Genomic DNA, 71566 nt, shown 5'->3' with positions numbered 1-71566 from the left:
AGCAAATTGCAATCAAGCTTGTTAAAGTAAATTGAAACCAGTGATTGTCGCATAAAGGGTGGCTTGATACTATTTAGATTAGGATTCTCATAATTTTCTCAAGATAACTCCAAGTATAGTTTTTTTTTTTTTGTTAAATTTAAATCATTTAAGCTAATAATAATTGTTGTGATTTTCAAAAAATGCAATACGGAGTTATTGTAAGAAATCTAGAGGATTTTGATCCGTTATAATAAATGCTCCGTATGTTTTTATCAAAACTTTTTTCAAAATTCATTGAAAATTTTTCAAAAACCTGTCTGAACTTTCACGTATTTTTTTAAATTAGTTTATTGAAGTTAAAAAAACTCGTAATTAAGGATATCGAACTTTTAATTTCTTTGAATTACTCATTTTTGTTAAGATTTTTCGTTAAATTTTGTTAAAATTTATATTAAAAAAATATATATTGCAAAAATGTTTTAAAAATATTAACCCACTGGCATGCAGTTGGAATCGAACGGATTGCTTTTTGAAAATTTGATGTAAATTGAAGTTATGCCGCAAAGCTTCACTTTTGAACACTTTGAGAGACCCTAAAGTTGAAACAAAAGAAGAGATGCTTTGAAAATTGAGATCGAGGACCACTGTGAGCTTTTGTTCTAGAAAGACATGTTTTTAACATGCATGTTGTCTTTTTCTACTTTTTCTCTTAGCCTCAACCCAAAGAGAAAAAATAAAAAATAAATTAAAAAAAGGGTTCTTAGCCCTTTCATTTTCTCTACCATTCCATCATGTTCTATAAAAAATAAAAATAAATAAATAAAAAATTGAGTAAAGTCAAAGAAAGGGGACCAGTTTAGCATTCAAGTGACTCTTTTCTCTTTCAGCTTTTGTGTGTTAATGGTCAGGGCATTAAAGTCATTTACCTGTTGATAAGAAGGCATTTGTGAGTCTAATCAAGCCCATTAAATTGTATTTATTTAAAATTCATCTGCCCTCACTACTTCCCACCATGATGCAGTCATCCCCACTGTTGATGGAAACTTTTACTGGCGGGATTCTCAGAATCAGAGCTCAGAGTCTGAGTCTGAGAGATGGTAATGTTAGTCTTTATGACGACAGTTACCATCTTCCCACCATTTCAGGAATGATTATACCACCGATTCATGTAATCCCATTGAATTTTTATCACTTTTGTATTTACTCTTCAAAGTTAAAAAATTTTTCAATTTAACGAATTAATATTGATTCTCTCCATTTTATTTAGACCGAATAATATTCAGTTAGTTATATTAGATAGGTATTTTTGTCTCATCAAAAAGTAAAAAAATAAAAATACACTTTTAATATAACTAATCGAATATGAACTGGACAAGATCCTATTCCCAATTTAACATATTAAACTTTCAATTTTTTGCAATATTATCTATTTGTTAAGTTTTTTTTTCCTTAAATCCTTAAGGAAGGGTGTCAAAATAAAAATAAAAATAAAAATTGCAAAGATTTAAGCATGAGTGAGGATTTAACGGAATTTGCAAAAATACCTACGCCTAAACCTTTGCATTATATATATAAATGAGTATTTTGAGAATTTTAATAGAATTTAACAGAAAATTTTAAAGGAATATGACATTATAAAAAATTAAAAGTTTGATACACTAAATTGAAGATATTTTGAACATTAATAAATAATTGTAAAAGTTATAAAAATTTAAAGTAGTTAAATAAAATTTTTCCTATTATAAATATGCACTTTTAATCTCTATGAAATTATTAAGGGAGTTTACACCATCAAATTATCTTTGTTTAGTCTTGAATTTAGAGCCTCAACTTTAAGGATTCACACACCATTAATGTTTTTGACTTTTTGTTGATTTTTGTGCCACCTGGGGTTATTATCTTACAAATTGTTCATGATAACTTTCAATTTTCAAAGGCATATCATGACATGTGCATCAGTTTCTACTTTCTATAAACAAGGTTTACAGGCAGGTAAAGAGTTGATATTCACAACTCAGTAATAAGTAAACACAAAGCATAAGGCAAAATCACATAATAAATATTAGATTGAAGGAAAATTTGTGTCACAAGTAATACTATAATTATTTCGTAATACCTCTTGGAAAGTAATCATGATTCGTGAACAATTTGTAAGATGATAAATAACATGGATAGAAATCAATTTTTAAAGGAAGAACACTGAGAATAATCAAGGCCTTTTGCTGTAAATCATTTCAAAACTTCATTTCCTTTTTCAAAATACTATCTATTGAATTATGCTTATCCTTTAAGTCATTTTCACATTTATTGAACGCTGAGTTGTGTAGGCTGGCGTGTCTTGAAGGACCATTAATTGTAAGTTCGATATTGTGGAAATGGATTTTTTTCATTTCACTTGAAATGGAAGAGGGTCCATTTAGTGTATTTAAGGGGGCATGGTTATTCATTTAGTTTTTGAACAAATTATTTTAGACAATTATAACCCCCCCTAAATACACTATAAGGGCTCGTTTGGTTCACAGATTGAGTATTCCGTTAGGTAACAACATATATATTTTAATGGAAATTGAACCAAAATTACCAAAAACAGCACCCTTCTTTTATAAAAAAAAAAAAAAAAAAATCTAGAATTACAGGGGTGGCCGGCCATCCCCTGCATGACCTGGGGGTGGTCGCACCACCTTGGGGTGGACCCCCGAGGTGCCCTGGGGGTGGTGTGACCACCCCTAGTGGGGCCACCCCTGTGAGATTCCGGGGTGGCTAGATCACATCGGGGGCAGCCGCGCCACCCCCAGAATCTGATTGGGGTTGGCCAAGGCCACCCCCGATGGCCTTGGGGTAGTGTGGGTGGCCGCGCCACCCCTAGAGGGCCTCTCCGGTCCACCGCGAGGCACTCCGGGGGTGGCGCTGCCAACCCCAAGGTCCAGCCATCCATATAAAATGATAGTTATTCCTCTCATTTTTTAGAGGAATAACTATTCATGTGTGAATGGAATTAGTCATTCTTATATGAATAACTAATCCTAAAAATAAAATGGTCAAATCTGTAAACTAAATTGACCCTAAATAGATGTCTCCATTTCACTTGAAATGGGGCCATCATTCTCCCGATATTTTGGCCTTAAAAGATCAGCTTGCCGTGAGATCTTTCAAGGAGAAGGCCGCTATCCGTTGGATTATACGTGTCATGTGATCTAATACCAGTCATAGTCATGTAATAATGGTGTCGAGGGAATAAACATATTAAACATGATGCACATGCAAAGAGTTCATAATCATGGCATGTGCAACTTCATGAATAATGAAAATTATGTTCATGGCATTTCTTTAAAAATCATAGCATGTCTATTTACCATGGCTTAAAAAAAGAACATGACATTGAATATGGAAGGAAAGAATAGGCATAATTTTAAACATGTAAATATAAACAAGTTAAAAGATTTCTCGACCTTACCTCAATGCATGTAATTTAGTAGAAAATGTATTTTCCATTTGTATCGAGAATGTGTTTACTTACCTAAGTGGCAACAAGTTGCGATCCTCCCCATCTCACCTAAATCCTACATTTAATCATATAAAATGTGTTTAGAAAAGTCCCTCAAAATTAGAATTTTCAGAATTCAAGAAGGGACATTTTGTTCATAATTTTATTTTCTACATAGCTCTCCTCAATTCTCTCCCATTTTAAAACCTTTTATATATATATTATGACAAATTTCATTTAATCCCCATGAACTTTTATCACTTTTATAATCACCTGCTCAAAGTTTAAAGCTCTCAATTTAATGTATCAAACTTTAAAAAAATTTGAAACCTCACCCCTCCGCTAGGATTTTTTTACCGATGAGTGAGAAATTTCCCAAATACCCTAATTTTAAATAAAAAATATAAAATAAAATAAAACAAAAAGAGGGAATGTCCCACCAGACCCACCCGGTGACCCGAGGGTCAATAGACTTAAGTTTTTGTTTTTATTTTTTAAAATAAGGTAATTTTGTAATTTTATAAAATTTACAGGAGTATAAAGATCATTTCAACCTTTTACCGTCTGATATAACTCTAAACCCTAACGGTAGATGAGAGATTGCACAATTTTTAAAATTTAATACACTAAATTAAGAGTTATTGAACTTTAAAAAAGTGATTACAAAAATAATAATTAAAGGGTTAAAAGAGTTAATGAAGTTTTTCATACGATCAACCAAACTAACACATGCACAAGTTTTACCTAACTAGAATATTAGCTATGAAATCACTATCGTTTCCACAAGACCTCATGGTCACATAAAATCTCACGCTTAAACTTGTGATTTTCTATAATCACCATCATTTCAACAGAAAATCTAACTCTACGCTTAATCCAACTATAAGAGATTACGCAATTCCTTATTTCACTAAAATTAATTCAGCAACATCATATCTTATAAATTTCCCTAGTAGGTACCGGAGCAACTAAATACTAATCATGATTAACTACGTAAATTACAGTGTAAAACATGCATAATAACAAGGATTAGGACTAGGTTAAGTCTCCATACCTCAAGATGGGAGGAAGCCTCTCCGAGCCCTTAGCAGCAAGGCCTCCAAGGCTTTTTTTTCTTAAAAAAAAAAAAAAAATTGAATAAGGAAAAAGTTACTGGGGAAGATCCTTCCCATTTCCTAATCTGAACAGAAGAAGAAGTAGGTGATCCTAAAAACAAAACTGGGGTGGACTCTCTAACAACATACCAAAAACAAACAAAAACAGTGCAAAAATAATTACAGAGCGTAGGAAATGAGTCAAACAAGTGACTCGGTCCTTTTAAGGGGCCGCACAAGGCGGTTACAGAAGTAAAATGGAAACAAATTGAGGCAAACCTATTTAAATCCCCACTTGGAACCAGCAACAACCATTGGAAGAAGGTTGAAGCTGACAATGCACTGTCGTAGTCTGATGTAGGGATTGTAGGAAGGAGAGAAACTAACACAATTTCGGTTACAAAAGTCTCCACAATAAGATCTAAACGCCAAAGATCGAGTTGGGAGGTCCTAAGGTGGTCCTCTCTCTATCTCTCTATATATAGGGTTGAGTCTTTGAGAAAATTGGTGAAATGGGGTTTGTAAACCCTAATTAGTATTTATCCTATGCCCTTAAATAGGACCTTCAACCCACATGTATGTGTGTTGAAAGATCTTATCCAAAATCATGCAAGCTGACACCGATCGATCGTAATGTGCCACATTGCACTGATAGATCGTTTTGAAACCAATCAATCTTTCATCGAAGAAACCCTAAGAATAATAATTTTGAAACGTGTTTTGAACACATTTCAAACACTTTCTCTCACTCTAGCTCGTTGGGCTTCCGTTTATGTGATTGGTTGGTGAGAAAATATTAATGAATGACTTTGTATTGTTTATGTAAAACACCCCATACACATAAGGTGGATGTGTATATGAGAATAGACCCAAAAATTTGTTCGCCCGTGGGTGATGAGTAGCGGTATTCACTCTCCGTGGACGGTAGGGCTGTACAATTGGACAGTTATTAACTGTAACTAACCGCTATCTATTTATGCGGATGCCAATAACAATTAGTAAAAATTATTAACCCCATATGCAAATATGAATTACGGATAACAATTTTAGGATAAACAATGCGGTTAATATATATATATATATACTTTTGTGACGTGAATGGTTGAAGCCGGCAGATATATATGGGAGTTTCTAGGATGTTTGATATGAAAAATATCTCAAACCTAGAAACTCCCTTATATATCTGCTGGCTTGAACCGTTCACGCCACAAAAGTAAGCATCACAATCCTCTACGCCTCACTTAGTATCACATTGTTACGAAACACACACCGACAGCCCCCTCCACACATTTCCATCAAGGTTCTAGCCCAAAAATGGTGAACTTAGAAGGGTTAAAATTTTAAAGTTGTTTAAAATAAGTCCTAATAGAGGTTCAAAAGACTAAAATATGTCTAAAATATTCATTACCTCATATGCACGAATGCATTTATTGTCAATAATCACATTCGCATCCACATTTACAACTTTATTGGACGGGCCAAGGGTGAATATTTTCTCACTATTTGGCAAATCTTATCTTACAAATTAACCATTAAATTTGTGATCTTATGTGGACCGTCAATAGTAGACTCAACAAATTTAATAATTAATCTATTAAATTTGTAGGAGAATATAGATCAAATATAAGAAATTTATTAACTCATAACATTTCTCGATCATTTATTTCTCTTATTCAGTTTTTAGAAAATAATTTATATCTAACTAAGATCAAAAGAACACCAAAAAAATTCCTAGCATTCTCCAAATCACCATCTGCTAAAGGCGGTTATGGAGGCGGATTTTGTACACACCGCCCTAGTGTAAACAGTAGTAAATAAGCACCTGGGATCCCTCAACCGCCCAAATCTCGTGGTGGACAGCAGCACACTCCCGTTCGCGTCGTCTTGTCACCGATTGCCGAGTCAGGACCACACCAACAGTAACAAAATTAACAAACACAAACCACCCTTTTTAGCTTCAAATCTCAACCGTCCATCACTGCCCCTTAAATATCCTCTCGGATCCCTCACTCCAGTCTCTCCAGAGTCTCCACCCAAAAATAGCAAAACCAGAAGGAATAGGAAAAAGAATAGTGCTGGTAAAAGTGAGAGAGAGAGAGAGAGAGAGAGAGGAGAGAGACAATTAATGGAGGATAGTGTGAGAAACTGTAAGCGGAATGCCGTGGTGGAGGGCTCAAGCGCAGGCGCGGGGGTGTCCAAGAGGAGGAGAGTTGTTGGTTTGGCTTCGTCGAATGTCGACCTAGAGAACCAGAGTTTGTGCATGGATTCCGGCGGAATGAACGCCGGTGACTTGTGCTCGAGCTTTTGTACGGACCAGTTCCCGGCGTCTTGTTGCTCCAGCAATGAGTCGAGCGAGGTCGTGAGGGACAACTTGAGGCTCTTAGATCTGGAGGTGAATTTCGAATTCGAATTTCTCAATTTAGAGTAGTTCAATTCGGTTTGAATTTGTTTCTGTTACTCCGTGTGTGTTTGCTGAGAAAACGGGGGAAAATGAAAGAAAACTAAGCTTTGAGCTCTCTTTTTCTTTTTCTTTTTTTGCTTTTTCTACCAAGAAAAATGACGAGCTTCACACAAGCAATTGAAATTGGTCAATTTAGGCTTAGTTGAGTAGAATTTCTTGTTTACATTCCTTTTCCTTTATTTTCTCAGCAACCAAACGGGGTTTCACTGGTTTCCTTCGCAATTTTCGGTTCCACCGACTTTAATTGCTCGTAATAAATAGTAACACTTTAAATTTCAAATTTATTCACGCTTCTTGAACGTACCATTGCAGGCCAAGAGTTTCGAAACCGTAGACTCAACGTATATCAACAGAAAATTCAGGTTTATTTCAATTCCTCTCTCTCTCTCTCTCTCAAATTGTTCGAATTCAAAACGAAACATTTCGTGACGGAATTCGTTTCTTTCATGTTCTTCTTCTACTCAGCACAGTGACGACGACGTCGAGCGAGCTCTGCGAAGACTCAGACGAAATGGACTCGCTGGCGACGAAGCCTCCGGCGGCGCAGACTCCACCTAAGGCGGAGATCGAGGAGTTCTTCGCGAAGGCTGAGAAGTACGAGCAAAAGCGGTTCGCCGAGAAGTGAGTACTGTTTCTGTGCGCGCGTGTATGTAAGAGTGCGCAGGATAAGCGGTTACGCTCTACTTGCGCATTTTAGCGGATGGGGAATCGAACCCTAACTGACTAACAAACTTTACCCTTTTCCTTCAGGTACAACTATGACATTGTGAAGGATGTGCCCTTGGAGGGTCGGTACCAGTGGTTTCGTTTGAAGCCATGAATGAATTAGGGGGCGAGAGAGAGACGCTAAAATGACGGTGGGTAGCATAGAAAGTTGCATGCGACTTTTGACTGTTTTTGGTTTTAGGAAATTGGGAGGTAGAACCGTAGAACGAAGGTGGTTTTCTTTGTTTATTGTACAGCTTTTTCTTCATCTACTACTATGTAAGAACGAAGCTTTGTAGATTGTACTCTTAAAAGAAGCTTCTGTCTCTGCAAACTAACAGCCCTTTTGGAATGAAACAAATTTCAAGTACTTCAAAAAAAAAAAAAAAAAAAAAAAACATTTCCAGCCCTGTTCCCCCATCTCTCTGTACAGACAGTGATTTGAATTTGTATTTTTATTATTTTTCTTGTGTTTTTTCAATGGGGGTGCATTGCATTGATGAAATGACGTACTTTTGGTTTGGAAAAGTGCTTTTTGTTTGGGCTTGTTTTGGCTGTGTTAAGGTTCCTTTCATCAGCTTGCTCTTTTTGCAGCTACTTTCTTATCCTTCTTTTTTCTCCCCACTATGATCCGAGCCTTTTTTTGTTTGGAGTTTCAATAATAGAATATGATTCTTATAATTATTGGGACCATGCTGATGAAGTTCCAATATTCCTATCTAAATAAAACAACCACACAGCCCTCACAGCTAGCGTTCCTTCAGTTTGCAGATAATGCCGACTGATTGTTCTCTCTATTATTGGAGTTTTTAGCATACAACAACAAAAAGAGGGGCTTTGGCAAACTTTTGAAAAACATATATTTTTAAAATTATTATAACAACATGATTTCATAAATGATCCAACATCATCTGATCAATCTTAGTGCATTAGTTCAATCGATCGTGATAAGATCAACCAACGATTCAAGTGCATTAATCCAATCGATTGACGTGATACGTTTGAATGATCGACCCAACTTGACATATATAATTGTAGGTTTGATTGAACATCCAATCAATCTTTATGCATTAGTTTGATAGATTTGTGACTTTATGGTACTTGTGAATTAGTTCTTTCCATCGTAAAAAGGATCAATCGAACTTAGCACGTTTGGATATTCGATGGAATTTCCTAACCAAGCTAGTTCTTATGAAAAATTCTAATACTTCCCACACAAAGTAACATGATGTTTGTATTAGATTTTTGGCCCACTTGTGGATTAATTTAGTTGGTCAGAGAAACAGAAAAAGTTAATTTAGTGAAATTTGTCTACTTTTTGACAAATAATAGTTGATTAAAATCATATTGTGAATCTGATCCATTCTAATTATTTGCGTTGTGATGTTGACATGGTGGGCCGCCATTGTTCTCTTAGGGCACGCAGCTGCAGAGTGCAGATTCCCATTTTCATAGCTCAAACCTCACTTTACAGAAATGATCGATATGTACATGAGTGGTAGCCGTTTGTGCAAGTGGACAAAGTAGCTTTCTTTCATTTCTTTTAAGAACGGGAAAAAGGATTGCTAAGAAAAAAATAGGAAAAAGGGTTGATGTAACACCTTGGGAAGGAAGTGGGACACCAAAAAAAATATGTTTGTCCTGACACTAAAAGTAGGAATTATTTGTTTGAATTGTAACAAAGAACTTATTTATCTAGGATAATTTAAAATTTACTGATTAATTTGCTAACAAGTTCAGATAGATAATTAGTGTGAATCTTTATTGAAGTACAACAATTACGTGTTTAAATTGTTTAGATTGATAAAAAAAAATCTATTTATCTATGATAATTTAAAATTTATTGATGTTTAATTTACTAGCAATTCAGACATATAATTACGGTAAATCTTAACCGAAGCTAGAAATGAATGAGGAAGCATGGGATAGCAAAGGGGTGACAGAGGGTATTGTCAGAAGCGAAAGCAACAGATACATTGCACATTTACATTGGCATCATGATTGTATACATGGGTGTCTAAAATGCAAAGCAAAGCAATCCTGTAGGGCATAGCATGTGGGCTTTGAGCCTTGTAGTTGCTACCTTTTTAAAGTAGGAAAAGGGGAATAAAAAAAAAAAAAGAAAAAAAAAAAGGGAGGCTGCCGGCTGCACTGCACGTGCAGTGGTGGTGCGGTGGTCTGCTGGTCTCCTGTGGTTGGCTAGCTAGCTTTGGATCTGACGCCGGCTATTATTTATTTCAGAGGGAGGTGAAAGAGAGGTGGGGGATAGAATGTTTGGTTATTTAATGAAGGAGATAGCTTTCGATTTTGGTGTCTGTCTCTCTTTGCCAAACTTAGCATACATATTATATATATATATATATATATATATATATATGGGACAAATATAAAAACGTCTTCCAAACTATCAGTCGTTTTTTATTTAGCCTTCTAATATTTCAAAAGTGATAAAGTAGCCCCTAAAACTATTAAACTATTGCATTTTGGCCACTTCGCTAGTCAAAACTGTCAGTTTAGACAGAAACTGCACAACGATGTCATTTTGTTGGGGGCTACTTTATCACTTTCTGAACATTAGGAGGCTAAAATAAAAACGGCTGGTAGTTTGGGGGGCTTTTTTATATTTTTTTCCAAATTTTTTTTTTTCATAAAAGGGCATTGTAGTAACTTACCCATAACAAAACGACGTTGTTTTGCAGTTTCCGTCCAAACTGACGGTTTTGACTAACGGAGTGGCCAAAATGCAATAGTTTGGTAGTTTGGGGGCTACTTTATCACTTTTAGAACATTAAGGGGCTAAATCGAAAACTGCTGATAATTTGGGGAGCTTTTTATATTTTTCCATATATATATATATATATACAGTGTACATATATTTATTTGTTTGTTCAAGAGATTGGATGTAAATATTTGTTGGTAAAATTTAAGCATATGATATGATATATAGAACTAGATCTCTCTCTTCCCTTCGTTTCTTGTCGTTTTATTATGGATTTGAGACAAATTCGAATGATTGACACGCATGTTGCCATGTTATTCACCAGTTAACATTTATGGCACCCTGTTACAAAAAAAAAAAAAAAAACATTTATGGCACCCAAACCGGCCACTCAACCGCGCCCCACACCATTGGATCTCTGATTCTCAATGTTTCCGAGTAGAAAGAGCATCCGATCAAGCTATTCATATTTAATATTTCTCTTCTCTAAAATTTTAATAAAATTTACAGAAAATATCATTTATCAAACTTTTTATTTAACATTTACTTTAATTCCTCTCCAAACATAAAGACATCAAAAGCAAAAGTTATTTATTTTTTAATATTCTTTTGGTTGTTAGGATGGCATTTTGGTAAATCTCTCACATAGAATCGAAGCGAGTGAGTTTCATGCCAATTACATTTATTAATAAAAACTAATATTTAGTTAAAGTAGAAAAATATTTAGAGAGTTTGATATTTGGTAGTTTTAAAAAGTGGATAGTTAAGTAAAAAAAAAAAACATTTTCAAAGTTAAATTTAGAGAAATTGTAAAGAGCTTGATGGGAATCCTCTAAGGGGAGAAAGCTTCATTTTGGGTATTAATGGTAGATTTTTCCAAGATATTGGTGTTGTACTTTTACAGGTACTCTTTAGGAACAAGATCATTTTCAGTTTAAATGAACTGGATAATATTCAGTTTGTTATATTTGAAGGGTTTTTTTGTCTTTTAACTTTTTTCAGATAACAAAAATACCCCTCCAATATAACTAACTGGAAATGAACCGAAGAGAATCTTAATTCTACTATTCTAATTAACCATTTTTTGTTTTTGTTTTTGTAAGGAAACATGAGACCAAGATGTCAACCTATAAAGAAATCCTACTTACATAACATGCGCACCACTATCCCACAATACTAATTTTGTATTGCCAATTATAATTTGATTTTTTTTTCATTGTTAAGGGTAAATTAACAAAGTCATATCAACACATAGTGAGATAATGTTATGGTATTATATAACATTACTCCATATATATATATATAATTCTTGAAATGATAGTTCTATTGATATAGATGGAAAGTATATTATAGTAGATCCACAAAATTTTATATAAACATGTAATTCCAAATTTAAACTCTAACATACAAATGATTTCACAAACATCAACGGGTAAGAACAATGAGTAATTTTATTAGTCCGAAGAACAATTATCGCTCATTCAAATCTAATATATTTTAGATAGAGTAATGCTATATACTATACCACTATAATACTTTTACATCATTGTTTTACTATGTTAATATGACAATATCAATCCAACCTTAGATCAACTATTGTTAAAATAATAATAATAATAATAATAAATAAATAAATAGTAGATTGACGGTATCATCTCAAGACAGTGAAAATAGTGGCATTCCATGTAGAAATATTCTTTTAGATATGATGGGGTGCATCTCACTATAATCCATACATATTCTATCAAGTAGGGGGGTGAAAATGAACCGCTTATGGTTAGCGGTTTTTGGTTTTAAAAAAATCATTAATCGCTGACCGTTAACCACTAACCGCATATATATATATATATATATATATATATATATATATATATATAGTGGCATTCCTATACATACACACATACATGAAACTACATCATTTTTTAGTTTAAATATATATAAAACTCTAGAAATGATGTTGTATGTAGTATGGTATTATATTACCATAAAAACGACATCGTTTTGGTTTTCTTTTTTTAATTTTTTGACTTTTTAAATAAATTTTTAAATTTTTTCTTTAAAATGCGATTAGTGGTTATTAGGATTATTAATCGCTATCCACCGGTCTAGAAATGATGTTGTATGTAGTATGGTATTATATTACCATAAAAACGACATCGTTTTGGTTTTCTTTTTTTAATTTTTTGACTTTTTTAAATAAATTTTCAAATTTTTTCTTTAAAATGCGATTAGTGGTTATTAGGATTATTAATCGCTATCCACCGGTCAACCACATAGGCGGTTAGTGGATTTTATTAACCGCCTAAGTGGTTACGGTTAATGATTTTAGGCAATAACCACTAACTATAACCACATTTTCACCCTCACTATCAAGGGTGTTAATAAGAAAAAAAGAATGAGGGTTTTTTTTTTTTTTGAAAATCACCCAACTTAATTCCTTTCATTTTTCTTTTTCTAAGAATATAAAACATGTACAAACAAAATGGAACAAGATACTCTCTATTTTACTTAGATTTCAAAACATCTAACCGTATAACCGTATATATTTGCCTATATTGTTACATCGTTTAAAATTTTAAATGATGTGACACCATTTACACTGTTCTAATTTAGACCATAAAATTAATTTTCTTCATTTCACATTAAATGGATTTGAAGATCATCTAATCAGTTAACGATTGATCCAAGAGGTTTAAACTTCAAAATCATTCAAATCACAATATCCTTCCAATAGAAGGAAGAAAAAAGAAAAACAAAGAGAAATATTAGAAGCCATTTAACTATAACTTGCGTTAGAGGAAGGGCATCCTTCCGAACAGGGCCGAAGACAGAGCACCTAAAACTCTCAGCTTGCTAAATAAGTAAATATTTGTCCGCTTGGATCAGAGCCCTGCTATGGGCCTGAAGACTTATTTCGTTCGTGAGCCCAAACAAGGAATGGTTGGGAGTGGGCCAGAACGACAAAAAAAAAAAAATGGAAAATGAATTAAGATGCGTTTGGTTTTGTGATTTCGTATTTAAAAAGTGTGATTTTAAACCAACTCGTAAAAAATAGATCATTTGGGATTGTGTTTTTAAAATATAGCAATTAGAAAACGTAGAAAATTTGTGCTTTTTGAAAATGCACAATATTAAAGTCTAAACTGCGATTTTACCAAATATTTAATTGCGTTTTTAAAAATAGCGTTTTTAAATAACACATTTTAAAATTGCTATTTTTAAATCGCAAGCCCAAATAAACCCTTTGTCAATTTCAAAAAAAAAAAAAAAAAAAAAGTTCCCTTGGTAAATTATTACTCCAAAAAATATTATATATTATATTTTTATTTCATAATATTATGATAGCATATATTAGGGTAGCAATCTCATCAATTTCAAGTAAATGGTTGGTTGGAGTTATCATGTCAAGATTAGAGGATAATTGTGGGGATACAAATGTAATTTCCAACCGTAATGTTATTCTTCGCACTAGATTTTATACCAACTAATATGTCGAGTTTTAAATGGTTAATATATATATATTAAGTGAATGACAAAAAAAAAAAATGAGATATGCTAAAATCTAATAAAACTTCAACATTTTGTCAATCAAAATCCTAGGTGGTAAAGTGCCACTTGCCATCAACTTGAACCATGTGCACTTTATCACCTAAGATTTTGATGGGCAAAATGTGGAAGTTTTATTAGATTCTAGCATTTATCTTTAAAAAAAAATTGCTTAAAACCTGCCACATTAATGGATAAAAGCCGATATAAACTTCAAGCGAAAAATAGCATTAGTCATTTAGTCTTACACCATAAGTAAACATTGCTTCAATAATTACCAACGTAACAACAAATCTAACGTTAGATTTGCTTAAACTTGGTCCGTGAGTATCCTACTCAGCTAACCTTGGCTTGTGAGTAATAGGAACTCACACCAACCATTCCATTATGGCTTCAAGTATAGCTTGCATAGCTATTATCTAGATTCAACATTTATATATATATTTTTTTGGGGCCATGTTGTACATCCAATTTTCCATTATTTAAGGTTTAATTTGTCTAGTTAATCTAATCAACTATCTTTTTTCTTTTTCTTTTTTTTTTTTTTTTTTTCAAATCATCAATGCAATTAATTACATGAGATATACGTGATCCCATTCATTCACTCATTCACATTTTTCTTCGAAAAGTGTTGCTTTTAGTAAAAATCCTTTATAAACTGATGTGAAAATTTATAATTAGTGAAATAATTAAGAAATTTTTTTTGAGAATGGCTAACTTATCATTCATTCGGCCTTAATCATTTTATCAATTATGCATTATCATGCCAATTTGTAAGAGAACCATAAACATTTCCTTTTTTTTTTTTTTTTTTTTTTTTTTTTTTCAAATTACACATGTTCATAGTTTCAAATTATGGAATAAGTTTCAAATTCATGACTCCAGCCGGAAGCCACGCGCCGGCGCTCCACTGCCTTCTCCGTTGTTGATGTTGTTGTTTTTTGGGTTTGGTGTTGTTATTTTGTTATTTTCTTTGTTTTTTTATTTGGTTGTTGTGGGTTTGGCTTACCTTGTGTGGTTCCTCACTTCGTCTTACTTGGATCAGGTTTTTTAAGTGCACATCATTCACCGGCATCCGTCTTAGTGTCGTTTCAGTGGCTTGCTAATGGGTTCGCCTGTTGGTTTTGCTTTGTATACCGCTTTATGCGGCCCTTCAGAGATGACTGGGTCATTTTTTGACCCATTTCCTACGCATTGGTTGTTTCTCTTGCACTGTAATTCTCAATTTGGGTTTGTTGTTGGGGAACCCACCCTTTCTTTATTCGAACTCATGTAACATTTTCCTCTCCCCAGTTTCCCTTATTTGAATAGAAAAAAAAATTTATAGAATAAGATTCTCTCCATTTTATTTGAAATGAAGAGTATCCATTTAGTATAAAATGAAGTGCAATATTGTAATTATCATATTTCAATTTTAAAGTTAAGACAATATTGCCCTTCATTTTACACTAAATGGATGAGAGGATCCTATTCCTCAAATTATTCTTATAAAAAATGCTTTTGATACTACAGTCATTTACTAGCTAGCGTGACAATTTATATAACATTGTGACATTAAGTACAATCAAATTTAATTATTTAGTGACTAACATAATAAGTGATAAGTAAACTTACAAATTGACATGACAAATTGTCAAGTGAATCACAATCAAATCTAATTATTTAGTGGGTGACATGTCAAGTGTCACGTCAATTTGTATAGTACTTATAATCAAAATTGTAATAATCTTGGAAACACTCTATTCTTATATGATTAATTTTATTGTAATTGTTGGCAATAAATCTCATCACGGGTCTCACTCAATCACATTTACATGAAAGATAATATAGCTGTTTGAGGAAAATAAATCAAAATCATCTTCTCAATTCCATTCAAATACAAATATTATATTGATGATAACTACATAATCTCCTAAAATAGGGGATACAAATCTCAAAAGATTAGGGACTCTAAACCCTATAAAAGGGAGACAACGCCAAGGTAAAGGGGACTAGATTCCTCTAAAAAATAATCCTAGCTTATTGTTTTATTTTCACTCTAGCCTAACTTAAGCATTTGAGTTTTTCCCATCTCCGAATCGACACATCCTTTGCTGCTTGCATCCTTTACTACTTGCAGGTAGCCTATTACTAGTCAAGTGGTATCAAAAACTGTATCAACAATTAAATATTTAAAAATATATATACTTATAGAATTAAAAGAATTAAGTCTTTTTTTTTTTTTTTTTTGCATTCTACGTCAAATCCTGGACCTATTAGATATGTGTGTATTTTTATCCTTTTTCGTATTATCCTTTTTGTCCGTTCTAAAGCTGAACAAAGGGGTCGATATCCTGGCAGAGAGAGTGTTGTAATACGACAAGCTGAAAGTGGGCCCCACTTGGTGAAGAATTAAGGGCTTATCCTAAGCTGCTTGAGATCCGTATGATCTGACGTGGAGCCCTCACCCCTTTTGATCCTCCTACCACCACGACCATCCGAGCAGGCCATTAGCATCCCGGATTTCCCAGTGCCCATACGACACGAGTGGCTCAAACTAACCCACCACAAATCCAAAACCCTAATTCCCAAATTTGTTTTTTGAATTTCCAGATAAAAAAAACCCTACTTGATTTCTGTGCTCGTTGCTGAAGAAAGAGCTATGTGGGGTGGTGGTGGTGGAGGTGGGGGAGATATCTATTGGGGAAGAAAGGAGGAAGCTGAGTCCAAAGGAATCGCGGTGATCTTCGCTTGGTCTTCGATTCAGGAGCGGATCTTGAAGAGCTACGTCGACTTGTACGCGTCACTCGGATGGAATTGCCTCGTGTCTCATGCCGATTTTCTCAGCGCGTAAGTTCTTCATTTCGTTCGCTCCGTTTGGTTGCTGGGAAAATGAGGGAAACATTATGATTGAGGCTCAGGAAGCTAGGGCCACTTCCATACCTGCGACTAGTAGCACTAATTAACTCACTGCAGTTCTTATCAGGTCCAATTTGGACATACTTTTGGGTGTGGGAAGTGTGTTTTGTGATATTACAGTAGTCTCGAGTTCTAGTGGATTGGTATTCTTTCTTGATTTTTGCTTTGGGTGCGTGATTGCTGCATTTTGAACGAGAATGTCTTTTCTTTTCCTAATGATAATGTTTGTGCAGATTTTATCCTCAGAGGGCCTTCTCATTGGCATTTGTTGTTCTCAACGAGCTTGTTGAGGTCAGTTTAATTTGTAGTTTGCAGATTTCAGATGTATTTTGAAAAGATTTCGGTTGAATTTTTGTAAATACTGTAGAGCTTTAATCTGATACAGAATTCATGATTGGGGTTGATTGCCATATTGGTAAAAAGCAAATTGAGTTGAATCAAAACCCATATCAACTTCAAATATGATGTGGATCCAAGACCATACAACTTCTGTAATTTATTGAGATAACTAGGAAACTTCATAGCTTTAAATCTGGTATACATTTGACGCATGCATAATCCTTGTTGCTTTTGGGTGTGCAGGAGCTAAGGATTAGGCCATGTCCTGTGGTCTTTGTAGCTTTTTCTGGTGGTCCAAAGGCTTGCATGTACAAGCTTTTTCAGGTAAATTTTGTGAAATCATAGACATCCAATTTTATATTTGGTGTAGAGAAGTGTAAGTCAATATAAGCCCCACTGGTTTTTAAATTGTTGATTACTTTTGTTCAATATGGCCATGGAAATAAATTTACCATTCATTGTGCAGATTATCGACGGAACATGTGGTGGTGACCTGTATGCGGTATGTTTGTTTCTTTGGTTGTGGTTAAAACTTTCAGAGTTGGATAACTCTCAAATGACCCAATGGAAAACATTTAGGCATTTCGTTTATTGAGCAGTCTCTAGCCATGCTAGCTATAAGTTGTGTTTTTCATTGACAATGTCTACTTAATTAAATAACTGCACTCCTTAATATCTCTCTCTCTCTCTCTCTCTCTCACTTGTTTTCTACTTTTGTGTTGTTGAAGGGCGAATATCAGTTGGTCAGAAATTGTGTTTCTGGGCACATCTATGATTCTAGTCCAGTAGATTTTACCAGTGATTTGGGTACTCGATTCACACTACACCCCTCCATTCTCAAAATGCCTGGATCATCGAAACTTGTTTCTTGGGTGGCGAAAGGTGTTGCTTCTGGTCTGGATGCATTATATCTCACTAGGTTCGAATCCCAACGTGTTGAGTATTGGCAGGCTTTGTACTCCTCTGTTGTAAGTTATTATCTCGCATTTAGCCATTGAAGTTGTCCTTAATTCATTTTCATCTGTTAATCAAACATTTCTTCCTCTTTTCTGTAGAACTTGGGTGCTCCTTTTCTCATTATATGCTCAGAAAAGGATGACCTTGCACCGTACGATATTATCTGCAATTTCGCTCAACGTTTACAAGATCTTGGGGGGGATGTTAAGCTTGTGAAATTGAATGGCACCCCTCACATAGGTTTGTCTCTAACCCATTTTTTGCTTGTTATTACCTCCAAATACTTGGTTTTTTTTTTTTTTTTTCTTCTAATTAAATCAAATACTTAGTTTTGAATATTGTCATCATTAAGCTAACTACTACTCATACAAATATTTTGGCTCTCAGGAAGTAGCTTCTGAAAAGAAAAAAAAAAACCCAGTTTTTTAGTATCTCCTTTTTTTAGACCTGCTTGGGTTGGTTTCCGGCTATTTCTACAGCCAAACTGAGAAATGTTGGCAGTTGCAATTCGCCCCCCAAATTGATTGGTCGGTGCACAACTGTCAATCCACACCAACACTGAGATGTTGCATTCCTAGGTAGTGCCCCTAAAATTAAGAATGTGTGTGTGTGTGTATATATATATGGGGCACTGTCGGTTGGGTCCGGTTTCCAACATCCACCATCAACGCCTGAACTGATGGTGTATTTTTTTTTCCCTTTTTCATAACCCCCGCCAACCTGCTGATTGCCGGAAACTGACAGTTTTTCGGTCAGTTTTTGCCATTCCTTATAGTGCTTTGGGTGCATTTTGTTGCTAAGTAGTACAAATGTCCTCGATCTATGTTGTGTTATACATTGTTTTTATGTTATGTCAGCACACACGGCCTCCTTCTCATCAAATGGGATTAGGTACCACTTGGTCTTAAGGCTTGTGAATCTTTGTCTTAATAGATCTTATCAAAATATCTTGAATACAAGTACCATGACTTTACAAGCACACTTCTTTCCCCCCTTTAACCACGTGGCTGACATAATAATGATTGAATCTTTGAGGGAAAAAAAAAAAAAATGTTGGGTGCAACTTAAGCAATCTACATGGCAAAAGTTAGGATGAATTTGATCTAGACCTTTTGGACATACCCTCTTACTTTGGACAACAGAGTATTTTTAGTGGTCCAAAGCTTCAAAAGCTCATCTAATCAACTACTACTCCCTCTGTCCAATAATAAAGGGTGTGTTTTCCCCAAGATGAAAAGTTTCGAAAGTGAAGTATTGAATCATTTAACTTTCCATATGATTTGAACCGACCTCTTTCACATTTCCTGGTGAACTTAAGGACATTTTAGGAATCATATTTGTTTCATTAAAATGTATGCCATCTGTAAAATTGCATCCATTGTGGGATTGAGGGAATAGCATTTACAATCTTTTATGCGGATTCCTTGGTGCTTGAGAAACTGCCCCTTAGCATGTAATACAGGATGGCCTAGAGACCAGTTATTTCCTTAAAGTTGCTTACAAATCCCCACTCTCCCGTTCTCTCCCTTTTTGTTCTTCCAAGCTGAAAAAAAGAAAACTTAATACCAATACCATTAAGCCTGCTGGTTATTTCTGTGTTTGTCTTTATGATCGAAAATTGGGACTTGCTGTTGTGGATTTGTGAACAAAGACTAGCATTTTCAGCATTTCAATTTTTCTGTTATTTCCATATTTGTGGCTCATCATAACTGAAACTCGCATGATTTTTCATATTGTTTCAGGTCATTACAAGCATTATCCAATCCAATATAGGGCTGCTGTGACCAATTTGCTTGACAAGACAGCTTCAGTTTTTTACCAAAAAATTCGACTACTTGGAGAAAGAACTAGCATGGAGGGCATGCATGATGAGATATCTGAGCTAATCTGTGACCTCCAGAATGCAGCAGTTAACTCGAACCAGAGCCTAAGAAGAGTCGCACAGGGGCCAAGCGACCACTTCTTCTTGCCAAGTTCAGCAGAGTATCAGAGTGGTAGAGATTCTACGACTCTACAAGATGAACAGAAAGAAAGATCAATTTATTTGCCTAACTCCTCAAGCATCAATGCAAATAGCGTACTCGGCCAAATCCTCTTCGATGTTTGTGTTCCCAAGAACGTTGAAGGTTGGGATATTAAATTTGGTGGCTCTCTCAATGGGCAGCCATTTGCTTCTGCTCGTAGGAATTCACCTTTTCATGGTATTAAATGTATTCGTCGGTCAAAACTATAACATCTCCAAGTGGCTTAGACTTTTAGAAAACTCTGCTATACGTTTGCATGAATTATTCAGCAGCTTCTAAGAGGTTACAAGTGAATCAAACTCCTGCAAGTTGCTTAAATTAGTAAGTGGACTTGAGTTCTCTTCGACATCCTGTGGAACAGCTGAAATAGTTTCCATGACTTAAAGCTAACGTTAATCCTCTGGCATGAAGATCATACATCTACGGAGAAGTTTATGTTCTTTACGATCTCCTATCCACCCGTTCAACGTTCAATACGCCATGTATGTGTGCAGATAAAGATCATATATGTATACAATGAGGTGTATGTTGTTATCTATCTGGCAGTGCAATAAGCTATGTAAATGTACGAGCGTTCAGCTGATACTGGGAGATGGCTACTATCAACCAGAAGTGGGGGCTTATGAGAACTAAATCGTTGCGGATGGGGTAAGGAGTTGGTTGAATAAGTTGGTGTATAGTTTTCTTTCTTCTTTTGTGATAAGATAGTGTATAGTAATCTCTATAAAGGTCGGTTTTGACCGTGGCTGTAGTTCGAGTATCAACAACAGATGAGCGAGCTGCTAATGATCATGCATGAGGCTGGAGAATTGTACCTTGTAAATAAGAGGAAGAGTTGATAGTGATATGGTTTCATCTTTTGTTTGCTCCTTTTTTTAATTATGTAAGGAGAAGGACAATCTTGTAAATTTGATATCTAATATCATATGTATTTTTGATGAGTATGGATGGACTGAGATGCCCACAAATTTTTTTGGGTAAAGTTTAAATTACTACTAAATTGACAATGTCACTCCCAAACTTTCAATTGTGACAATGTCCCCTCCAAATTATCAAAATATTGTCAATGTTCTCTTCCCCAGACTAGCAATAAGACAAAAATATCCTTATAGATTTTTTAATAAGACAAAAATACCCCTATAATTTTAAAAAAAAATTGATTTTTTTAAAAACGAAAAATTTTAATTTAAAAATAATATTTACAAAAAAAAAAAAATTGAAACAAAAATTTTTATTTTTATTTTTTTAAAACGGAAATTTTTATTCAAAAAAAAAAAAAATTTAGTTTTAAAGAACAAAAAATTTCATTTTATTATTAAACGAAAATTTTATTTTTTTTAAACGTAAATTTTTATTTAAATAAAATTATAAAACAAAAATAAAAATAAAAAAAAACGAAAATTTTCAATTTTTATAAAATAAAAAAGGAATCGAAATTTTTTTAATGTTTTTCTTATAAAATTGATTAAAAAAAAAAAAAAAATTGGCCAACGTTTGGATTTTTTTTTTTTTGGTTAGTTTTAGGTTTTTTCTAGATTTTTTTTTTTTAAAAAAAATTTTTACTAAGGGTAATTTCGCCATTGGGGGGAACATTGACAATTTTTGGTAGTTTGGGGGAGGGCATTGTCACAATTGAAAGTTTGGGAGGGACATTGTCAATTGAGTAGTAGGTTGAGAGGGTTATGTGAACTTTTCCCAATTTTTTTTCTTCTTCATTTTTGGTAAACTAAAGCTAGAGACTTGCGCATATCAGGAAGGTAAGCTATAAGTTGGCAACGGATCTTAATGACAGTTAGGGTAACGCTTTTCTTTATATCCATTTTACACTAGTTGATTTGCTATGTTTTAAATGACTTTTTATGTCATTCACTTTTTTTTTTTCTTTTTTTTTTTTTTTGTGAAAAAGAGTTCATTTAAAACACATTATGTCACCCGGTGTGACAAATATTTGTAAAGAGTAACAATATTCGGTTCTTGAAGCTTCAGGACAGGCAAAAGACATTGACAACTTTACAGATAGAATCAACTAGTAAGTAGTCGAGTACCTTCCCTAAACCAGATTTTCTTCTATCATGTTTCATGGGCAACTAGGCTCTTACCGGACACAAATTTCCTACAATCTGGTTTGTTGGAGTTTCTTACAAATCAGCTTCTAAAAGCAACATGTGTACTTTAAGTCCACAAAAACATGTGAAAAGCGCGTATTATTAAAAAAATGTGTTTTTCATGTATAAGGGCACATGTTACTTTTAAAAATAGATTTGTAAAAAATTTACTATGTTAAAATAAACTATAGAATACTAGAGAATATAGGGATAAACTGAATATTGTATTTCTGTGTGATTTGAACTGTATACAATGGGGCCTATTTATAGTTGAATAAGGCCAGACAGAATAGGAATTACAATCAAGGAATTAATGTACAATATTACAAAATAATATCAAAGTATATACAGGGAAAATATATCAAATCAGCAATTATGGTGATTATCAACAATTATGGTGATTATCAGAATATAATCAGAATATATTTTGATTATATTCTAACATCCCCCCTCAAACTCAAGGTGGTAATGTAGATGCCAACTTGAGTTTGGAAACAAGATCACGGAACCGTCCAGGTGGATGTGCTTTGGTGAACACATCGGCCAACTGATCAGCGGAAGCAATGGGACAGAGACGGAGGGTCCCCTGCAAAAGATGATGGCGCACAAAATGACAGTCGATCTCAATGTGTTTAGTACGTTCATGAAATACATCATTATGCGCAATTTGAATCGCACTTCGATTGTCACAAAAGATAGGAGAACTAGAGGTCTGAGAAGCACCCATGTCATGTAAAAGCCAACGAAGCCAGAGAAGCTCGGAAGTGGTGTCGGCAAGAGCACGATACTCAACTTCGGTGCTAGAGCGTGCAACAACTGATTGTTTCTTACTACGCCAAGAGATGAGAGAATCACCAAGTAAGAAACAATAACCCGTGGTGGAACGACGATCAGTGGGATCACCTGCCCAATCAGCATCTGAATATACATGTAAGTCTAATGATGAGTGAGAAGGGAAATACAAACCATGAAACAAGGTGCCCTTCACGTAGCGAAGGATGCGAAGAACAGCCGCATAATGAACTAAGCGTGGCGCTGTCATAAACTGACTAACAAGGTGGACTGCATAGGCAAGATCCGGTCGTGTCACAGTAAGATAGATGAGACTGCCAACTATCTGTCGATAGAGAGTGGCATCAGAAAGTAGCTCACCATCAGTGGCACGAAGTTTGACATTTGTCTCTAAAGGACTATCAACAATTTTGCAGTCAGTAAGGCCAGCTCGTGAGAGGAGATCTGAAGCATACTTGGCTTGAGAGAGATAGTAACCATTTGGATCAGAAGACACTTCCAATCCAAGAAAGTAGCTGAGAAAACCCAAATCCTTCATCTCAAATTGTTGGCTCAAAAACTGTTGAAGGTTATGAATACCAACAGTATCATCTCCAGTAATAATCATATCATCAACATATAGTAAGAGGAGAATGAGACCAGCATCAGATCGCCGGATAAAAAGAGCATAGTCATAAGGGCTAGAAACGAACCCAATCTGCGCAATAATGGAACTAAATTTGGCAAACCAAGCCCGTGGAGCCTGTTTCAGACCGTACAATGCCCGGCAAAGTCGGCAAACCTTGTGTGGCGGATGATCGTACCCAGGAGGAGGCTGCCTCAAACTCATCTCGAATTGCCGCAAGGAACTCGGCTAGGCGCAAGCTATCGCGAAAAGCGATGTACTCAGAGGCATCAATCTTATCCCTCCACTTTGGCTCACATAGTGCTAATTGATTCCAAAGACAAGTCATTTGTTAATAAAAATCAGTAATACTCTGACCTGGTTCTTGGCGCATGTGATGGAGCTTGGTCACAATCTGAAACCGCTGAGCAAGATCAGTAGTGCTGTAGCGCTGAGCTAACATATCCCAGACATCTTTGGCATTGTCAAGATTGCCAAATGTCATGCTGATGGAGACCACACAAGTGTTGGAGAACCAAGAAATAATCCTGTAATAGACACTTTTCCATGTGCGGAGGCGGGTTGAGAAAGCCGCAGCAGGTTCCTCTTTTCCAGCAAGAGGCTTAGGTTCTTCACCAGAAACATACTCCCAAAGACAATGTCCTTTGAGCCACCTACTCATATTTTGAGACCAAGCCGGGTAATTGGAGCCATCGAGAATAGTAGGGATAGGTTGGCTAATATCTTTGGTGTTTGGGAGAGTGGTAGGAGGTATGGTCATTTTTTTTTTTTTTTTTTGGGATATAATCCGGTGTGGTTGGGTGTAGGGTAGGTTCTGTGAGCCTGGTGCGAGAATTAATCTGGTGTGGTCGAGTGTATGATAGGGGATATAAGCTTGTTTTTAAGGGTTAGGATCTAGTGGGGCTGAGTGTATAGTAAGGAGTATAGGCTTGGTTCAAGAGGGCTGAGATCTAGTGTGGCTAGGTGTACTGTAGGTGTGTGAGCTCAAAAAGTAGGAATAATCTAGTGTGGCAGATTGTATTAAAAAAAAAAAAAGAGCTCAACAGGACAACTTACAAGGTGGTGGCGCGTGGCGGAGCGTGATGCAGCTGATTCGATAGATCGGCAGCCTCCGATCACGAATCTGTGATTTGTTTCGGAAAACGGCTGACAAGGGCGGCGCGTGGTGGCCGGAGGTGGCGCGTGAATAGTGACACAGAGACTTCAGGTGGCACGTGAGAGCGCGTTGAAATTCAGAATGTTGATCTGATAACTCCACAGGACAGATCGGACCTTTTTTGAGCCTGTTGGTATAATAATTATACCAAAACAAGATCGAAAAAGCCTTTGAACGGACTGACTTCCTACTTCTCTAGACAAGGCTAAAACTTGGCTCTGATACCATGTTAAAATAAACTATAGAATACTAGAGAATATAGGGATAAACTGAATATTGTATTTCTGTGTGATTTGAACTGTATACAATGGGGCCTATTTATAGTTGAATAAGGCCAGACAGAATAGGAATTACAATCAAGGAATTAATGTACAATATTACAAAATAATATCAAAGTATATACAGGGAAAATATATCAAATCAGCAATTATGGTGATTATCAACAATTATGGTGATTATCAGAATATAATCAGAATATATTCTGATTATATTCTAACATACTACAAACTAATTTGTAAAGAAATTTATATCCGTTATAAGAGTATTTTAAGTCGGTGGTTGCTCAATAGTAGGGCTAGTTTTTTTTTTAAATGACCCAAAAACTTGCCCTAGAATGGCTTGAGCTCCATGTTTTTCGTTCTTCAGGTACCCTTCCAAATCACCAACCTATCCTACATTGGAGAAGATTTATTTTCTTTTTTGGGTGCCGCTAAAAGAGAACAATCCATGTTCGTCAATTTTTATAAAATATATAACTAATTCTTAGTTTCTTGAATTTGCGTTTGAATTCGTGCATGTTTTTATAAATGATTAAAAAAAAAAAGGGAAAGAAAAAAAGAATATAGTCTTTAGATTTTAAATAGGAAAGAATACATTAAAAGTCCCGAGGGTTAAGTGGTTAACAACTTATCAAAGGTAAAACCTCCTATTCGGTCGGGCTGCAAAAGTGGTCTTTTGCAGCAACCAATAGAAGAAAGACACATCACCTAAAGCACAAAAAATGCACAAAACTAACCTACAACCTAAAACACTAGATTTTAAAGGTTTTCTTATTCTTCCTTATCCTTACCTATCTACCGACAACTCCTCTCCCTTAATAGAGAAAGAGAGATGTTGTGAGAAAGTGAGAGTGAGAGAGACAAAGAGAGAGAAGAAGCATGGGAGAGAGAAAGAGAGACATAGAGATTGTGAGAGAGAACCCAAACCACGGTTGGGTCACGGCATGCGGCATTAGAAACAGGTTAACCTTCCCCCTAAAGGGTTAACCTTCACCTTTATGATTTAGTTTTGAATCCAAAAATGAGTTTTGAGGCATTAGAAACGAGTTTTGAGGCATTAAAAATAAGTTTGGAGGCATTAGAATCGAATTTTGAGGCTGGGTTTTGACAGAAAAGTGGCCGGAGAGGGTGACCCACGGCTGGGTCACAGCCTGACCCAGCCGTGGGTCACGCCGGGGATGCTGGCCAGTGGGATGTTGGCTTGCGCCGGTGGTTTGGTTGTGGGTTTGCTAGCACCGGGGCCAGTGGTTTGGTTGTGTGTTTGTTGTTATCTAGTGTTTTGATCTTATTTTGTTAAAATAAAATAGGTGATGTGTTAACAAATGAATGGATGCTGTAAAACACTACTTTTAAGGACTGACCGAATAGTAGGGGCTCTCTTTATCAAATCATTTTTTAGAGTTTAAAATTTATCAAATTAGTTAGATAAACTTGTTGGTTAGGGTTTTTAATGGAAAGTGTGTAACATAGGCGCAAGACCATGTTAGACTCAATAAAATAGCTCCACATCTACGCAAAAATACCACCTCAACTTGACACATGTCGAAAACATATACGTTTTAGAGCAATAAAAAGACTATTTTTATCTCATAAAAGTCCTAGGTGACAAGAGGTCACAGACCCCATCCGTAGTTGTTGTGACTCCACCCACTGATGGGGCCTATAGCCTCTTGCCACCTATGACTTTTATGGGCAAAAAATGATCTTTTCATTGCATTATAGCATATCTCTACGAAAAAAAGTGGTCTTATTTTTATTTTATTTTCTTGCTATCAAGTTGTGTCACTTTTGTACACTTGGAGCTCTTTGATTAGGTCTAAAGTGGTCTTATGCCTATATCTCACAATATTTGTTAAAGAGAAATGCTTTAATCTAATAAAAAAAATCCACATTTTGCCTACACATTTTGCCCATAAAAGTTCACATGTCAATATGCCACATCATTTTTTTGTGGAGGAAAAAATACAAAAAAAAAAAAGAAAAGAAAAAAAAGATGATGTGGTATCTTGTCACATGGATTTTTATGGGCAAAATATAGAGTTTTTATTAGATTCTAGCGTATTTCTTTGTTAAAAACCCTAATGGTAATGAGATATGTTAGAATTTAATAAAAACAAACTTCATATTTTGCCATAAAAGTCCATGTGGCAAGATGTCACACCATCTTCTTTTTGTTTTATATTTTTCTCTCCACAAAAAAATGATGTGACAAATTGACATGTGGACTTTTATGGACAAAATGTGGAGTTTTTATTAGATTCTAGCATTTCTCAATGGTAATACAGAGGAGGAAACAATTTGATAACAAAGCATACCTTAAAGAAAGATTTGATAAATTTTAAATCCTAAAAAATGATTTAATAAAATGTTAAACCCTAAGAACCCTTCAGTGTCTTTCATTTTCGTGAAAAAAATTTTGGGTTAAATACCTCAAACCCCCCTAGGGTTTACCAACTTTATTTTTTTCCCCTTAGGGTTTCATTTTTATCACAGGACCCCCCTGGGGTTTTGATAAATGACAAATTTAGTCCATCCGTTAGTTGATCGTTAAGACTGACACGTGGACCAATCAGATGTTGACACGTGGTGCCTATTTAATTTTTTTTTTTAAATTAAAAAAAAAATTGTATTTTTTTTAACCAAAAAAAAAGAAAAAAAAGAAAAGGAAAAGACTGGGGGTGGCTCTTGGCCATTTGGGGGTGGCTCAACTTTTTTTTTTTTTTTTTAATTTTTTAAAAAATAAATAGATACCACGTGTCAATATCTGATTGGTCCACGTGTCAGTCTTAACGGTCAACTAACGGTCAACTAACGGATGTACTAAATTGGTCCTTTATCAAAACCCCAAGGGAGTCCTTTGATAAAAATGAAACCCCAAGGGGAAAAAAATAAAGTTGGCAAACCCTAAGGAGGTATGAGGTATTTAACCCAAAATTTTAATTAGTCCTTGTAATTCGGAGTTTATAAAGAGTGACCAAACACGCTATGAGGTAAGAAAAAACAAATTGGTCCATTAAAAAAAAATTGACAAAATTCATTAATGTGACACATCATCAACACCACAAAGATCGAGCATATGGAGGTTTGTCTTAAGTTTCTTGAGGCTTCGAATAATTGAAGTTGATGCAATTTGTTAAAAAAAATAATCCGAAATGTTTTTTTTTTTTTTGCTTTTTGACATGTCCACACAAGAGGGGAGTAGGAATTTGAACTAGTGACCTTCGTTTCATGAAGAATGGTCTCCAATCGATTGAGATACCCTGGGGACCCAAAATATATTCTTCAAGGGTGAGGGTGTAGCACCAAATATCTCCACATGCTCTTAATGACTCGAGTCCTTTGATGGGATTAATGTTCTCCTGTGAGCAGAAGTGGACTAAGCTTGTCCATTTTAGATAAGGTTGAGGGCAGCGTTTTTATTTTTTATTTTTATTATAAATAACACATGTCATAATATTATTGGTGCTAATGCGATACATTGACGGATTTTGTCAACTTTTTTAAAGGAATATTTAGTCACTTTTTAAACCTCAAAAAAAAAAAAAAAAAAAAAAACTCAAATTACGAGATCCAATTTAGCATTTTTCCCTAATTATTTTAGAATATATTCTCTATATTAGGTATTTAGGTTGATTGATATTTTCCTTAATTGAGTCATTTACCATTCATGTATTATTATCATCTAATCTCTTGATTTGATTACAATATTTACATTCATTTCACCTATAACATTTTTCTTATAAATACTTATGTAGCATATACTTCAATACAAGATTTTGCCCTAATGCTTTATCGGTTATCTTTTTCTTTTTCTTCTGCACTCTTTCTCTTTCATATTATTTTCTCATAATATATTTCTACACATGTTTCTAAAAAAGAAACTGTTAAGAGTATTGATGGCTTGAAATCTACTATGAAAGAAGGATCTCCCAGAGTTAATATTATTTCACAATTATACTTTCACAGTTTCACTCAAGCAAGATTTATGAAAATGCTGCATCTGTTTTGAAAACATGCTAAAAGAGGGAGAAGTTTTAAATAAGGGCTTATGTCACAAACATGATTAGTTATAATTGTGTTTACTTACTGAGCCGTGGGCTCTTAATTTTTAGTTATAAAATTGTTAGATTTTACAAATATAGTCGAAGAGGCCGATGATGAAATCTACCCACATCTAGATTATTAGTTCTAAAGTTGGCCTGAAGTGGCTGAGTTTTTTAGAAGTCAACCCTAGCTATGATTGCTTCGGATGGCACTTTTGAAAGAAAAATGATAAAATTCATTCTCTCAAGCATCTCCATATAGTAAATGAATAAATCTACAATTGAATTTTTGTGGGACTCACATAAGTCTACAAATTCAATAGTGGATTTATTAGATTTACAAAAAGAGATGGTTGAAATTAAATATGGTTAAGACAGTTAGGAGAATAATGTATAATATGCCCCCGATCAAAAACCTAATAAATAGTGTTTATTTGGGAATATGTAATGGCTCTGATAATTATACGTTATGTTTATTTCATAGTAGTGCTGTGGTGTTGAGTTTAATTTACACTTCTAAAGATGAGTTCGTGATTGAAAAAAAAAAAAAAAAACCAAAGAAGAAAAGATAAGCTAGTTCCCGCTGTACTATTAAGTAAAAATAGTTGAAAATAACTTCTATTAGTTCTTGGCACAAATTAAGACCTTTGTACCCTCTAAGAAGAGCATGACAAATCAGCGTAGAACAAAAGAGAATAACTTTTATAGGGTCTTGGCACAAACCAAGGCCTTTGTGCCCACCAATAAGAAGGCGACACATCAACGTGGAACACTATAACAAAAATATGGTGTTCTACCTAATTTTTATTTTTTTTTCTAGAATATCTAAAACAAAATACTTTATAGAATAAACTTTTCATATTTTTCTCCAAAACCACCCCAGCCACCAATCTGCCGCCAGAGACGACGCCGGCCCGTACAGAGAAAGCAGGAGACGACGCCAACTGGTACCCCTCTCTCTCACTGGCGGTAACAGAAACTATCAAAAAAGCAACCTAAAATTAAGATTCATTCATCCCTGCTTCAACAGTATCCAAACAGAAAAATCATTCACAATGGGCATTAAAAATACAAGAAGAAAATCATTGAGAATTGTTCCAAGACATTTTTTTTCATCTAGAAGATTAGAAGATTAGAAAACATCACTGGTGTGTGAGAGAGAGGGAGCACAAGAGAAAAAATCTCTGTTGCCGCCGATGAGAGAGAGAGGGGCACTGGCCGGCATCGTCTCTGGCTTTCTCTGTACGGGCTGGCGTCGTCTCTAGCGGCGTCTCTGGTGGCAGGTTGGTGGCTGGGGTGATTTTGAAGAAAAATATGAAAAGTTTATTCTATAAGGTGTTTTGTTTTAGGTATTCTAGAAAAAAAAATTAGGTGGAATACCATATTTTTGTTATAGTGTTCCACGCTGATGTGTCGCCTTCTTATTGGAGGGCACAAAAGCCTTGGTTTGTGCCAAGACCCTATAGAAGTTATTCTCAAACAAGAATAAGCAAAAATACTTTTTTTTTTTTTTTTTTTTTTTAACAAGACCTCATATGCGTTAAAATAAAATATTTTCTAGAATAAACTTTTTATATTCATCCTACTCAGACAAACCAAACCCTAAACCCTATATTCTCTAACCAAAAAAATCCAAAGGAAGGGGCCAAAATACTCTTTCTCTCTAACCAAAAAAATCCAAAGGCAGCCGGTTACAAAGAGATTTTGTGCTCTGCTGCCGGTGACAGATAAACTTTGTTCTTTGCTGTTGGTGTGTGTGTAAGAGAGAGAGGGAGACAAAGAGTTGCTGGTGTCGGTGAGAAAGAGAGAGAGAGGGAAGGAGAACTTACCCAGTGACAGAGAGCTGCCGACGTGATCTTGGCTAGCCAGCCGCGGGTCTGGTGGCTAATGGTGGATCTACGTAGGATGAATAGGAAAATTTTATTCTAGAAGTTTATTTTAACGCGTATAAGGTATTGGTGAAAAAAAAAAATTAGGTGTTTTAGCTTATTTTTGGTGTTCATGCAAACTTGTCATGCTCTTATTGGAGGTTACAAAAGTCTTGGTTTGTACCAAAACCTTATGGAAGTTATTCTTAAAATAGTAATTTCACCCGAAATATGCAAGTATTCTGTCAATCAAAAGTTGAGTAATGCTACAAGTCACTTTTGTGTCACTCTAAGAATAGGGTGGCTTCTAAAATTACCATTGGCTTTGTAATTGATCATTATTTAATTTTGATCAAATGATGATTTTAAAAGCCTCCTTATTCTTAGAGTGACACAAGAGGGATACAAGAGTGATTTCTAGAATTACTCCCCAAAGTTAGTATTGCGTTACAATTTGAATCTAATACTTTTTATAAAATTTTAAAAATATTCAACCTAAAAGATTACTAAACAAACCATGATTGTATTAATTAATTATATTAGCAAGGTGCTTGGTTCTAAAAAATAGATGATTTTTTTTTAAAAAAACTTTTTGATTATGATGTGATATTAAAGATAAAGTAATTTTTTGGAAAAAAAATTCACATACTTTCTTCAAATTATCATCCAATTGATAATGTCTTTTTAAACTTTTAATTGCGACAATGTCTCGCCTAAACTATCAAAAAATTGACAATATTCCCAAAGTCTAGCAAAAAGACAAAATAAATCTTGAATTTTTTTTCAATAAAACAAAAATACTTCAATAAATTCAAAAAAAAAAAATAATAATAATAATTTTTTTTCTTTAAGAAAAAATGATTATTTGTTTATTTTTAATAAATTTCCAAAGTTTGGTTTTCATTTTTTTAAAAAAATTAGTTTTATTTTTTTAATTATTTTATTAAGCTATTTTTATTATTGAGAGAGACATTGACAGTTATTGGTAGTTTAGCACATTATCTCAATTAAAAGCTTGTGAAAACATTATCAGTTAAGTAGTAATATAAGAGAGGAACCTGAACTTTTCTCCAACCTCTTAATATATTGTGAATGCTTTGCTTGTTAAGTTATTTGTTATTTTATTTTTATATTTTTTGTTCAAAAAGGTTTGAGGTCAGGTACGGGAAAGGGTTGCACATGGGCACAGATCTGCGGCCATTTTTGAAATTTTGGCTCCATTTTGGTAAATAGCAAAGACCTGTCATCTTCCACTTTCTTTGTTGCCCATTCTTGAGAAAAAGACAAAACAAAAACAAAAACAAAAAACAGAAAGAAAGTGAGAGACAGAGAGAACAATGGCTGTAGCTCAAAAGCAGAGAGATTGCCCTCCTATTCCTTCTCTCATGGTCCCCGACCTTGACTATGAGTTTCTCTTGTTAAAGCCAAGGAAAAAGCTGGGGAGGCTACCGATGACCAAGGAAATGCTCTTTCAGAAAGAAACTTCGGGTTCGGGGTTCACCACTACGGCTGCTAAGCAAGTGAGAATCACTTTGTCGTAGTCCTTTTCTTTTGTTTTTTCCTATTTTTTAGATGTTTTTTTGTTGTTGTTGGGTATTTTGGTTTTTTGTTCCGAAATAAGCACTGCAACTAAATCTCTGATTGACACAAAATTTTAATGGCTGTCTGTCTGATAGAATATTCAGTGATTAAACTCAACTTCTCATTATCTTTGGTCGATGTTTTATGATCGTACCAGGTTGCCCGATTTCAAACTCTGCCTCTACTAAACCTCCTATTTAACTTAATATTTCATGTTTCAGCTTGACACTCTTTGCTATCATCGACTCATTTATGTTTTTGAAATGTCAAATGCCAGTGTTTTTGAGAGCTGTTTTACATTTGAGAGGTTTGAAAAAGTTAAAAGTCGTTTTGGGTTTTTTTTTTTTTGGTTTAAAAAAGTGTTCTTCTTATACGACATAAAGGTAAAAATAGGTTTTGTGTTTTAGTTTTATTTTTTTGGTTGTTGGTTAATGTTTTTGTTTTTGTTATGACAAGAGAAAACATGAATTTTAACCAGTGGAGCCACTAATGCTTAAGACTTTTCATTGTCTTCAATTTTAAATTCAATTAGACAAGCCCTAACTGGAGCTGGTGTTTGACAACAATCTTTAGAAACTGATAGATTATTTTTCTTACACTTTCTTCGCGTATGGATCTACACTCCCCTCAACAAGTGAGGCCCAACATGTAAATTTTTTAAAAAACTTTAAATGGGAGGTATATTGTTACGTCCTACGTTGCCAAGGTGTGGAAAGGATGATGTGTTTATATGAAATATGCTATCTCTAAATGGTATGAGGCCTCTTGGGGTAAACCTAATAATAAAACCGTACTAGCTTGACCCAAAGCAAACAATATCATATTACTCAGAGCGGGGTGTTACATATATAGTGGAGGCAGGGCACCTAAGTTGGGTTTCTTGAAAACAGGAAACAGTTGTTCACAGCCCTAGCTCTTTGAAAATCAGTTTTTAGAAGTCATCAAATAAACACATTTTCTGTGTCATCCTATCCTGTTTTTGTTTTTGTTTTTGAATACAGAAAATAATACAAACTATCTCTGTACTGCATGTTCAAGGACATAGCTGGGACTCCTGAAAGTTGTGCCAATGAAGAAAAAAGCTGACTTGCTATTCTCATAGTCACTAATCTCCACCACTTATTTCCAAATATTTTACTAAACCAAATTCATGTTCCATTGTACTTGTGCTGGTCAGCTTTCTCAATTAGGTTACTGTTTATTGTCTGCATTTTACTGAACTCTATTTTGTTGGATTGTTAGTATCTCATTCTTTTGAATGATAGTATTGTGACGTCCCACATTGTCTGAGTGTGGAAAAAATGATGTGTTTATATGAAATATGCTCTCTCTAAATGGTATGAGGGATTTTGGGGGTAAACTCAATACTAAAACCGTGCCGATTTGGCCCAAAGTGGACAATATCAAATCATTTAGGGTGGGGTGTTACATGTATATTATTTAATTTAATTAATTATAGTACTCAATTAATACAAGTTATTGATGGATTCTTGAGCAGGCAATCAATAATGCAGAGAAGTTAAAAAGGTCAGTAAGTATTATTGATTGCTACTTAACATGTTATGGCATTTTGGAGAATTAATAACCTTTTAACAGTGCTGCCTCCACTTTCTGCCACAGTGTTAAAAGAAAGAGAACAACAGTCAACAGCTTATATACTACATCCAAAGCTCAGTCTTCTGTTTCACAACAAGCAAAAGAGGTTCAAGCAATTCTAGATCCCAAATTCCCTAGCCTTGTCAAGACTATGCTTCCATCTCATGTTACTTTTGGATTTTGGCTGGTAAGTCTAACTTTGTGCATGCTTACCTTGTAAATTGAATAAAGTATGGGTCAGTAGACTTATTTTATGTGCTTAATCATTCGGATAACAGGGTCTCCCCAAGCACTTTTGTGATGCACATTTGCCTAAGCATGATACTAAAATTGTTTTGGAAGATGAAAGTGGGGAAGAATTTGAAACAAAATATCTTTGGGAAAAGGTGGGACTAAGTGCTGGATGGAGAGGGTTTTCTATTGCTCACAAGATACTGGAGGGAGATAGCGTGATTTTCCATTTAGTCAAGCCTTCCAAGTTTAAGGTGGTCATTTGAACCCTCTTGTTGTTGCTTATACATTACCTTGCGCCCCCAAAATCCTTGAGTGCTTAATATCCGTTGCTAACATTCAATGCCTGTTCAAAGAGTTGGCTTAAGCAATTATTTTGTAATCTTTTCCTTAACAAATAACTCTCCTATTGGCCTTATCCACGTCTTTCCTCTTTCAATTTACTTAGCAAAAAATAAAATCCTAAAGGACTTTTGCCTAGTGGAGCTTTTCTCTTTCCATTGCATGTCGATTAAACAGATATAATTTATTATATGCTGCTTGCAGCTGTTACTTGTCAATGCTATTATATGTGTGATTTTCACCTGACCTGTTATGTGCTTATGTAACGTGATGAGAACTAAGTAGAAAGATTGATATGGTAGGATTTTCGAGAAATCCTGAACCTCCTATAGGATTTTCGAGGAATCCTAAACCTCCTATGAGTAATTCGAGGTGCTCTCAACTCCTACAAACACAGGGTTTGAATAATTTACTTGATTGATTTTCTTATTCATAAATAATGCAGTATTTAAAAACAATAGAAAATAGAGTCCCACATGAGATAGGATTTTCATTTAAAATAGGGAAATCTAATCCTACTCAAATAACAAATAACAAGATAAAATAGATAAACATAACATAAGAGTCCTACCCACACAACAATATTAAAATAATAAAACAACTATAAAACATTAATGAACTAAATAACCTAATTGATAATACTTCATAACAGACCCACTACCTAACAATGACTACACGTAACATTCCATCCCTCTTTGAATCGACCTTGTCCTCAAGGTCGTAAAAATCTTGCGGTGAAAATCTTTTTTCTTCTCCTTTGACTCAACCTTTTTTTTTTTTTTTTCTAAACCAAACAAAGAAGGCAATCTTCTTTTTCTTTTTTCTGGTGAACCACAAAACCAGGTTGCATTGATCACCAAATTTCTTGTCTCTGTTGTGAAATGAGAACCTGATGGGGTTTGTCCCACTAAAGACCGGTTTGGTATGGTGAAATTGTGTTTGCTGGTGGACTGAATTGTGCCCACCCAAATAACAAATAACAAGATAAAAGAGATAAACATAACATAAGAGTCCTACCCACACAACAATATTAAAATAATAAAACAACTATAAAACATTAATGAACTAAATAACCTAATTGATAATACTTCATAACAGACTCACTACCTAACAATGACTACACGTAACATGACCCATTTTAGGTATACATTGTGAGATCTAATCATTCAGATGAAGTGGATGGTGCTCTTGCCCTCTTAAAGTTGGATGCTTGCATGAAGCAAATGAAGTGCAGTAAGTTGTTTTGCAGTTCACATTGCCTTTTTCTTTTTTTCTTTTCTTCTCTCCTTGATCATCTTTTAAATGGCTACAAAATGCTACTTTCTTCAATTCCCTTTCTATTTGTTTCAATTGTGTGAATCAGATACGAAAACCAAGGCTTGTGAAGAGACGGTAAATGAGGGTTTGGAGCCTCTTTCTCAAGAAAATGCTAAAAGGAATAGCCTGACTGTCTATGGTACTGATCTTGGGCCGATATCAGATCCTTTAGAAGATCACAGTGATTTTGGCTCAGAAATTTTGGATGGAATCAGATTATCAGAATCTGTTGTTGATTTCAAACAAGTTAGAAGTATTGGGGATTTCATCATTCTCGTTAATGGTTTGGTTATAAACTCTGAGCTTTCCAAATTCCTTGTGACCAAGTACTATGAGCTCTGTTGCAGTCAGAAATCATTTCTTCATGACCATCTCCTCGAGGGTCTTAACTGTAAGTTAGCTGCTGGAATAATTTCTGAGACTATTAACATTGCCGATGCCATTAGATCCTGCAAGATTTGCACGTCACGAGATCATTTTTCCACTTGGGAAAAGACTTTGAAAGCTTTTGAGGCATTGGGCATGAATGTGGGATTCCTGAGTGCTCGGCTAGAGCAGCTTGTGAATATTTCACTGAAATCAATGAGGTATAAAGAAGCTAGACTTGATAGAGCTCATGCAGAAGAGGAGAAGCAAACTCTGGAGGCAAAGCTTGTGGATATAAAAGAGAAAATGAATAGCCTTGATGTGGAGATTGAGAATCTGGATCCTACTGCTGAGAGGCTTGAGCATATGTTTGAAGAACTGGCTAATGCCCCTTGGTAATGAGGAACTATTGTCATTGGTTCACAGCTTTTGTGCAAATTCCAGGGCCTGGAATATGTTGATGCTTGATGGTGAAGAGATGTTTTATTTTAATGGTATATATGTTTTTTTGTGAAGTTTCTCTCACACATAAATTGATAGTTTCACAAAGGAACACTTTTCTCAGCACTATAACTATCTTTTTGTAAGTTAAGGTGATTAATGTAATGATAGGGATGACTAGAGAAACTCATACAACTGTTAGCAATGGCCAGAGGAGATGGTGTATCTATTGATTCTCTTTTTTGTAAGCCTTTCAACGATTACCTATGATAAAAGCTGTAATTATTAGACAATCTCTCTCTCTCTCTCTCTCTCTCTCTCGCTCTCTCTCTTTCACACACACACACATACAACACAAGTTTGTCTTTGCTCAAATCCAAAGGACTTTCCAAGGCAAACCTATCTCCCAACATGTTCATACAAATTACTTTAAAGTAAATACAACCTAAAATTTAAGAAAAATAATATGAGCTACTTGCAGGATAAATGGGTCTGTTTTTTTTTGGGAACAAATTATCTCTTTATTGATATAACAATTAAATAGGACAAAATACTCCGTACAATGCTAAAGATATAATTTGAAATCTTCACATCTCAAACATTATTTGTGACATATATAATAGCCTTTCGTGCTATTATAAGACAATATGTATGAAAAGTTACCGTTTCAATCAGTTTCAGATTTACAACAAATTTTGGTGAATCACGTTTCTATCCGCTACTAGGTCCTTGATTCCCCGACTTTTTTATATCTGCTACTAGTGTTTATCAATTGCAATTCTCTTCACTGCCTTTACTACAGTGACAATTCTTTTTTATACTTGATAACTCCTCCATCATCGGTCTATGATTTACTTCCAGAAAATGAAACATAAGAAAACAAAAAATTGATCGGAAACCAATTCCGTTATTCTCTAGAGAGAATACATTCTTATTTAAAAAATAACAAAAATACAATAATAAAAAACCCAATACACCCTCACGCATTCCACGCCCCACTGCTGGCTAGCCAAGCCCCGCTAAAAAGCACCCTGAGGACCATTGACATACGCGCCCTGATCGATCTACGGTGGAGGAGAAAAAAGGGAGGGGGAAGGGGAAAAGAGAAAGGGGGCGGGGAGGAGGGAGTTGTAACTCCCTCCCCCCACTCTGATAAATGGGTCTCTAAACTATAACAATGTAGAGAGGCCATGTAGTTTCTATGGAATATTTATTAAATTCCAAGATGATTTTCACAATAAATTAATAATACACAAATAAAAGAACATATAGGATTTCCTAATAGCAAAGAGTTTAACTTCAATGCGGTCTTGGCATAAAACCAGGCTTTCATGCCCACCGATTCCATAATAGCAAAGAGTTTAACTTCAATGCGGTTTTGGCATAAAACCAGGCTTTTATGCCCACCATTCAGAAGCTGACACCTCAACTTAGAACAAAAAACCAAAATGAGAACAAAACACTAGACTATTCCTCTCACACAATCATCTGAGCCACTGCTCGCCTCTGCCTGCTGCCGCCGCCTGAAACCGCCCAGCCCACCGCCTCCATCTCTCTCTCTCTCTCCGCCGGCCTCATGGGGGAGGCTCTCGGCCACCCCCAGCCACCCTTGAGGTGGCGTGCAGCCAGATCTTCATGGTGGTGGCCGCGAGGCAGGTAGAGAGAGAGAAAGAGACAAAGGCGGTGGGCTGGGGCGTCTGGGTGTGGGCGGATCCGGGAGGTGGCGGCGGCAGAAAGTGGCTCAAATTGATGGGTGGAGGAAGAATCTTGTGTTTTGCTAACATATAGTTTTCTTGCATTTTTCCTGCATAGCTAATGTGTCGAACTCTGAGTGGTTGGCACAAAACAAGGGTTTTGTGCCATGATCGCATAGAAAGTCGCACTCAATAGCAAAACATTTTTTGCAAACTTCTATCTCAAAGAATTTGTGAGTATTCTTGAATCTTGACCCTCCCTCTTACTTTACACAAAACTAATGGAGATTCCTTAAATTTATAGGATACATACCGATTTTCCTCTACAATTATAACCTCACTTCCTAACAAAATAGGAGGTTAATAGAAATCCATTTCTCTTATTTCAACAATAAAATAGCTTAATATGATTTCAATTAGATAACATCATCTAATATTATTAGGGGTTTAACGATTTATATATGTGCCGTGTCATTTGGGCCATTAGATTCTTACATATACAAAATCATAAAATTTATATATATCCAAAATATAAAAGACCAAAAAGAAAATTAAATATTGACAACAATCTAGTCACAACTATTCAGGGGATGAGGAAGGTGAAAAATATAATTAGGAATGTTATCAACGAAGTTAGTTGTAGCAACTCATGGTGGATGATGTCGGTATCAACAGACGAACCCATTTTGCTTAGCTCCTAGCCAGCTTATAAGGGAGATAGGGAGTCTAAGAAGTAATAGTACAACGGTGGATGAGATACCCTTCGGGGTGGTGTGACAAATTGATATTTTAGGTTTATATTTGAACTTGGAATTTCTAATGGACCAAAATGGTTCTATAAAGGAGACCTAGAGGTGCTGTGATGGAGGGGATCTACTGTAGGAGATCAGAGGAAGTGGTGGTATTGTTTAAAACCCAGGCCATTTCAGTCCAAAGTTAGCTGTCACTTCAGCCCAAAGTTGGCTCTCTTTTTGTTCGGCCTTTGTGGTATTGTTTAAGATCCAGGCCGGCCTTTGTGGTATTGTTTAAAACCCATGCCACTTCAGCCCACAGTTGGCTTCCACGTCAGCCTAAAGTTGGCTCTCTTTTTTGGCTCATAAATGACCCTCTTTTGTATTGTTTTGCTATCTTTCAAAATAATAATAATAATAAAGTCAAACTCAAGGTTTCAGGATCTTACACCTTGAGTTTGAGAGATGATGTTAGAGTATATTTGAATGACCCTAAAGTTAGAGATTTAATGAAAATTGATGAAGATTAGATTAGCCTAATTTAGGGATTTGATCACCCTAAATTAGGGAATTTGATTAAGATTACATTTATGTATAAGCTCTATAAATAGAACATGCTGTATTGTAAACAATTCACTCAATTTGGATCCGGATCCCCTCATATTAGAGGAAGAGTATGAGATTCTCATATTTCTCAATCCTGGCCGTCCAATTTTATTCAACGCTCTACAAATTGCCACGTGTCCCACTATAAATAATTAATAAAATATTATTTAACTTTTTTTTAAAAAAATAATAATTAAAATAATAAAAAAAACTAAAATGAAAGAATAAAAACAATGGGGTGGCCGACCACCCTAGTTAGCCATGGGGTGGCTTTGGAGCCACCCCCAACCGCCGCTTGGGGGTGGATTGAGTTATTTTAATTTTAATTTTCTTTTCAAAAGTTAAATAATATTTTATTAATTATTTTATAGTGGGATACATGACACTCTGTAGAGCGTTGGATAAAATTGAACGACCAGGATTGAGAAATATGAGAATGTCATATTTCCCTCTAATATGAGGGGATCCGGATCCCAATAAAGAGGTGTGATACAGCCACAACTTAAACCTAATTTTGGTTTAACTTTTAAACCAAATTTTTCTCTCTCGTTGAAGGCTCTCTCTCTCCTCCACATGCAGTTTTTTTTTTTTAAAAAAAAACTTAAGAAAAAAGTTGGGCCAAAGTTAAGTTTAAGTTGTGCCTTAATCATTTTTCCTCTAGGTCATAGATCAAACAACATAAAAATTCCTTTGTCTATTTTATTTTATTTCTACTTTTATCTTATTTTCGCATTTATTTATGGATTTCTCCGGGGGAAGGACGCAATGCTCAAAATCCTAGGAAAATGCAACGTGTCCTACTGACGTTGCCGCATTTTGAAATTAAAAGTTTTAAACTTGGCAAATCAGCGCTCAAACACGACCGTTGCCCATCCCACATTTCCCATTGACCATTGTCCGGAATAGGACAAAGGACATCTAACGGTCAGACACTCTCTCCCCCATTTTTTTGGTTTCGCTGTTTATTTGTAAGAATTGGCTCTTCCTCTGGACAAAAAAGAGAGAGAATCGTTGTTTGAGAAGGAAAATGGTGGTCGAAACGAAGCGAAGCTATGAGGAGTGCCGGCGACAGAGGCTGCAAGAGAACAAGAAGAGACTGGAGGAGCTGAATCTGGGGAAGCTCGCTCAAGCTCTCAAGGCCTCGAGCCCTAAGCCCTCTCCGGTGGGTTTGATAACTCCCTCTGTTTGTTTTTTGGGTTTTGAAGTTTGATTGTAACGGTGGAATTATATTTTTTTTTTTGGGGTTATTTGTACTTGCAGGTGAAGCAGGTGAGGCGATTTAGGCAGCCGGTAGACCTCTCTTCTGTGAGCGTGAGAAGGTCCAGCCGCGTCGCCGCCAAGCCCCCTCCAATTTACAAGGAAGTCAGTTCTCTGTCTCTCTCTCTGTATTACAAACCGAATCTAGAGTCCGTCACTGTGCATTTGTTTTCGATTCGATTTTTTCTTTTTCTTTTTGGCTGAACATAGACATAGTCAAAGTGTTTGAAAGTGAAACCGTTTGTTTTAGAAGATTTAAGGTGCTCACTGTTGAGGAATAATCCCACATTGCATGTGAACAAGATGTTGGACATATTTATAAGGAATGAACAACTCTCTCTTATTGAACTGGTTTTATGAGATGAGTTAAACTTACGAATTTCTTTATAGTATCAGAGCCTACTATATGATGAATGGGGCCACACTTTTTACCTCGTGACAACGACTAGAAAAAATACTGGCTTGCATATGAAAGAGGGTGTTGAGGAGCATTGCCTCTTGACAAGATATTTGACATGTTTATAAAGAATGGGCAACCGTGTCTTATTGAACCGATTTTATGAGATGAGTTAGGCCTACAAATTTATTGACTTACTAGGTTGCCAAATTGCTAATGTTGCAAAGAAAACAGTCTGATGCCGTCTATTAATTTTTAGAAACCACTAGGTTTGAGTTTCATTAGTATCTGGCAGTTTGTATTATATGTTATTCTCTGCTTTTTAGGTTTTCTTGAATCCCTGTTGTTTTCTATCCACCTAATTGATTTCCATTATAGAGTATTTTTATTGTTTCTTAAATTGGTTTTGGTAATGTTTTGAGTTGCTATGGATGCTTAGACATGGTTTTACATTGTCCAAATGCTTTATTTTGGATTCATCTGAAAGCTTCTTGATTCTTGGCAGGTACCATTTGAACCTTTGGGGAGGAGGCCCATAAGGTTGGTGTATGCCTCAGCGTTCAATTTTTCAGTAATCAATGAAAGACTGAGTATTTTTTGGTAGCTTGTTTATATTATGACTATTGTGGGATTCACTTGTAGGAGCTATCAACCAAGAGACCTGTTGAACCGATTTTATGCTTCGGATGAAGCAAGGCAAGATGCAATTGAGAGAGCAGAACAAGTTGAATCAGGCTTGGGATCTGACTTCCCCACTTTCCTGAAGCCCATGCTCCATTCACATGTCACCAGAGGATTTTGGCTGGTAAGTTAATGACTTGTTCAAACAAGTTAGATGATATTCTGAACCAAGACTGTTCTTTCAGTAATATGTGTTGAGTCACTGTTTGTTCTTAGACTTCTTGTAAACAAATATTGTTTATGGATTTGTGTCATAAAATATTGTTTAAACACAGCTGAAACTTAAATTTGGACATAAAATTGAAAGGTCTCAGACTTTCAATTGTTTATTTTCATTTTAAATGGTTGGACATGATATCTTGTTCTTTTTGTAGAATGAATAACTTCACTTAGAACCTCTGAATTACCACGTGTTTTGAGGAAATTCTTCCAAATTTCAAAAACTCTCAATTTTACCCCATGAACTTTCAATTTGATGCAATTGACTCTACTCTGTCAATTTTTGTCGTTAAACCCTAACGGAAACCACTAAAAATACCAAATTAGCCTTCAATTTTTAATATTCAATTTTAAATTAAGGGTAAATTTGAAATTTTATAAAAGTTTCAAGGTCATAAAGGTCATTTTATCACTTTTAACATTCAAAAACTGACGAAAATGGGTAGATTGCATCCAATTGAAAGTTTTGAGGTGAAATTAAAAAGTTTTAAAATTTTGAAGGATCTTTTCAAATCGCGTGGTAGTTTAGGAATTATTTGTGAAGTTTCGATTTGTTGAATGAAAATGGTATTAGTAAAATTTTGATTGTTCATATGGACGATAGAATTGGATGTAATATCTAAATTTTTGTGATAACATTTTGCTTCTACCTACCAATAGGGTCTGCCGGTCCAGTTTTGCAAGGCGCACCTTCCCTCCAAGGACGAAATGATTACTTTAGTAGATGAGGATGGAAATGAGTCCCCAACAAAATACCTCTTTCACAAAACTGGTCTTAGTGGCGGTTGGAAAGGTTTTGCTACTTGTCATGACCTAGTTGATGGTGATGCATTAGTGTTCCAATTAATTAAGCCTACTAAATTTAAGGTGAGCAGTTGGACTTGGATTGATGTCATGATTGTTTGGTTTATGTTTAATGCTTTCATACAAGATTGAAGGATAAACCGGTAGATTTGCTAAATCTATTTCAACACGAATTCGTTTAAGATTCAACTATGGCTCAATAGAATCATTATCCTCCATAATCTCAGCTAACTATATATAATTATCATCATATTGATTTAAAAGAGCAACCTAAGATGTTTAGAAACAACATTTATATTTATGAGTAGAAATGGGGTATGATCACTAAACCATTAACTTTATTGGTGCTTAGTTTTGTTTGAACTGCATGCATTATGTAATTTTATGGTCGATCCTGATCTCTATTAGGGTATGCATTATGTATTAAGGTTGAATGTCATATATGCATGCATGGGATTCTTCAAACAACATATATGCTTATTATTAAATGTTTTACTAATTTTCTTCACATACATGAAAACATTGATATTCCTAAATCAATATGCATGGTTTGACTACTTGAACTATTCTTGCTTCAATTTTCACTTGTTTCAAAGTTATTTTATTATGTAGAAACAAATATGTTCTAGACAATGCTCTTTTGTCATATTTTTCCTTTTTTAGACACTACACGAGTATCTACTTTTGTTTTCATTGATTTTCGGTGAATAATGCTAAAAGTCACTCTTGTATTCTTCTTATGTCATTCAAAGAATTATGTATCTTTTAAAATTACCATTGGCTTTGTGATTGTTTATTATTGAATTTTGATCGAATAGTAATTTTAAAAGCCACCCCATTCTTAGAGTAACACAAGAACATAAGAATAACTTATAGAATTACTCATTTTCTGTCCTCATGGAACATGATTCTAAAAATATGACATATCAAATGATATATTGTCTATTAAGATATATATCTTACAACATTGATATGATGTTTTGCCTACTCATTTTTTGTTCCGCAAAACTAGATATACTATTTCATTAAACATGTCAACAAAAAAAATTTATCGAGAAATCTTGAGGATCCTAGTCCTCGTTAAGGTGTGCATGATGCATTAGTTCTGAATTTCATATGTATGGATTATCTAAACAACATAAGTGTTTATATATCGTAGATGTAACAACTTTAATGTGATTTTTTGCCTATTCATTTTCTATTGTACCAAAAAAAAAAAAAAAATGATTCATTTTTTTATTGTACATATCTATGTAAAAGTTTTTCTAAGAAATGTAGAGGAACTTGATTCCCTTTAGGGTATACGTTATGTATTAATGTCACATGTATGGATCATTGGGAAATCATATATGCTTTTATATATATGATCATTGGAAAATCATATATGCTTTTATATATATATATATATATATATATATATATATGAAATTGCTCAAGTTTATACATCCTTGAAAAATTCTTTGTTTAATTAATATGCACGGTTTGGCTACTTAAATTATTCAATTTTGCGTGTTTCAAAATTATTTTATTATTGAGAAATAAATATTATTCTAAAGAGTGCTCTCTTGTCATATTATTATTATTATTATTATTATTATTATTATTTTCTGGACACTACACAAGTACACAGTGAGTATCCACATATTCTTCCACTGTTTCCAGCCTTTATGCAGCATGATACTTATAAACATGACGGTATCAAGTTATATATATCTATATCCTACATCATTGATTTGATTTTTTGTCTATTCATTTTCTATTACACAATACTATATACATTTTTTTTTAATTAAATCTATGATGTTTGTTGTGTACTTGAATGAAATGAAGAATAATACCTTGTTCGAAAGCTATATATGATTGAATTATGTTATGCAATTTTTATTTTATTTTTTTTATTTTATTGACATTTGCACTTTTGAAACACCATATCTATAAGTATCTTTTTAAGAATAGTGATTACCTGATTTATTCTTTCTAGGTGTACATCATTAGGGCATCTAAGCTAACAGACAGTGAAGATGATGACAACGATTCAGATGTCTCACACTTGGACAGGAGTGCCAAAAGAATCAAAGCAAGTAATTGTTTTTCACTCTGAAGCTTTTTACAAGTTGGTTTTTGCATAGCAACTGAATATTTAAAGAAATGCATGCTGATTTAATATTTCCATCTATTTTCTCTTTTTGCCAGGCAGAAAGTAGTCTTTATACTTGATGTCTTACTGGAATTTCCTCATTTTGCTCCGAGAAAGCTATGGTACAGAATTAGAATTTTGTAGCTTCCTCTGCAATGTACTAATGTTAATTTGGTTCTCCATTACTGGGGCTGTGCTCTAGGCTAACTGAGAATATTGCTGTATACTTTGGGAGTTAGGAATATTTTTTGTTTCATTCCTTTGAAATACACATGTTCCTTTAGTTAGCCAGCTTTATCAGTGGATTGTATTGTAACACAAAGAGAAACGACATTGATGATGATTGAAGCTTACAACGTTATTTCTTAAAATCTTGTTGGAGTTTTTGAAAATTTGTCTGACACTTGTATCTGATTTTGCAATGAAGTAATCCCACCCTTTCTCTCCGGCAGCCCCTTGGGAGGAGGGGGTTTGTTTCCACTTCCTCCTCCCTCCCCTACCCCTATGATCCCTACTTCCTTCTTCCCCCTCCCTTTCCCGTCTCTTCTGAGGCCAAAACTTCTTTCTTGGAGGCACTACTTGCCTTATCGGAGGCCACATCCACCACCCTAAGTGGACCAGGGCTTTTTTTTTTTTTTTTTTATTATTTCTTTTATAAATAAGGTTCTACATTTATTTGAGTTTTCTCAAAACAAACATTCACATATCTTGGTAACAGCTGACCCACAGTCATCTTTCCTCACACTGACATTTAATAGTTCAAAAAATGGAGGAAAATTATATCTGGGACATAATTTGACAACATCTGCTCATAATTTTGCCATTTCTTGACTGAACGATGGATCAATGCAAACAACAACCTGTAAAAGCTTTCATATCGTAAGATCAAACATGTTTGGGCAACTTGTGCTGCAACAACTAATCATTCTGATAAGAAAAAAAAAAAAATCTCATTTTCTTCAGAATTGCATACCTTGCCAACACTTTTACCCGAATGTAGATATTCAACAGCATCAGCAACAGCATGGAGTCCCAAAAATCTTTTTGGGTCTACTGCAATCTAATACAGAGGAAATAGAAAACACTTTTTTTTTAGAACTCTTTTCTCTTTTCAAATACCGGAAAACACTTTTCACAATAGTTACCAAACAATTTACAAATGTGTTTCAAAACAAACCACAAAACACTTATTAAAACTTCACACACTTCTATAACAATAATTTAGAAACACGTGCTTATTTTTTTAGATGTTGAGACTATCTTGTTATTTATAAAAAAATAATAATAAAAAGAAAATAAAAAAGTAAAAGAGGATAATCATGCGGTCACCCAACAGAAAAGAGGCGGTCGTGGTCACCCTCAGTAGGACAGAGATGGCCATGCATATAGTCCCACCAACAAGACCGAAGTTGCAGCCACTTCTGGTTTTTTGTTTTATTGATTTTGTTTCTTCAATTTTTTGGAAAACATTTCTCATATTTTTACCAACCAAATTTTCTTCTACTAACCATATCGACAACACTTTTCAATTTTCATCTTTTCAAAACACAAAACCCGAAAAAAACAAAAAAAAAAAAATTCAAAAAATCTACCAAACACATCTCAAAGTTCCAATCACCTAACTGGCTAAGTTCAAGGAAGTTCCTTTGAAGAAAAACTATGACTGAGATGACTTGCAGTGAATAAAGAGAATGATTGATCCTGATTTTGACCAAAAACAGTAAATCATGAGTGAATATAAGAAATTTTCATTTTTTTTTCCCAAAAAATAGAGCTACGCCAAAAAGAAAAAAGAAAAAAAAAATGGAAGTTAGATTATTGAGGAATAAAAACATTCCACTGATTTCTCTCCTTTCATCACGTATTTTATCACATTATATTTAACCTTAATTTCAACATGCTTATCATGTGATAAAAAAAAAAACGTGTAATTATGATAAATACGTAAATTTTTTAATCTTAGAAATCATGGAAATTAGAGAAACTCTAATGGTAGGATTATTACAACTGATCCCATAGTTTAAGTGGTTCATTCCTCAAATTTAAAGTTCAGAGAGAACATTGCAAATAACTTCATAATTTATGGTGGGAAAATGCATTTTACCATTCTTTTTAATGTTTCTGCCGAGTATAAAATGCAATAAAATGATAAATTATGTGGAATTTACCTCCGAATTTCCACACACAAGCTAACAAAACGAGCAATGATAATAAAGAGGAATAAATGATCCTAGTCTATATTGTCTATCCACCATGGCACAAGCGTCTAGACAACAACACACGCTTACTTAAAAAATAACAAACAAATAAAATAAAAAAAATAAAAAAAATAAAAATCCAAGGGTAATATGCATTACCTTCAGCTTTCCCATAGAGAAAAGATTAAATAGCCTGTCCAGATGTTGTTGCCATAAGTGACTGTAGTGTACCAGGAAAAAACCAGCCTGAAAACATTGGGATGGTTAAACAACAAAATTGCAAAGAAGTCCATAGTCATTAGACCCAAAATATTTTATTTAAAGCTCCATTTGATTGCTAAGAATCATTGGAATAACTATTTATCATGTGAAAACTCAGCAGACTTATTTTTCATACGGTTTGCTCAATGAATGTATAATAAAGAAATGCACAGTACTTTATATTTCTTCCCATTTCTTTTTCAAACAATACTCATGGAATTATCAATCCTCTTTTATGGGATACACACAACATAAGTGCATAACAGTCAAGTCTCTCCATCAAGGCTTAAAAGGCAATGGCTGAGGCATGGTGTTAGAATCTCAAAATGCTGACAGGCATCAGCTTCAAATAGTAACTAATTCACCATGAGGGGACAAGCAAGAGTGATTTCAATGCATAAAAGAAACTACTGATAACATCACTGAGAAGACCTTAGGGCAAGTTAATTCTCTAAAGGTGGGTAAGGAAACTTGGAGAGAGATTATCTGCATAAGATCTGTTGATGGGGTTCGACCAAAAGCTAGACATTAGCATCCCAATGATGTAAAAATTTGAATGAGAGAACATCCAGAAGAAATCAAAATTAATGAAAATGAGCAATAGAAATGTATAACAGTAGCACTTATCAAAAAAAAAAAAAGAAATGTATAACAGTAGCAGTTTTATCCTTTAATAGCTACATACCACAGTTTGGCTTTTAGATAAAAGCTTCTCACATAGTCCAGTGTAATTTAATGGCTTCCATCCATGCTCTCCTTGATACTGAGACCAGAATGAATTGGTTTGTTAAGGTTGAATCAAAATGGAGACTCCATGCCTAAGGACAGTCATCAAAGATGGAAACTAAAAGCTAACAGAAAATAGTGCTAAATATATTTTGTTTTGTTGTTAACTCAACAAATTGATGGAATGTAGATTAGATTGTATGAAGTAGTTTATAAGGTTAATCTATACTCAAATGCAAGTCCTCTTCAAAGCTCCAGGTCAACTGCAAAATATGTGGTACAGGGCTTTGCTATCAAGAACTTGAAAAAGAGCATCAGAGCTAAGTCATTGTTAAATATTCAGTTAGGAATATAAAGATGCCAATATATATTACTGACAGGAAACCATATCATATTGTACACCCCATATGACTTAGAATTTAACTAACCTTGCTATTCAATATTCTGGCGATCAATTTTGCAGGACCCGTTTTTCAAGTACAATTATAAACATCTTCAACTACCATTTTAAGCAAAAGTAGTTGTTAGAGTAGCTTTTATCTTATCTTGTTATTTTAGTTGTTTACCTTATCCAGAAGTTATTATTATCTAGGAGTCTTAATTAGCTTTATCTTGTTGATAAACTTTGTTCTCTGATGTTAATCTCCTATTGTATTCCCTCTATAAATAATGAACATTAGTGGGGGAAAGGTAGATTTAACCCACCATTCATTTACTTTATTTTCTCTTTCAGTAGGAGTAAAGCCTTCATTTCTTCTTAAGAACTGTTTTCTTGGAGTTAAGTCTAACTTAGAAAATCAACTAAAGGCACACAAGTTATGAACCACCATTTTCAAACTCAAGCCATATTACCAGTGAGAAGGTTGTAACCATCCTATATTCTAACAGGCAAATTCAAGGCACTAATAAAGGTGGGGAAAAAAAGGAACCTGAGATATCATTCCAATCACAATCATTCGTCCATAGACTGCTAAAGCATTCAAGCACAGATCAAACATGTCACCACCCACAGACTCATAGATGATGTCAACACCTTTGGGAAACTCTTTCTTCAAAACCTGAAAAATTTAGATCATGTCAACACCACCCACAGGGTCATAAAGATTGCTAGCATATGAGCTAAGGTGACCTGAAGTAGAAAATACACATAGTTCATTGGAATAAATCAGACACAAAGCACATATAACAGATCCAAGTAATGTCCAAATTGTCACTCAGATACGGTCTATATATATCATATATATTTAGCCATAATTAGTCTTTCTAGTTATGGCATGTTCTTGTATTATAGCTATAGTATATTGTAATTAATAGGTAGATTTTAGTTACCTTATTTGTTTCCCTAGATTGCTGTAATCGCTGAGATACAGCTTGTAATTACCTAGACAATTTCTATATGATACGAGCAACCCTCACATTGAGAGGTATTCAGTACAATTGACATGGTATCAGAGCCATCATCTAAATTAGGGTTGTTCTAGGTTTTTAGTTACCTGTTGTTTTTTTGGCAGTCGATAACTTCAGGGGAGTTGTCGATCATTCTGGTGGGTTCTAAACTGCTATTTGGCAGTTTTTGTTGAGGGTAGTGGCAGTCTACATAGATTAGTGGCTGTCGGGAGACCCTTTGGAGGTTGTGGAGAATCCTTGGTGGCTGTCGGCGATCTGGGCTGTCGGAGATTTGGTGCTGTCAGCAGGTTCAGGTGTGGCTGATTCTATTTTGGTGTGGTGCGGCGTGTTTCCGGCGATCTGTGGTGGTTGTCGGCAGACTTGGGCTTTCGGCGATCTCCTTGGTGGCTGTCGGCGATCTGGGTTGTCGGCCGTTTGGTGTTGACAGTGGGTTGTGGTGATTTTTTGGGGCTAGCAGGATCTGGAGGAGTGATTCCGGCGATCTCGTTCTGCCGGCGATTTGTGGTGCTGTCGACGATTTGGCGCTATCGACAATTTGGGGCTGTCGGCTGTTTGCTGCGGTGAGCGTGGATTGGCTGTCAGGATTTCTGGGTGCTGAAATTTCTGTCGGCAATTTGGTGTTGCGATTTCTGTTTGTGGTGCTGTTGGTTTGGGTTGATGTTTGGTTTGGGGTGCTGAGTTGTTGGTAACTTTGGGCTTGCTGGGCTTGGGCTTGGGCTTTGTTGCTGTTTGAGGTTGCTGATTGGTGTTTGCCTTGTGTGGACTTGGGCTTGTTGTCCAATAGTTCTGGTGGGCCTATTACTCCTTTATCAGGGGTTTTAATCTCTAATTTTCTTATTTTATCATGTCTTCTAGCGAGACTTTTGGGGTTCGTTTTACTGGAACAAATTATTCTGTTTGGGAATTCCAGTTTCAATTATTTGTTACGGGAAAAGAGTTGTGGGGCCATATTGACGGTAGTGATCTAGCTCCTACGGAAACTAAGGAGTTGGCTAAGTGGAAGGTCAAGGATGCACGTGTGATGTCTTGGATCTTAGGGTTTGTTGATCCTCTTATTGTGCTTCATTTGAGGCCCTATAAGACTGCAAAGATTATGTGGGAGTATTTGCTGAAGGTTTATCATCAGGATAATACCGCACGCCGTTTTCAACTGGAATATGAGATTGCTAGTTACACTCAAGGCAATCTCTCCATTCCGGAGTATTTTTCTGGTTTTCAAAATTTGTGGGGAGAATTTTCTGATATGGTTTATGCGAAAGTACCTGCTGCATCTCTTTCTGCTGTTCAGGCTGTTCATGAGCAGAGTAAGAGAGATCAATTTCTGATGAAATTACGCTCTGAATTTGAGGTTACTCGCTCAAATTTAATGAACCGGGATCCTTCTCCATCTTTGGATGTTTGTTTCGGAGAATTACTTCGTGAGGAGCAGCGTCTTCTCACACAGGCTACGTTCCAGCACGATTCCAACCCGAATCCAATAGCCTATGTAGCCTATGGGAAAGGGAAGGGTAAGGATATGCGCAAGGTCCAATGTTTCAGCTGCAAGGAGTATGGTCATATTGCTGCCAATTGTGCAAAGAAATCTTGCAATTACTGTAAGAAACTGGGCTACTTTATCAAAGCATCCCACTCGGCCTCAGAATCGTCAAGCTACTGCCTATCAGGCTGCAGTAAACACCTCTTCTGCTCCAGTGATGTCCTCAGCCTCTTCTTTTGCGGCCGGATCAGTTGTTCTTACTCCTTAAATGGTCCAGCAGATGATTATGTCAGCCTTTTCTGCCTTAGGGCTCCAAGGTAATGGTACTATTTTGTCTAAGTCTTGGCTTATTGATTCTGCAGCATCCAATCATATGACCAGATCGTCTGATACTCTTTGCAATGTTCGTCCATATCATGGTTCATCTCATATTCAAGTAGCTAATGGGAGTCATTTAGCTATTAATGAAGTAGGAGATATTAATCTTTTATTCAAAGATGTTTATGTATCTCTTGGACTTTCAAATAGTCTTATTTTAGTTGGCTAGTTAGTTGAAAAAAACTGTGATGTCCATTTCTCTCGTTATGGTTGTCTTGTGCAGGATCAGGTGTTGGGGAAGATACTTGCGAAGGGGCCTAAAGTTGGCAGACTATTTTCACTGCACTTTTCAATTCCTAGTTGTTTATTTTTGGCTTGTAAGACAGTTAACACTCCGAATGAAGTATGGCACAAACGTTTGGGTCATCCAAATTCTATTATTCTGTCTCATATGTTAAATTCTGGTTTGTTAGTCAATAAAGAACAAGTTTCTCAAAATTTGTCATTTGACTGTTCTGTATGCAAACTTGGTAAGAGTAAAACTCTTTCGTTTTCTTCTCATGGTAGTCGTGCTGCAAAATGCTTTGATGTTGTGCATAGTAATGTATGGGGCATTTCTCCTATAATTTCTCATGCTCGATATAAATATTTTGTGATATTCATAGATGATTTCAGTCGGTATACTTGGGTCTATTTTCTTCGGGCCAAATCTGAGGTCTTGTCCGTTTTTAAGACCTTTGTAGCATATATTGAGAATTAATTTTTTACGGGCATTAAGATTTTGAGGTCTGATTCTGGTGGAGAATACATGTCCCACGAGTTTCATGATTTCTTACACCACAAAGGAATTGTCTCTCAGCGCTCTTGTCCTTATACTCTTCAGCAAAATGGGGTGGCGGAACGAAAGAACCGCCATCTCTTGGATGTTGTTCGCACTTTATTGTTTGAGTCCTGTGTTCCTTCTAAATTATGGGTTGAGGCATTATCTACTGCAGTTTACTTAATTAATCGACTGCCCTCTCAGGTCTTGCATTTTGATTCTCCTTATTATCGTTTGTATAATCAACATCCTAGCTATCTTAATCTGCATACTTTTGGATGTGTTTGTTTTGTTCATTTACCTGCTCATGAACGTCACAAACTTTCTGCTCAGTCTGTTAAATGTGCCTTTATGGGTTATAGTATTTCTCACAAAGGTTATGTTTACTATGATCCTTGTTCTAACAAATTTTGTATATCTCGTAATATTGTGTTCTTTGAGAATCAAAGTTTCTTTTCTACACATGTTGAATCATTGCCTGAGATTAGTATTCTACCTTGTTTTGATGAATTGCCTCTTCTGCTTGAGCGGTTCAAACCTGGAATTGTGTATACTCGACGTCTACCAACTTTGCCCCTTCCCGAGACTAACCCTTCATCTGAAACTGTTCCGACAACTCCTCCGATTGACCCGCCATCTGAAACAGTTCATGAGTCTGGTCCTCAACGATTTGCTAGGGTATCACGTCCTCCTGATAGGTATGGTTTTCCCCACACTTCTTTTAATGCTACTTTATCTTCTATTTTCATCCCTACATGTTTTTTCGAGGTTGTTAAATATGAATGTTGGCGGAAAGCGATGGATGAGGAACTTTGGGCTCTCCAGGACAATCATACATGGGATGTGGTTCCTTGCCCCTCTCATGTTAAAGCCATTGGTTGTAAATGGGTTTACTCGATTAAGCTTCGCTCTGATGGGACTTTAGATCGGTATAAGGTGCATACAATTATTTCTATTGCCGCCTCCCAAGGTTGGCCACTTCACCAGATGGATGTCAAAAATACTTTTCTTCATGGTGATCTCAAAGTGGTTATTTACATGGTTATTTTCATGGTGATCAGAAAACAAATCTGGGTTTGTTTTCTTCTCCATCTGCCGCTGTGTGTAAGTTAAAGCGGTCTCTCTATGGCTTAAAACAGGCTTCCTGGGCATGGTTTGAAAAATTCAGGTCTACTCTTCTTCGCTTCTCCTTTGTCCAAAGCCAATATGATTCTTCTTTGTTCCTTTGTAAGACTCAGACTAGTCTCGTTCTTTTACTTGTGTATGTGGATGATATTGTCATTACAGGCACTGACTCCAGTTTGATTGCACATCTCAAGCGGAATCTTCAAGACTCTTTTCATATGAAAGACCTTGGTCCTCTTACTTATTTTTTGGGGTTGGAGGTGCACACTGATTCTTCTGGTATATTCTTGAATCAACACAAATATACTCGGGACTTGATTAGCCTGGCTGGTCTTCAGGATTCTTCTTCGGTGGATACTCCTATGGAGGTTAATGTGAAATTTCGAAGTGAGGAGGGTGATCTTCCCTCTGATCCTACTGTGTTCCAACAGTTGGTAGGCAGCTTGACCTATTTGACTATTACTCGGCCCGATATTTCCTTCATTGTCCAGCAGGTTAGCAAGTTTTTGCAAACTCCATGCCATCTTCATTTAACTGCTGTTCGACGTATCATTCGATATCTTCGGGGGTTCTCTGGCCGTGGGTTGTTCTTTCCAACCGGCTCTCCTCTTTGCTTTGTTGCTTATAGTGATGCGGATTGGGTAGGATGTCCTGACACTCGGCGGTCTGTCACGGGTTGGTGCATGTTTCTTGGTGATTCTTTGATTTCTTGGAAGAGTAAGAAGCAAGCTCGCATTTCGAAATCATCTACTAAATCCGAATACTGGGCAATGTCTGCTGCTTGTTCTGGGATTGTTTGGCTTCGTGGGTCGTTGGCTGAGCTTGGTTTTTCTCAAACTGATTCTACTCCTCTTCATGCCGATAATACTAGTGCCATTCAAATAGCTGCTAATCCTGTTGACTATGAACATATGAAGCATATTGAGGTAGACTGTCATTCTATTCGGGAAGCCTTGGACACTCGTGTTATCTCTCTTCCTCATGTTTCCACTGATCTCTATATAGCTGACGTCTTCACGAAGGCTATGACACGACAGCGTCATCAGTTCCTTATGGGCAAATTGATGCTTTTTGATCGACCAGCATCAATTTGAGGGGGGATGTCAGTCATATATGGTTATATATATCATATATATTTAGCCATAATTAGTCTTTCTAGTTATGGCATGTTCTTGTATTATAGCTAGTATATTGTAATTAATAGGTAGATTTTAGTTACCTTATTTGTTTCCCTAGATTGCTGTAATTGCTGAGATACAACTTGTAATTACCTAGATAATTTCTATATAATACGAGCAACCCTTACATTGAGAGGTATTCAGTACAATTGACACAAGTGCATGTCCCAAAGGTGAAATCTGAATTGTCTAAAGACTAAATGGACAGAGATTGGGAGACTCAAGGGTGGTTCAAGCATATTCATGCTGCTTTCTATAAATAATTTCACTAATGACATTAATTTCACAGGGAATGCTACAACGTAATTTGGATAGCCAGGACAAAAAGATCCAGAATAAATTTTACTCAAGTTTACATGGTTTTTTTTAGGTGACTTGTGCAATGCACCTAATAAGTTCAGAACTCATGACCACACCCTTCTTCTTGTTCTTACAACGGGAGGAACCGAGGATGTGCCATTTGACCTAATACTCATTGGCACTTGAGTTTCATGATTTTGCAGATCTCGTACAGATTAGTTTACCAGAGAAGAACAACAATAGAGCAGATATCATGTATTAAAATACAAACTCAGTTAAAAGAACCCACTTGTGCCCTTTTACTGTTTAAATTAATGATTGAGGGCCAAAAAATGTGAATATGCATGTGTGCATGCTTTTTTTCTCATGATTTTGTAGATCTCGTACAGATTAGTTCAGCAGAGAAGAACAACAATAGAGCAGATATCATGTATTAAAATACAAACTCAGTTAAAAGAACGGTCACATGTGCCCTTTTACTGTTAAATTAGTGATTAAGGGCCAAAAAATGTGCATATGAATGTGTGCATGCTTTTGTTTCTCATGTTTATTCTGATAACCCCATGAAAACCGAAAATCGTCAAAGAAAAATAGAAACTGATGTAGTCAAACCAATTAGCTGATTTAGTTAACTTGCTGCACCACATAAATTAAGTCATGGGTTCAGTTTAGCTTCCAACCCCACTAGGTACAACTGAAAAGAAAAAAGAACATGGAAAATAGTTAGAAAATGAGGATTAACGAGGCATACAGTTTTAATGTCTTCAGCTCTATAGTCTATGACCCGATCAACTCCCAACTTTTTCAAAAGCAAGGCCTTTTCCTCACCTCCACAAGTTGCAACCACTGTATTTCCAGCTAATTTTGCAAGCTGCAGATATAGCGGATCATAATTACCTTTCTATACTAGAAAGGGAAGAACTAGTAACAATAAAAATAAATGTTAATGATGATGTTATCGTACTCATTTGCTTCATTTCTTCTGTAATATGAATTTTTGTTGTTTCTATATAATAACATAATCAATAACAGATTTAAGTAGGTTTCTCTCTAGAGCAAAATGGAGTACACTATATACAGTGTATTTTCCCATTTTAATTATATTAATTTACCAAGTCACTGTCCGTTCTCTGGTATGTGAACAAGCATACACTATTGCACTAACAACGAAAGTTTTATTTATTTGGTTTAGTAAAAGAAAAAGCAACGTTATGTCATAGAAAAGTATTTCCATCGTCAAAAGAGAACCTGGACTGCAAATTGACCTGTCCCTCCAGCAGCTGCAGTTACAAGAACTGCTTTTCCAGATTCCATTTGTCCAGCCTAGAAGTTCCACATGAGAACAATATAGTCAGGCGAAGGAAAGGTGGTCCCTGAATAGCGGGTCCAAAGAATCTAGTGAATTAATGCTAAATACTTGCAATGAATTGAACATGAAGTTATAATGGCAGATGCGATGACAAAGAGTACATCTAAAAAGATAATAAAATTTCAAGTGAGTTTATGAAGAGTAACCTTATCTAATGCAATCGATGCTGTCAATCCTGAAGTAAGCATTGCAACGACTTCTGGATCTGGTCTTGCCACAGGGAGAATGTGTTTCGAAGGAACCTAACTCAAGTACAAAATCCAACATTAAGTGGAATCCCTCAAATATCTATGACACAGATATGAAAGTAAATTGTACTAAACATAAAAAACAATGTCTTTCAAGATAGTTGACCATCATGAATTCAGCATAACTTCCAAAAGTCATGACTGCAGCAGGAGTGCCAATTTTCAAGTCAGTCACAGAGTCTCCAACCGCTGCAATTATTCCCACAGCCTGCAATATTAAATTCAAATGAAGATCAACTAGCCATCATAAGTAGCCATACTTGCATGACTCGAACAACTATATAACCACATGATGGAATATCAACAAATTGCATTATTCTTTCCTAACCTCAAAACCAGCATCAAATGGAAGACTGGAGCCTTGGCCCTTATCTTTGCCACTGAAATAACTCCCCGAGCTGAAATTTACCTGCCAATGAATGGGCTCATTAGAAAGTATTAACAAACAAATGTGTGCTCATGCTAGACAGAAAGTCAAACTATGAGTAGAAGTTATTGCACCATATGGAGGCAAAAGATCTCGACCTCATAAATCATAATACTTGGTAACAAACAGTTAAAAACAAGGGGAAAAAAAAGGTCTGGCTTCATGAGACTTCTATGTCATAGATTTCCTCTCACCCCCATCCCATTTAATTCTCCACATCCAACAAACCCCTTGTGTATCCTCAACAGTTCTTCCTGCCGGTAGGGATGACCATAATTCTTTTCTCACCACAGCAAAGCGACTGATGAATGTTTTCACTGACCTACGAAGGTTGGACAATAGACCAATCTATCTGTCAAACAACAATGCAGGTTGTGTGGATATAGAGGCTCATTAATTCTATGTTTTTTTTTTTTGATAACTAAAAAATGTGGTTTCTTTTTTTTATTTTTTTTATTTTTTATGACATGTCTGCACAAGAGGGGGGATGAGGACTCGAACTAGTGACTTTCGCTTCATTAGGCGTAGTCCCAGCCGAGAGGCTCATTAATTCTTAACAACCATGACAAGGAAATTGAGATAGATTGCCATGGCTAAACACCAATTGGACAAACAGAAGGGGTGGAAAGGACGTGGGTCCCTAAAACAAGCTACTCAGAGCTTTAGGTCTCAGCATGTCTTAGTTGCTTAATCACTCAATTCTTCTCTCAGTGAAATAACTAGATACTGGGAATGGAGAAATCAAATAGACTGTACATTAGAACTGGAAACTTGTAATCAAAATATAGCAAGCTCTCAGTTAATACTCAAAACTACACATTATAACCTACCAAGAAACAGCAAAATACAAGTCTTCACTCACTAAGTACAACCAAGCATGTCTAAGATCACTGCATGAGAGACAACTATAGTTGACTAAATTATGGGACATCAAATCTGTCACCTGGACGAGCTACAATATCACTGTGTAACTGTGTTTTCCAGTTGAATATCAATAGTGCTACTGCAAAAGGCCACTGTTTATTAAGTTGAACCACCACAACCACCAAATTCAATTTTGTTCTAATACAACCGGTGACAAAGTTTAGAGGTATCCACAGAGAGACAGAGAGAGAGAGAGAGAGAGAGAGAGAGAGAGAGATGCAAAAAGTACTTTTGACAAACAAAATATAAAATCAAAATAATCCTTGCAAGGAGAGCAGTAAACTTACATCACTAGCATTTACACCAGCATAAATGATTTTCACAAGAACATGATGTGGTTTGATGGGCAATCTCAATGGCGTGCTCACAATGCGGGTAGCATTACGAAAATTGTGACTTAAGGTGTGAACAACTCTGAAGAGTAAGAATTAAAAACCATAGTAACTGTCAGAAAGTAATAAACAAACCATTTTTTTTTGTATTACAAAAGGAAATAAAATAAACAAACCACTTGCCTTTCCAGAAATTCATAAGTATATAATAAATATGTAAATTGACTTAAAGATCAAAATTCTTCTTAGTTCTATGTTCTATTTTTTTTTAGGAAAACGGATAATTGGAAGACATGAATTAATACCATGAAGCATGAGTGAAGAAATTACATTACTAGATTTAAAAGAACAAAACTCCACCTCATAGAGTTTTACAAGTTTGCAGCAAACACTAAGTGTATGAGCTGTAAATGCACTAAATAGATCACTTTCATGTCATAGGTCCTACTAATTATCTACCCTGCTATAACTGCTTTTTTTTTTTTTTTTTTCAAACTTCTCCTTTTCAATTTTGTTAAAGTTCATCTTAATTGTTGTCTTATATCCCACTTGATCACCCCTCGTTTTCCCCTCAGCTTCTTCTTTTTCTTTTTTTCTTTTTTTATTTTTAACAAACATTTCACTACTGAAAAGAGTGTAAGGTCTTCACAAGTGAATGAGATAGGAGCAGTCCAAAGAATATGGGGTAAGTTGAAGAAGTTAGCTGAACTAAGCTGGCTGTCCTTGGCATATACTAAGAGGTTCAAAATGAATACTAATATCTTAAATATACCTTGATGAGCTTTGCTTGTAAGGATAAGAGGACTATGGTGCAGAGAGTTTTATAAATGGAAGGTTAGTGGTGGCCATCTAATTTAAGTGGAAGCTTCTTGTTCAACTCACATCACCGGAAAAAGAAATCAAGTTCTGAGTGCAAATGTAACAAAAAAAAAAATAGTAGACAACTTTTACATATTAAATAAAAACATGGGTTAAGTACTTTTTTAGTACCTCGGTTTGCATTTTTTTATTTTTTCCCCCCTAGGTTTCCAAAACAGTCAAATCGGGTACCTCAACTATGGAAAAATACAAAATCAATACCTCGTTCAGTTTCCGTTTAAGAAAATTAACGATCTGCTACGTGTTACTCCCAAAATATGCCACGTATCTTAAAAATTAAAAAAAAAAAAAGAAAAAAGAAAATTCTATGGGCCACCCCATTTTGGCCAATGGGGGTGGCCGGCCACTCCCATTGCAGTTCTACCAAACCCGTCCACGTGACTTCCTTGGCCGCCAGGAACCTCATCGCCATTTTCACAAGCATCTTCACTGCCCCATTGCTGACTAGCTTCACCATCAAGACCCAGACCACCAATTCCACCGATGACTTCACCATACCCACCTTGAATTCCCTCACCACCACCACCACCACCAAGAACTCGGTCAACATTTCCACCCGCAGTTTCAGCAAATTCTGGACCATCTCCACAAGCCCAAAGCTGCTGCATACTTCCATCACTGACCTCACCAAACAGCTGTGCAATCTCTTCCCCAACGGTCAGACCATTATGTCGTATGCTATGATGCCTCTGAGAACTAGAATGAACAAGCCGAAGCCACCCATGGCCTCTGGGGGTGGTTCGGCCACCCCCAAACCGGCCTTGGGATGGCCAAAATGGGGGTGGCCAGCCACCCCATATAATTTTCAATTTTCAATTTTTTTTTTTTTTTAGGTTTATTATTATTATTTTTAATTTTTAAGACACGTGGCATATCGTTAATTTTCTCTAACGGAAACTTAACGAGGTATTGATTTTGTATTTTCCCATAGGTGAGGTACCCGATTTGACTATTTTGGAAACCTAGGGAAAAAAAAATAAAAAAGTGCAAACTGAGGTACTAAAAAAGTACTTAACCCTAAAAACATTGCTGCAGCTCAATAGGTTCACATAAAGCAACCATACAACATACAAAAGGGATTAGCCAAGAATTGTACTTAGTAAGTTTGACATATTCACTCACAATTTTTCAAAACTCTGAGGAAGCTGGAAATTTGATGAAACCTTGAGTGGAGACCTTTTCCTGGAACTTGAAGAACGTGCCAAGTACTTTGCTTCTTCAGTGGGAGTGGGCCAATATTCCATGCCTCTACGATTGGTAATCCACAGGCATGAACCAGCTTTACTCTCGTCAGTGATAAGCTCAAAAGTACCTAAAAGGAATAATATCTTGGAACTTCATAAATTGGTTGAAAAGAATTAGATTGAATAGTCACTAATCTTATATACTGTGTAAAATTTATCTTCTATATGGATAGAATTAACATCAGGAATAATCACATGGTGACATAAATAATAGACCTTAAGTACCTACCAGGCACTATAGTACATACATACAAGATATTAGAAGCAAGTGGAAAAGCCTAGCCAATAGCCCTTCTCAAAGCTTTTAAATTTTTCGAGTTTTTACTGCATAAGGTTGACATTCTACAGAAAACTAACTTTCCTAGCTACTAATGCTTCATATTTTTCTCCTTAGAAACCCTGTGAACTCAGGATGGAATTTACAGGGGGCATGAACCCCCAACCCCTATGCAGGATTGAAACGCTATAAACATTACAGAAAACATTCATGTAGAATAGAAATCTAATACAGCAGCTTACAAGTGGAAATGGACTGGACAAAAAAAAAAATCACTTAAAATAAAACTTCATTAAAGGAAAGATTTCACATTGGACATACCTTTCACCACCATTTCCATAGGCACAAAGCCCCCCAATAAATCAATAAATTTAGGATCGATTTTTGAGCCCATCTCAGTTTGAACAAACTGCATGCAAAGTTCACAAGTCCATTATGATACTTGCCATACAAACCTTACCAGACAAAGCTTTCTGTAGACCATCAAATCACAGACAGAGTCGAGTACAATTATTCTACTTATCATCCATAATACAAAACTTTGATTTAAAAAAATAAAAAAAATAAGTCCTTAGCAATTCATAAGTTGATTAGTTCATCCTGTTAGTTCTAATTTTAGCCCTTTTTTTTATTAGAGTTGTAATCTGCATTCAGATATCATGTAAATATGAAAGCAGCCATTGATCCAAAGGGAAACATGGCATAGTTGGTACTAAGTCTGACTCATTTGAAATTGCTCAGAAGATTTCTAAAGACATTGAGTGACTTCTTTCAGTTGGACAAATCAAGTTTATACTGTAAGGCAGTTGATTTATGATTTTACCAAATGGAGTTTGAAATTTTCACATCTGGTCACATTACCCAAAATTCAGATTGAAATTGTGATAGGGAAAAGAGTTTCACTGTGAGAAATGCGCGTGAACAGATGAATTATCATCAAAAAAATGAACATATCAATTAGTATCACCCAACCAAAAAAATAAAGAACGAAAGACAAAGGGTAAATTACATTTTACAAATCCAAAGTAACATCCTCTTTGCAATGTCCCACAAAAATAGCTATTTACTCAATTGCCACCCCCAGTTTGAAAGACTAACAATTTGCCTCCCACCTCTAAATCACCCGTTAGCAAGTGGACCTCATTTTTAGCCTTACATAACGACCAAATTGCCTTGAGGGTCGCCACCAATGATTCCCAATCACCACCTCCAGCTATTAAAAAAAAAAAAAAAAATCTCCATCCCCACGTCATATGCCGGCCACCACACTCATGGCCAACCCCAAACCTGCACACCCCAGCATTTGTGGCCACCATCAGCCAGCCATCAAAATTGAATCACCCCAAAATGTCCCATCCTCCCAAATACAAACACTCAAGGAATGCATCTTTTCTCTCCAGATATTATTATACATGACCACACTCTTATTACACCATCATGAGTCACCCAACAATCCTGACGTCACAAGCTGGCCACCACAACTTGTGGCCACTATCACATCAAAACTAAATCAACTCAAAATGTCCCATCCGAAGAGCATCATCCACCTAAACCAGTGCTCAAGAACACATCCCAATTCTCTCACCACCACACGCGACTACACCCTCACTACACACCTCCATGAGTCACCCAGCAGTCCTTATACCACCTGAAATAAAACTTGAACCCACACGACCTAGTATTTGTTGGCCACCTAGAATCAGACAACAAAGCCCAAAATACACCAACCTTTACAAAATCCGAACAACACAGACAATGTCAAAGCCACTAGAATGAACACGAAACCCCCCACCAATCTCCAAAATTGCCACTCGAACGGACACCCACTGCCCGAAGGCAAACACCAATCGAGACTTGGTCTCCAAGGAGTATAATGCCTATTTCTAGAGGGTGTACGTGGGGGTGAAGTAGAAGACGAGCTGGACTTGGAAGCTGTTGAGGATGATGACAATGAGGCCAACAATGTAGCTGAATGTTAGGGCATAGGTCCAAACACCTCCATGGCCATTGCAAAAGGGGTGTTAATTTGGGATGATAAAATGTAATTTACCCAAAAAATACAGGCTACAATTGTATATCACATGGCAATTCATATATGGCTCAACTAGTTTCACCCATCATCAGGTGATCATATCTCTTGAGACTGGAATTTCCAAGAAATTGGAGTTAACATGTAACTGAAAACATATCAGAATCTTACCTCAGGACAAAGCACATTGACACGAATCCCTTTACGTTTGTAGGGTACAAGTGATCTAGTAAATAGAACAACACCACCTGCAAAAACAAAACCACAGAGTATTAAATAATATGTAAAAGATCCACTAATTAAATATTAAAACACATTTTAGGAATCTGTGTTAACATTGATATAAATAAATTCATCAAAACAATTGTGGAAAGGAAATTAGTAACACAAAGAACAGACCTTTTGAGCTAGAGTAGATAGGGTCCACGTACATCGGATAAAGACCGGAAGAAGATCCCATATTTATAATTACACCAGGCTTTCGCATGGCTTCCATGGTTTTAATCTGTTTTTAAAACTGTAAATGATTACTGATACTCACAATATTGTCACCAATGAATTGATAAAGGACAAACATCAATTGAAAAACCCTTTCCTCATGGATGCTAGCATCCCCAATTTATCAATTCTTTTACTTTCCTGAATACAATTTATCAATCATAAATGGCAAATACAAATTAGAAAAGTTCTTTATCATATATCTCACTTACAGGCATGTACTCTTTTCAGAAAATCCTAGACAACCCATTGATGGGCTGGTAGAAAGAAGTTTTACTGGTAAAAAATGCTAACAAAGTTTTCTACAGTAGCGAACTCCAGGAATACTACTAATACATTTTAGGATTTTTATGACATATCCCTAGAAAATAAATGCTACTACTCTGCATCTCAAAGTTTCTAAGATGTCCTCAACATGGACACGCTATCTCCCTAGAAAATAAGTTTTGTCAACCAGACCACTTCGGCTGGCAGCATGCAGTAAAAGCATTACATTAGGAGGTTATACAAGGAAACCAACTCAAACATCAAGCATACCGCAAGCTGAGTGCATCTAATAGTTCCAATTAGGTTCACATTAATAGTGTGTCTCCATGAACGACTGCCATCAGTTTCATCCTTGTGAAATGGTATTGGATTACCAATTCCAGCACTGTTGATACAGATGTCCAATCCTCGATAAGTAAATAAATGCTTCTCAAAAGCAGCAGTAATGTCTCCTGTTCAAACCATAAAGATTTCCTTTAGTATCTGAAAAGCACCACCAAATGTGCATGTTGAAGAAATTAAGTTAATCTATATATTTCATTGACTAAAATAGAGGATAAAACTAAAATAAATATAAACCCAAATTCAGAGTTTACATTCACAGAGGCATTCCAACTTCTACATACAAAAGCATGCCACAAGCACAAAATTTTATAGTTATCCGTGATCAGGGCAGACCTACATGCTAGGTTGGGGGGTCTTTCGCAACCCCAAAACTTTTGCACTCCCTATAAAAACACAGCTTTTTATACTTGGGCCCGAGAGTGTAAATCAATGTTTTTGGTTTTTTGATATGTAATGTAACCATAGTATACAAAGAGTATACAAGAGAACCCCTAAAATATAGAAAAAGAAGCACATAACTCTAAAAACTCAAAAAAATTAGAGACATGTACATTATTCCTACTTTCCATGTATACAAGGATTGTAGCATTGTCATCTTTATCTCTAGCAAACCACTCTCACAATCTTTAAAACTCCTTGCGTTTAAGACTATTCTGGCTTTATTTTACTTTTTTTTTTTTGGGTAAAGTCTACTTAACCCCCTCAAACTACCACCCCAATAACATTCTACTCCCCAAACTATCAATTACGACAATCTACCCTCCAAATTACCAAAACAATGATAATGTACCCCCTAATGCTAGCAAAATGACGAAATTATCCCTATAAAATTTTCAATAAGACAAAAATACCCTTAAAAATTTGAAAAAAAAAATTAAATTTAATATTTTTGTTTTTATTTTAGTAAGGGTAATTTTGTTATTTTGTTCAAATTGGGAGTACATTGTCATTGTTTTGATAGTTTGGGGGGTAAATTATTGCAATGGGTAGTTTGGGGAATATATTGTCATTGGGGTGGTAGTTTGAGGGGGTTAAGTGGACTTTATCCTTTTTTTTTTTTTAGATAAACTTCTTCCTTCATTTCATAATAAATCTAGAGCATGAAACTCTAAACAGAAAGAACAAAAAGCTCTGATAAGACAATATCAAAATACATCCAGGAATTTCTTCCATCCAAATAGAATCTATAGCACTGTTGACAACATTCTTTGCCAATCCATGTGAGGCACCGTTAGCTCCTCTTTTTACATGTTCCACCGGCCAACTTCAAAAAGCTTGTAGCACCACGTGAATATCATTCACCACTTGGCCATACTGACAATTAGTGCTTCTAACATTAATTGCCCGAACAACCAGTTGTCAATCTCCTTCTATTATTAGCTCTTGCAATCCCAAGTCCTAGCAGAGCTCCACAGCAATTAAAGCACCCATGGCCTCCGCAATAGCTGGTTCCGGGCAAACCTCCAATGTGCGACTAAGAGCAGCGGAAATTAAGCCTTTTGAGTCCCAGATAATGACTCCCACTCCACATCTTCCGTTATCAGTCTTGAGAGCAATATCCCAATTTGCCTTAAAAATATCGCCTAGGGTATTCTTCCATCGAACTTCGGTTTCCACTGGTTGCACTTCAATACACCCAGGTTGTTTTCCCCTGATTGTCTTAAACTGTAACAAATTCTCCTTAGCCTCCTGAGCAATCTAGGATGGGTGCACAAAGACTCCAATATGAAGCACCTCATTACGACGTAACCATATCCTCCGAGATGTGATCGCGAACAGCTCCAGGTCTTCTTGGTTGCAGCGTTTTGTCAAACCTGCAAAAATGTCTAAAAAATTCCCACCTTCCCCCATGCTTTTTTGGAACGGTCTTCTACTCACCCCCCATACATCGTGTGCTGCAGGGCATTCCCATAACACGTGCTACCGTTTCCACAACACTCCCACAAGTCTCACAAACATCCTCAGCTACCACTCCCCTCCTCCGAAGATTATCCTTTGTTGGCAGTATATTAGTGCATGCCCTCCAAAGAAAAACCTTAGTAGGATTTAGCACCTGTAGCGACCAAATTTTCTTCCAAATTAGACACTTTTCAGCACTGTCTGATCCTTCCCTTAACAATCTTTCCCTCCACTCCTTTTCTAGGAAATAGGCACTACGAACTGTAAATTCCCCATTAGAAGTTGCATTCCATACCAGCTTATCTTGGAGATTGTATCGGCTCAATGGAAGATTACAGATTACATTAGCTTCTTCTTCCCAGAAATTTTCTCGGATTAGAGGGACGTTCCAACTTCGTGTTTCCACATCGATAAGAGCACAAACCTTATCATTTACATCCAAATTACGACAAGGGGTTTGGACTTCATACGTTGAGGGATTCGGGATCCATTTCTCCCCCCAAATACACATTGTGCACCCATTCGCAATCCTCCATATCATCACTGCCCTCACCACATCCATGGCCGACAATAAACTACGCCAAGCCAGAGATGGTCTACTTCCCAATTTTGCTTCCAACATTGAATCCTTAGGAAAATATTTTGCTTTGATAATTGTTGCTGCCAACCCTTCTGGATTCTGAATTAGTCTCCAACATTGCTTTGCCAACAAAGCCTTATTGAAGCAATTAAGATCCCGGAACCCCATCCCTCCTTGGGTCTTTGATCTTCCCATTTTTTCCCAACTTAACCAATGAATCCTCTTTTTATTTTCCTTATGACCCTACCAAAATTTCTGCATAAGAGCATTAAGCTCCTTACACAAAGCCTTGGGTAGGAGAAAAATACTCGTGTTGTATGTTGGAATTGCTTGAAGCACGGCTTTAATAAGGATCTCCTTCCCTGCTTGTGAGAGGAATTTGACTTTCCAATCATTGATCTTAATCTTAACCCTGTCGGCCAAAGAACGGAATTCCCGAATTCGTGACTTACCCACCAAAGCCGGAAGCCCCAAATACTTATCATATCTCTGTGCTGCCGGAAGACCGGACAATCGAATGATTAGCTCCCTATTTTCCACACTGGTGTTACGGCTAAAAAAAATAGAGGTTTTATCTCTATTAAGTTTTTGCCCCGACGCCAATTCCTATCTTTCGAGAATCTCTTCCAACATTTGCCAATCATGATGAGTTGCCTTACAAAACAAAAGACTGTCATCTGCAAAAAAAATAAGTTATTCAGACAGGGTCCCCTTGGAGGGGTAGAAACACCCCGAATGATCCCTGCTTGTTCTGCCTGCAGAAGATGGACACTCAACGCTTCGGCACATAAAATGAATAGATACGGAGAAAGAGGATCCCCTTGACGAATACCCCTAGTCGGCCTTATACACCCCTCCGGGACCCCATTAATCAAAACCGAATATTTGACCATGGAAATACAAGACATAATCAGCCGAATCCACTTCCCGTCAAACCCCATCTTCTTCATCACTTCTTCCAAAAAGACCCATTCTACCCTGTCATAAGCCTTACTCATGTCCAATTTCAATGCCATATATCCCACCTTACCCCACATGCGCGTATGCATAGAGTGCAAAGTCTCATATGCAGCCAACACATTGTTAGAGATAAGTCTGCCAGGGACAAAAGCACTTTCATTCAATGAAATAATATGAGGAAGGACTTTTTCCAATCGGTTCGCTAGAGTCTTCGCAATAATCTTGTACAAAACATTGCATAGACTTATTGGCCTGAACTCTATAACAATCGTGGGATGTTGCCTTTTAGGAACGAGTGCTATATATGTGAAATTAACGGCTTCATCCAGATGACCTGTGGTAAAAAAATTTGATACCACCCTACACACCTCCACCCCCACAGTATCCCAATTCTCAACATAAAAACATACCGGAAATCCATCTGGGCCCGGTGATTTGAGAGACACAATATTGGAAATAACCAAACTAATTTCCTCAGACGTTAACTCCTTAGTCAATTCCAAAGTCATAGCCTCATTAACCTGAGTATGTAATCCTGCCAAAAAATTAGATATACTCGAGGGTGAAGAAGTGGTAAATAATTGCTGGAAATACCTAGTAAATCCATAAGCAATATCCTTGGCAGAACTGCAATGAATCCCCTCCCCATCCATGATGCTAGTAATGAGGTTGGCCCTTTTTCTTTGGTTAACACTTGCATGGAAAAATTTGTTTAACACATAGACGGACTATATGTACCTATATATTTATTTATTTAGGTAGGTTTGGACACCCCACCCCACCCCCAAAAAAAAAACAAAAAAATCCTGGTTCCACCCCTATCCTTGATAGCTTTCAGGTGAAACTCTGTAATATACACGTCTCTCTCTCAGTATGATGTAGGTTTGTGTTCTTCATCATAAACTGCAAAACTTCTGGATAGAAATACTCGAGAAGGAAAACGGTTGCTTTATAACTCTGAATGAATATCTCTTTCACGGTACTAAGCTTGCTCAAATGCCATCAATATAACATGTTTGTGTCTGTATATATGTATAAGGTAAATTACACTTTCCCACCCAAAACTATTGGGTCATTTGAACGTCCTCCTGAATTTTAAATTTGAGCAATCAAACCCCCTGAACCATGTGATTATTTGCAATGTTCTCTCACTTTTAAAATTTTCCCAATTCCTGTCATAATTATCACGAGATTACAGAAAAATTATAAATAAAAAAAATAAAAAAAAAGCATTGGACAGCATGACAATGTCATAACCACATGAATTTTAAGATTAAGTGTAATGGAAATTTGAAAAACTTTTAACAGTACGGGACAATGTGACTGACCTATGGTTTAAGGTGGTAAACATATGTGTTTGTGTGTGCACGGACGTGCGGACGTGTAGTGAGAGAGAGAGAGAGAGGCACTGAGATGAGATCATGTATTATTTCACTTACTCGAGTTGGTCACATCACATTTTATAAACAGAGCAGATGGAAATTCTAACTTAGGATGGAACTTTGCATTCTCCTTTTCAACTTGTGATGCCACTTCCCTTCCATTTTCTTCGGAAAAATCAACCACGGTCACAAATATCCCCTTCGCTCCAAGAGCCAAGCAAAGCGCTTTACCTACATATCAACCGCCACCAGATGACCACATTACATGACATGCTACATCAATGGCATATTTACGAAATTCACAAATGATATGATATATATGCCACATCCTTCACATATTATAAAATTTTTAACGGATATATTAGTTTTTGCATATCCATCGTTTTGAATTGGAGGTGTATGGCCATTTGTTGAATTTTGACAAGCCGCGATTCATGCGGAACAGATTTGTACACACCCAAATAGCATGTAGACTAAACCTAAAAACATATAGAATCTCCAGAAATTGATTCCACGGAATTGGAACATATGATCCGAATTCAAAAGCCACAGTTTGGATGCTATAGAATTTGAATTGGACATAAATCTACGAAAACGAATTCATAATACTAGAAAGAAACTTCTGGTTTTACCAATTCCAGAGGCTCCACCAGTGACCAGAGCTGATAGACCAGGCCTGAGCTCCATCTTTCTTGGGCGGTGATTATCAATCTAGCTCTTGGAGATAATTGGGAGCAGAGTGAAAAGGTCTGTGTTGACAATTTGCTCCGGGAGCTTTTACTTTCTCATTGTTTTGTTCGCAGTGAGGTTCTGTCGTTTATCGAATCGGTTACGTAAACAACGAAGACTTGTCTTGGTACTGATACTTATCCATCAAACGTCACTTTCTTTGCTATATATGTAATGTAAAGCTCAATACTTCTCAATTTGGTCCCTTTCCTTTGGAATTGCAATTTTAGTAAGCGAGATTTTAAAATTTCTAAAATACTTTAAAATTTTGAGAAACTTTACAAAGAACTTTTGAATTATCGTGCGTTTTGAGAAAATTTCTTAAATTTAAAAAATTCTTAATCTTTCTCCTCAAATTTTCAATTTGATGCAATTTACCCTCCATCAATTTTTGCCGTTAAAACCCTTAAAAACATAAAAGTTACCCTTCGATTTTTTTTTTAAAAAAAAAAAAAGAAAAAAGAGTCACAAGGTGGTCCAACTGTAAGGTCAACTTGTGAATTTTTTTTATATATAATAATTTTTTTTAAAAAAATTATTTTGAAATTAAGGATAAATTTAAAATTTTATATAAAAGTTAGAAATATAATGGTTATTGTATCATTTTAACGTTTAAAAACCAATAGAGAGGTTTAAATTGACTGTAATTGAGAGTTGAAGGGTTCAAATTGAGAGTTTTTTTAACTTTTGGGGGTCTCTAAAGTGAAGTTCCCCTTCAAATTTTTTTTAGAAAAAATATTTAAAATTTTTGTAAAGATTTAGGCATGGATACTTTTACAATTACCGTCAAATTCGAACCAATGTTTTAATCTTTATAATTTTTTTTTTTCTAAAACAAATAAGAGTAAGTACGAATGGAATGGTGATATTGAAAACAATTGAAAGATGGATATAGTAAATTGAGATAAATTAAATTTTGGAAAAAAATTGTAAAAGTGGTTACAATAGGAGTTAAATAAACTCTGTTACCGTTAACACACCCATCATCAAATTGGACGTGGAACCGACGTGGCTGTTAAAGAATTTTTTTTTAAAAAAAAAAACTCAAACGTTGGATGGGGTAAAAGAGGCATGTTGGGTAGGGGTGTGAATACGATTACAGTTAGTGGTTATTGGCAATAACTGCTAACCGTAACCGCCTTAGCGGTTAGCAGATTTTACTAACCGCAACCACTAACCGTCTAGCGGTTAGCGGTTAGCGGTAGCGATTAGTGAAATAGGTAACCGCCCGCTAATTGCTTTTTCGAAATTGAGCTTCTTCTTTTTTGGGCGTTTGTGGGCTTTTTTTATTACTGTATCATTTTTTACCTTCATTTGTTTTTTATATTTTTAGTGTCTTCTTAGGCCCAATTGTTATAAAAGAGCCCATATTGAAAAATCAAAAATATTTGACCTCAAATTTACATTTACTTGTACTTAATCATAATTGGTTAACTTTAAAAAAAAAAAAAAAAAAAAAGTTCAACACAACACACTACAAAAATGGGGTTAGTTTTTGACGCGTCATTTTTGACGCTTATCAACAGTCAAAAGGGTAGGTGTCAAAAAATTGGGGTTTTTGACGTGGCATTTTCGACACGTCAAAAGATTTTTGACGTGGCATTTTTACACGTCAAAAATGTTTTGACGTGCCATTTTTGACACGTCAAAAATGTGTACGTGTGGTTTTTGACGTGTCACACAGTTTGACACGTCAAAAATGTTTTTTTTTTTTTTTTAATAATTCCAATATTCCATCCAATATTCCTGATATTTCAATTCCAATTACAATAATTTCAATATTCAAATATTTTTAATCCACAATCCATAATCTACATCCATAATCCATAATTTACAATCCATAATCTACATCCATAATCCACCTATATAATCCATATTCCACATATATATC

At 35.7% G+C, this 71566-nt stretch overlaps 5 protein-coding genes across 7 annotated transcripts; 4 read left to right on the top strand and 1 right to left on the bottom strand.

The window, feature by feature from the left end:
- The first annotated feature begins 6558 nt into the window (after positions 1–6558).
- Positions 6559–8407, top strand: LOC132166598 (cyclin-dependent kinase inhibitor 7-like). The gene is made up of 4 exons (XM_059577448.1): positions 6559–6952; positions 7334–7383; positions 7487–7642; positions 7772–8407. The coding sequence occupies exons 1-4, from the start codon at positions 6686–6688 to the stop codon at positions 7839–7841; spliced, it is 543 nt and encodes a 180-aa protein (XP_059433431.1). The 5' UTR covers positions 6559–6685; the 3' UTR covers positions 7842–8407.
- Positions 8408–16420: 8013 nt separating this feature from the next.
- On the top strand, positions 16421–21153 carry LOC132167159 (uncharacterized). 2 transcript variants are annotated; one of them, XM_059578060.1, is made up of 7 exons: positions 16421–16820; positions 17123–17180; positions 17472–17552; positions 17695–17730; positions 17969–18196; positions 18284–18425; positions 19928–21153. In XM_059578060.1, exons 1-7 carry the CDS (start codon positions 16633–16635, stop codon positions 20416–20418), a joined length of 1224 nt encoding a protein of 407 aa, XP_059434043.1. In that variant the 5' UTR covers positions 16421–16632; the 3' UTR covers positions 20419–21153. The 2 variants fall into 2 exon arrangements, with proteins under 2 accessions (XP_059434043.1, XP_059434042.1); XM_059578059.1 differs by having other exon boundaries at positions 17957–18196.
- Positions 21154–32411: 11258 nt separating this feature from the next.
- On the top strand, positions 32412–37193 carry LOC132167424 (B3 domain-containing protein Os01g0234100-like). The gene is made up of 6 exons (XM_059578392.1): positions 32412–32596; positions 34156–34184; positions 34278–34440; positions 34532–34738; positions 35969–36059; positions 36190–37193. The coding sequence occupies exons 1-6, from the start codon at positions 32414–32416 to the stop codon at positions 36906–36908; spliced, it is 1392 nt and encodes a 463-aa protein (XP_059434375.1). The 5' UTR covers positions 32412–32413; the 3' UTR covers positions 36909–37193.
- A 3672-nt stretch (positions 37194–40865) lies between these two features.
- On the top strand, positions 40866–45991 carry LOC132180728 (B3 domain-containing protein At3g19184-like). Of its 2 annotated transcripts, none has more exons than XM_059593643.1 (7): positions 40866–41143; positions 41242–41343; positions 42141–42175; positions 42278–42440; positions 43196–43402; positions 45321–45420; positions 45537–45991. In XM_059593643.1, the coding sequence occupies exons 1-7, from the start codon at positions 41009–41011 to the stop codon at positions 45554–45556; spliced, it is 762 nt and encodes a 253-aa protein (XP_059449626.1). In that variant the 5' UTR covers positions 40866–41008; the 3' UTR covers positions 45557–45991. The 2 variants fall into 2 exon arrangements, with proteins under 2 accessions (XP_059449626.1, XP_059449635.1); XM_059593652.1 differs by having other exon boundaries at positions 45533–45991.
- Positions 45992–46077: 86 nt separating this feature from the next.
- Positions 46078–69766, bottom strand: LOC132180722 (uncharacterized). Its single transcript, XM_059593631.1, has 18 exons — positions 69579–69766; positions 69004–69177; positions 64051–64232; positions 63415–63520; positions 63187–63263; positions 61308–61395; positions 60588–60777; positions 58542–58668; positions 57232–57312; positions 57010–57111; positions 56802–56897; positions 56535–56609; positions 56038–56157; positions 49591–49719; positions 48621–48698; positions 47834–47920; positions 46450–46536; positions 46078–46336 (listed from the first exon to the last, which is right to left on the bottom strand). The coding sequence occupies exons 1-18, from the start codon at positions 69631–69633 to the stop codon at positions 46286–46288; spliced, it is 1905 nt and encodes a 634-aa protein (XP_059449614.1). The 5' UTR covers positions 69634–69766; the 3' UTR covers positions 46078–46285.
- Between the last annotated feature and the right edge of the window lie 1800 nt (positions 69767–71566).

The sequence above is a fragment of the Corylus avellana genome, chromosome ca1 (assembly GCF_901000735.1).
Source record: "Corylus avellana chromosome ca1, CavTom2PMs-1.0".
In the NCBI taxonomy this organism is placed as follows: Eukaryota; Viridiplantae; Streptophyta; class Magnoliopsida; order Fagales; family Betulaceae; genus Corylus; species Corylus avellana.
The sequence above is the reverse complement of the archived record's forward strand: the minus strand, read 5'-3'. Positions and strand labels throughout refer to the sequence as shown.

Bases quoted from the DNA above. Each gene is read 5' to 3' on its own strand.
- LOC132166598 (XM_059577448.1), top strand. From the start codon at position 6,686: ATGGAGGATAGTGTGAGAAACTGTAAGCGGAATGCCGTGGTGGAGGGC. The intron at 6,953-7,333 runs GTGAATTTCGAA...GTACCATTGCAG, and splicing joins TGAGGCTCTTAGATCTGGAG to GCCAAGAGTTTCGAAACCGT. The intron at 7,384-7,486 runs GTTTATTTCAAT...TCTTCTACTCAG, and splicing joins TATATCAACAGAAAATTCAG to CACAGTGACGACGACGTCGA.
- LOC132167159 (XM_059578059.1), top strand. From the start codon at position 16,633: ATGTGGGGTGGTGGTGGTGGAGGTGGGGGAGATATCTATTGGGGAAGA. The intron at 17,181-17,471 runs GTCAGTTTAATT...TTGGGTGTGCAG, and splicing joins TTCTCAACGAGCTTGTTGAG to GAGCTAAGGATTAGGCCATG. The intron at 18,197-18,283 runs GTAAGTTATTAT...TCTTTTCTGTAG, and splicing joins AGGCTTTGTACTCCTCTGTT to AACTTGGGTGCTCCTTTTCT.
- LOC132167424 (XM_059578392.1), top strand. From the start codon at position 32,414: ATGGCTGTAGCTCAAAAGCAGAGAGATTGCCCTCCTATTCCTTCTCTC. The intron at 34,185-34,277 runs GTCAGTAAGTAT...TTTCTGCCACAG, and splicing joins AATGCAGAGAAGTTAAAAAG to TGTTAAAAGAAAGAGAACAA. The intron at 34,441-34,531 runs GTAAGTCTAACT...TTCGGATAACAG, and splicing joins TTACTTTTGGATTTTGGCTG to GGTCTCCCCAAGCACTTTTG.
- LOC132180728 (XM_059593643.1), top strand. From the start codon at position 41,009: ATGGTGGTCGAAACGAAGCGAAGCTATGAGGAGTGCCGGCGACAGAGG. The intron at 41,144-41,241 runs GTGGGTTTGATA...TTGTACTTGCAG, and splicing joins CGAGCCCTAAGCCCTCTCCG to GTGAAGCAGGTGAGGCGATT. The intron at 43,403-45,320 runs GTGAGCAGTTGG...TATTCTTTCTAG, and splicing joins TTAAGCCTACTAAATTTAAG to GTGTACATCATTAGGGCATC.
- LOC132180722 (XM_059593631.1), bottom strand. From the start codon at position 69,633: ATGGAGCTCAGGCCTGGTCTATCAGCTCTGGTCACTGGTGGAGCCTCT. The intron at 69,178-69,578 runs GTAAAACCAGAA...GTTGATATGTAG, and splicing joins TGGTGGAGCCTCTGGAATTG to GTAAAGCGCTTTGCTTGGCT. The intron at 56,610-56,801 runs GTTACTCTTCAT...TGGAACTTCTAG, and splicing joins CATCGATTGCATTAGATAAG to GCTGGACAAATGGAATCTGG.